General features: G+C 43.8%; 3 protein-coding genes and 2 pseudogenes across 7 annotated transcripts; 2 read left to right on the top strand and 3 right to left on the bottom strand.

Moving 5' to 3' along the window:
- Positions 1 to 6,130: 6,130 nt before the first annotated feature.
- Positions 6,131 to 11,200, bottom strand: Znf772 (zinc finger protein 772). The gene is made up of 4 exons (XM_076839690.2): positions 10,990 to 11,200; positions 10,159 to 10,285; positions 9,561 to 9,668; positions 6,131 to 8,925 (listed from the first exon to the last, which is right to left on the bottom strand). The coding sequence occupies exons 1-4, from the start codon at positions 11,020 to 11,022 to the stop codon at positions 7,778 to 7,780; spliced, it is 1,416 nt and encodes a 471-aa protein (XP_076695805.2). The 5' UTR covers positions 11,023 to 11,200; the 3' UTR covers positions 6,131 to 7,777.
- Positions 11,201 to 14,636: 3,436 nt separating this feature from the next.
- Positions 14,637 to 20,320, top strand: LOC143384550 (uncharacterized). 3 transcript variants are annotated; one of them, XM_077105847.1, is made up of 5 exons: positions 14,637 to 14,788; positions 16,611 to 16,649; positions 17,379 to 17,505; positions 17,993 to 18,091; positions 18,716 to 20,320. In XM_077105847.1, the coding sequence occupies exons 1-5, from the start codon at positions 14,768 to 14,770 to the stop codon at positions 19,861 to 19,863; spliced, it is 1,434 nt and encodes a 477-aa protein (XP_076961962.1). In that variant the 5' UTR covers positions 14,637 to 14,767; the 3' UTR covers positions 19,864 to 20,320. The 3 variants fall into 3 exon arrangements, with proteins under 3 accessions (XP_076961962.1, XP_076695806.1, XP_076961961.1); XM_076839691.2 differs by lacking the exon at positions 17,993 to 18,091; XM_077105846.1 differs by lacking the exons at positions 14,637 to 14,788; positions 17,993 to 18,091 and adding an exon at positions 14,905 to 14,967.
- A 3,661-nt stretch (positions 20,321 to 23,981) lies between these two features.
- Znf549 (zinc finger protein 549) lies at positions 23,982 to 45,300 on the top strand. Of its 3 annotated transcripts, XM_076839679.2 has the most exons (4): positions 26,187 to 26,210; positions 26,652 to 26,752; positions 38,780 to 38,906; positions 40,464 to 45,300. In XM_076839679.2, the coding sequence occupies exons 2-4, from the start codon at positions 26,750 to 26,752 to the stop codon at positions 42,185 to 42,187; spliced, it is 1,854 nt and encodes a 617-aa protein (XP_076695794.2). In that variant the 5' UTR covers positions 26,187 to 26,210; positions 26,652 to 26,749; the 3' UTR covers positions 42,188 to 45,300. The 3 variants fall into 3 exon arrangements, with proteins under 3 accessions (XP_076695792.2, XP_076695794.2, XP_076695793.2); XM_076839677.2 differs by lacking the exons at positions 26,187 to 26,210; positions 26,652 to 26,752 and adding an exon at positions 23,982 to 24,144; XM_076839678.2 differs by lacking the exon at positions 26,187 to 26,210 and having other exon boundaries at positions 26,397 to 26,752.
- A 5,638-nt stretch (positions 45,301 to 50,938) lies between these two features.
- Positions 50,939 to 51,067, bottom strand: LOC143384582 (U6 spliceosomal RNA; annotated as a pseudogene).
- Positions 51,068 to 57,790: 6,723 nt separating this feature from the next.
- Positions 57,791 to 61,091, bottom strand: part of LOC143384153 (uncharacterized) — a 9,382-nt pseudogene continuing 6,081 nt past the window's right edge.

Below are 61,091 nucleotides of genomic sequence, written 5' to 3'. Positions count from 1 at the left end.
AATACTGGACCCTGCCACACTGTGTGTTCCCCAGTGTTTCTGTTTATTTGGACCTTGCCATCCCTGAGTATTTCATTGGCATACTCTAGCTGAATATAAATAATACCTTGGGTTCTGAAGCTGCACACTTGAAAGATAATTCCATATACTAAAGTGTGGGTCCCAACTGCCTGGGCTGCCAGATTCCTGGTTGCTCCAGAGCTCCAGAGGCTCTTCCCCGACAGAGGGTGTGGCATAAGCCTGCCCACTCTTCCTGCACTGCATTTCCCAGAGTAGCGAGAGTTAAAATGGTTTCCTGCCAGTCCTGAACATCAAATCACAGCAGATTCCAAGACTTCATTCATATTTGAGGCTATTCTGCATTAGCTTAAAGAATTCATTGAGAAACCCAGCCACAGTCTGGCACAGAGAAAGAAGATAGACTTATTGCCATTATTGAAAGGGTGGGCTCTGGTGCATTTAGGATGGTTTAATCCAAGGTGCAACTGGATGTTGCCTGATTAGGAATTTATAAGTAATATCTCTTTTCTAATATGACTAGATAGCTGTTACACAATAGATACATGTTTAGCTTTATAAAAAATGCCAATTTATGCCAGGTACAGTTGTTCATGCCTGTCATCCCAGCAGCTCAGGAGGCTGAGACAGGAGTATTTTGAGTTTAAAGCCAGCCCCAGCAATGGTGAGGTGCTAAGCAACCCAGTGAGACCCTGCCTCTAATAAAATACAAAATAGTGCTGGAGATGTGGCTCGGTAGTTGAGTGCCCCTGAGTTCAATTCCTGCCCCTCCCCCCTCAAAAAAAGACAGAAAAATACCAATTTACATTTTAAAAAGCTGTCTTTGCTGTTGTAGTTTTTTCCCCCTAATACGATGTTTTTAGAGGCAGTTTTAAACATTTTGCATTCCTACAGACATTGTAGAGTTCCAGGTGTCTTACAACTTTGAGGGCAGTCTTGGATGTATTCATTCAGGAGAGTGTGCAGCCATCTCAGCGTGGTTTACTGTGTGCTGCCCAGTGACGACCAGTGTTAAGCACAGCTTCACATGCTCACTTACCCTCCATCTTTCTGTGACAGAATATGTTGAAAATTTCACCCTTTGCTTGTTAAATTGGGTTGTTTCTTATTGTTGTAAAGGTTATTTAAAATCAAGATATTACTTATTTACCATATATTTTGCAAATATTTCCCCAGTTCAAATGCTATACCCTGTATTTTAACTTTCTTACATATCTTTTAAAGAAGTTTTTAATTTTGATAAATCCCTAGCTTATTGTAATTTTTATATTCTTTATTTAGAAAAGTCTTTGTCTAGCCCACATTCAGAGTATTTCTCATATGTCATCTTCAATGAGATGGATATTTTAAATCTTTAATATTTATAATTCATTTTAAGTTAATTAGTAAGATTCAGGTGTTGAGGTTTTTTGTTACTTTATTTTTTGTGTGGATGTTGAAATTTGGGGGAGTGGGTGCTGGGGGTTGAACCTAAGGTCCTTAACCACTGAACCACATCCCCTTCCCTTTTTTATATTTTATTTAGAGACAGGATCTCACTGAGTTGCTTAGGGCCTTGCAAGGTCACCCTGGCTAATTCTGAACTTGTGACCCTCCTGCCTCAGCCTCCCATGCCCCTGGGATTACAGGTGTGGGCCACTGCTCCCAGCAGATGTTGTGATTTTTCAGAGTAATTTATTGAAAACTTTGAGTTTAAACTAAAAATTTGTTGAAAATAAACTGACAATACATGTGTAGGGGCTATTTCTGTACTCTCTCCTTTGCTGTCTATAACCTTTCAATACTATTTCAATACTTCCAATACTAATCAATACTATGCTTTTGATTGGTATGGCACTATAAGCATTCTTAAAAATCAGACAGAATCTCTCAAATTTGTTGTTCTTTCCATAATTTATTAAGGATTCTTTTAGGTCCTTTGAATTTCCACATGGATTTTAGAATTGGTTTATTGATTTATTTTAAAAAAGGAAAAATAAAAAAAACTTAAGTCTCCAGTCCCCCTGCACTGATTGTGTGAGCCAATAGAAAATCAGGGAGGATGGTAAATCATGGTATCGAGTCAATGGCGCTCTGGCAAACTAAGGCCACAGGTTCAGTGGCTCCCTCTCCACAAAATTGTACTCACTTCAGATGTCAGCTGTGAGTCTCTGGGCCCAATGTACTTCTGGGTCGACAGCTGTAATTTGGGGAATTTCCATGACCCCCTTAAATTTGATAACTTTGATAGAATGATTTATAGAACTCACTAAAAGTGCTATTCTCTATTTATGATTCCAATTTTGTTTTAAAGGACAAAATGCAGAAATAGCCAAATGGAAAAGACACATAGGGCAAGGTCTGGGATGGTCCCAGATGAGGAGACTCCGTGGCCTCTCCCCATGGATTCAGGGTATGTCACAGCCTGGTTTACCAATACACTCAGCACCCACAACACGCAACCAAGCCTTCCTGTCCAGAGTTGACTGGGCCTCATTTATGGTCAAGATTAGTTAAATCATAACCACATGACTGACCTCAGTCTCTTCTGGGCCCTCTTCCATCCCCAAAGATCAATCTGGTACAGTTTCAACCCTCTAATCACATGGTTGGCTTTTCTGGTGACCAGCCTCCATTCTTGTATTATGGTAGCCCACCATAAATCATCTTATTAGCATAAGAAAGACAAACCTCTGGAAGAGTCCTAAAAGTTTTGAAACCCTGAGCCAAAAAGAACCGGATATATTTCTTATCACACTTTACTTTCTATTTAACAATGTTAAGATTTCCAATTGTTAAACCAACCTTACAGTTTACATGTGTACACACATACATCAATTTAATTTACTGAAAATCTTTTTAAGAATTTTGTTGGCTTTTTTTGGCATCTACTTTCTTGTAGTGGCCTTTAGTTTTCTTTTAATATCATTAACTGATTTTGTTATCTATGTAATAATTACTTCACAACATATTTGGAATGTATTTCTATCCTTATTTCTTGGAAGAGTTTAATAGAATACAAATTATTTCTTCATGAAGTGTTAGAATCCATTAGTGAAGCCATCTTGAAGTTTTTGATGGGGAGACTTACATTTACACATAGATTAGCTTTGCCTATTATCTGGAAACATCAATCAAGTATCTAGCAGAGGAGTTTTTCAGATTATCTATTTGTTTCTGAGAGAACCTGGTCATTGGTATTTTTCAATTAAAAAATTATAGTTGTAGATGAACAGCATGCCTTTATTTGTTAATTTTGTATGCAGTTTTAAGGATCCAACTAAGTGCCTTACATGTGCTAGGCAAGCACTCTGCCACTGAGCCCCAGATATGTGTCTAAGCAATTCTTCCTCAGTAAACTGAAAATAAGAGAACAAAAAAAGAGAATTTTTGTTCTCTTATTTTCAGTTTACTGAGGAAGAATTGCTTAGACACATGTTATCCATTTATTTTTTATTTTAAAACAGGGTCTCACTGAGTTCAGGCCTCAATAAGTTGCAGGGCTGGCTTTGAACTTGCAATTCTTCTGCCTTAGCCTCCGGAACCACTGGGATTACAGGCATGTACCTCTGTACGGGCTGCCCCAGGTTACTGTGAAAATCAATTCTAGGTTCCAGTGCTAGGATGGAAAGCCCAGGCAGAGACCCAAACTCACTATATAGTTGTCAGAAGCTGGCATCTGGGCTTGCCAAGGTAAAGAGAACACAGAACAAGAAACCAGAGATGTACACAAGGCCATTTCCAAATATTCAGCTAAGTACAGATCTGAATATGCATGTAATACCCCACAGAGGACAGCCAAAGAGCCAACAGAAAGGATCAGATCAGCAGAAAGGATCCTCTTAAGGCTTGGAGATCAGAGAACTCCTGTTCCAACTAATTTGAATGGAAATGTTCAAAATTATTCATGAGGCATCAGGAAATAAAATTCTTCTGCCTTATTAGATGGGGAATAAAAATGCTTGGAATCAAGGCCTTAAAAGATCATATTGTTTCCAAGTAACTTAATGTAACAGAAAAAAAAAAAAAAGAAGAGAAATACAGAAGTTTTCAATACCCAAAGAGGCAAAATTGAGTGTTCAATCAAAATTATACCATGTTAATTGTATCACATCAAACAAGGTAGATTTTAGGGCAAAGAATACTGCCATAGATAAGGAGGGTTGCAATGATAAAGAAGATAACTCATTAAGTGGACATAACAATCGGAAATATTTATTCACCAAATAAAACAGCATCAAAATACATGAAGAAAAAAATGATAGAACTGCACAAATAGGTAAATCTACTTTTCCATTCAAATATAGAAACAATTATTTTCAAATAATTTATATAAACAATTCCCAAACACAGAAAATCAGTTAGGATACAGAAAACTTAGACAATCTTATTAGCTTCTTGACCTTTGACACTTACAGAACCCTTCACCTAACCATAGTACAATACACAGACATGTCAGGTGAACCTGCAAATCTTACAGATAGCCATATTCTGGGCAATAAAGAAAGTTTCAATAAATGCAAATAATTCAAGTCATAAGGTATGTGCTCTAAAATGGAATTAAATTATAAATTACCAGAAAAAAAAACAAAGAAAAACATGAAATATTTGGAAACTAAATAATACATTTCTAAAAAGAGCCATATGTCAAAGTAGGAATTTGTTACAAAGAAATTTTAAACTTAATTAAAATAAAAACACAATATATCAAGTTTCAAGGGAGGGAAATAAAATAGTCCTTAGGGACAATGCTATCATTATGCACGTATATTAGTAAAAAAAAAAAAAAAAGCCAAGGGTGTCAAATGAAGGACCCCTTTCATATTAAAAAGTAGCAAAAAAGAAATGAAATTTAATAAAAGCTGAAGGTAATAATAAGGGTCAGACTGAAAGAGAAAAAAGAAACAGAAAATAGAGAAATTAATGAATCCATGTGCCTTAAGATCATAAAATTGATAAATCTATCAAAACTGATCAGAAATAAAACATACTGTAGACAACATCAGCATCACGACATGACTACATGTAGCATGACTACAGATTCTAGATACTGCTAGTAATAAGGGAATTTTGAACATTTTGACTACTTAAATAAAATTAACAAACTACTCCTTGCAAGACATAATCCATCAAAACTTGTTCTTGACAGAGAAAGAAAGAGGTAGAAGAGGAGGAGAAGAAAACTACTATGAAATTAATCTTGTAGTTAAAAAACTTCCACACAAAACAAATTCCAGGCCCAGACAGCTTCCTTGGTGAATTCTACCAAAAACTTAAGGAAGAAATATCAATTTCACAAACTGTTTTGGATAATTAACTAGCAATTATTTTGGATAATTAACTAGCTCCCAAATTGTTCTGTAAAGCCAACATTATGCTGGAACCAAAGCCAAGCCCAGGCATTAAAGAAAGTTAGAAACCAACATCCCTCACAACTGTAAATACAATACAATAAAATAGAATACCTAAACAAATCCACCAATATATAAAGAATAATACATCACTACCAAAAGGGTTTTTTTTCCTAGAAATGCAAGGTTGGCATTACACTGAAAAATCCGTCAATTAAATTCACCATTAAAAGACTAAAAATGTAGAAGGGGATGGGGCTCAGCAGTAGCACACTTGCCTAGCATGTGTGAGGCACTGGGTTTGATTCTCAGCACCACATATAAAATGAATAAAGGTCTATCAACAACTAAAAAACATATTTAAAAGACTAAAAATGTAAAATGAAAACAAAGCACAGATTACAGTCACCAATATCCTAGGAATACCATCCCCCTACACACACACACAAATCCCTACCTCCTTGTATTTACTCTGTCAGGTAGTCCCTTCGACCTTTACCAGGACCAGTCATTGCCACCTACAGAATGTGTTACAATCAAGTGTTACAACCTGCACCTCTAAAATGGAATTAAATTATAAATTAATAATGAGTCAGACACTGCAGTTTGGGTCCTGGGTGAGTCTCTCCAAATGACTTGCTTTGGAAATATTTCTCCATATTGGAATACACTCACAGTATAAAAGAAAAAAAATAAATCTCTATCACACAAGACAACATGGATGAACACAAATAATCAGAATTAAAGAAGTCAGATACATCAGAGGACATATTGCATTAGTTCACATATATAAAATATAGGAAATGCAAACAAACCTACAGTGACAGCAGATCAATGAGTGCCTGAGGACAGGACAGGGAGAGAAATTATAAAGGGAATCAAGAAACTTTTGGCTGCCCAGGTGCAAATATGTATCTAAACTTATGAGACTGAGGGGCTGGGGTTGTAGCTCAGTGGTAGAGGGCTTGTCTAGCATGTGTGAGGCACTGGGTTCAATTCTCAGCACCACATATAAATAAAATTCTATTAACAACTAAAAAAATAAAATTAAATTAAAAAAAACCTTATGAGACTGCACACTATAATTATGCCCCATTTGTCGCAGAAAATATTTAGAATGATATCTCTGAGAGTGACCTCAGCCACAAGAGACAAAGGTGTGGGAGTCTTGAGAATTTCTGCAAACTCTCATAAAGCCAAAATGATGGAAACATTTGTGGAGATACTTTTATCTATCTATTAATTTATTTTTGAGATGGGGATCCCATCATGCCACCCAGGCTTATCTTGAAATCTGAGTTCAAGTGATCCTCCTGCCTCAGCCTTCTGGGTAGCTGGGACTACAGGTATGGCACCACACCTGCTACTATGGATAGTTTCCATCCCTATAGTCTGCTGCCCTCTCCTAACTCCCTGTACCAACTGTGATCACACCTTTTCCTTCTATGAAACACCAGAGGTCTGTTTACCAAATGACATATTTCAGGTCCAAAGGGTCAAGTTCCCTGCAAAAGGGTTGAGAAATATGAAATTTCCTTTGAGAACAAGGGACCCAATTCAAGATGCTCCCTGACACAACAGAGATTGTCAAAATTCCCACTGCTTAGGGTAACTTTGGTCACATAAATACTCTTGGCATATAGATCCCAAGATCGGATCTGCAAAGATCAGTATTCTTTCCTAGGAGAGTGCAAGCAGCAATACATGTGAGGCCAACACTAGATTGAGGGCTATTCTTTGCCATCCTCCTAGCATCCGAGACACCAACAGCTAGGGCTCCACAAAACGTCTTCATCCCTTCATGCCAGTGGAATCTAATTCTGCTCCCAGACCAATCCACAAGTGAATCCCCAAGATTAAATATGATGTAGAAATTAAGACATCTGTTGCCAAGCCAGAACAATATGAGGCAGGCAATTTCAGTTTAAGTGTCTGAGAAGCTAGACCACTCCATCACAGATGCCACCTGAGACCAACCATGTCCATGTAGAAGGGAAACCTGTGCTGGCAATCAGCAGAATCCTACTGGCCCAAACCTGACCCAATCCATGCTTAATCTAGTCAGGGGAGGGGCAGGAGAGAGTGAGAGTGCTCCACAGCCTTGGGCTACTCATGATCCCATGGAGGGACACAGAGGTGTGGCTTTCACAGCACACTGGAGTGCACAATACCAGGCTCTAAGTGCCAAAATAGTGCCTCCTCTCAGAGGCAATGCCAGAGATACAATTCTGGCAAGGGTCCTGCACAGGTCAGAAAATGCAACAAAGCCCCAGAAAGCTTCCAACACAGCTGGCATTCAGGGTTTCCCCAGGATGGATGTTTGAATGTCTGAGGCTCAACCTCTGGCTGAGGGCTATGCACAAGGACTGCTTCCTAATCTGTTCTCAAGTACCAGTCATGCTGAACAAGGACATGGCTGCAGCTACAAACTAAGGCCTTGCTCCAGTGTGGACTTTCCAGTGGCGGATGAGAGAAGCCCTTTGCCTGAAGGCCTTCCCACACTCACTGCATTTATATGGCCTTTCCCCAGTGTGAATCCTATGGTGCTGAACAAGTACATGTTTGTGACTAAAGGCTTTTCCACATTCATTGCACACGTATGGCTTTTCACCATTGTGAACCCTTTGGTGAGCAATAAGATCAGAGCTTTGGCTAAAGAACTTTCCACATGCAATGCATTCATAAGGCCTTGCTCCAGTGTGAACACTCCAATGTTTAATGAGCCTATACTTGTGACCAAAGTATTTTCCACATTCACTGCATTCATAAGGCCTTTCTCCAGTGTGTACGCTCTCATGCTGAACAAGTGTGGATTTGTGGCTATAGGCTTTCCCACATTCACTGCATTTGTAAGGCCTCGCTCCAGTGTGGACTCTCTGGTGGACAATAAGGTTAGAGCTATGATTGAAAACCTTTCCACATATGCCACATTCATAAGGCATTTCTCCAGTGTGAATTCTCTGATGCTGAGCAAGTATGGGTTTGCGGCTGAAGGTTTTCCCACATTCACCACACGCATAAGGTCTTTCTCCAGTGTGGACTCTCTGGTGCTGAACAAGTGAGTCTTTGCGGCTGAAGGCTTTCCCACATTCACTGCATGTGTAATGCCTCTGTCCAGCAGGAATGGTCTCCTCATACCTGGTATTACCATGTGGATCCCACTCACTGTGAGGGTAATGGTGCGGGAAAATGCTTGAGCTGCTTGGGGAGTCTTTACAACTCTTCCTTGTCATAGAAAGCATCTCTGAGGGTTGGACAGGACAGTGGTTCACAAGAAAGGTATTGCCCTTGTCCCTTCTAGTGGGTTTCTCTTCACTGGGCTGCTTGTGGTGCTGGTGAAGGTTTGCAGTGAACCAGAACTGTTTCCCACATGCCATACACATGTATGGTTTCTGCCCAGGGTGTGTGTGCTGGTGCTTGGCCACGTGTGAAATATCTTTCAAGAGTTGACCACATATCTCACAGAGGTGGGACTCCTGAGTAGAAAAGCCTCCCTTGGGAGTCCTGGTCTGTGATATTCCCTCTATAAACATGCTTTGCTTAGGTGCCTCCTCATCTCGTACTCCATGCCAACAGCCTAAAAAAAGTAGAGAAATGCTGGTGAAGTACAAATTGACAAGTATTAGGAGTACCCTCATTACAAATGTGCATCAGTGACAACTAAGATCATAAATCATAGGAGGTCAGGACAACAGGCCTGAAATTAGGTTCAGTAGAGGTCTGCTGTGCAGTAGCTGGTATCTGAAGATCATGGAATGGAGGAAGCCTTCATGGGAGAGGACACAAATGTGAGGAACAGCACAGGAAGATGATGTAGGGTCCCTAATTAAGTCTTTTACAATCAAATTTCCTTGGCTTCTTGGGACAGGTGAGAGTTGTACAGAAAGATCATGTTCGTGCTCAAGACGATCAAAGTGCTACTGGGTATCAGTTGTTTAAGGACCGTGCAGGGCATGTTCACTGAGATCAGGCTAATGTTGACGAGTATTGTGGAGGAAACAATGGAGAGGAACAGCTGAGATGCAGAGGCAGAGACATGGAATGGCTAGAGACCAAAGATCAGAGAGTAAGACAAACGTGTAAATAGGAAGTATGGCCAGTGACCTTGGCACTAAAACAACTGTGGGCATAGAGAGTTTATGGAATGATTTAAACTCAGCCCTGACATCATAGATAAGTTCCCCAGCTTCCCCTCCCCAGGGTCACACTTACCTAGAATCTCTCTGGCAATGGCTGGAATTATGTCCACCCAGTCAGGTTCCCAGGGCTCACTGCCCAGCTCCAGTGAAGCAACTCTATGAAACATGGATGATGCATGTCCTAAGGGTAAGATAGGACAGATAAATGGCCATCACTGGTCTAGGTGACCCACCCTACAGAGAGGAAAAGTAAATATTATAAAATAATTTCACAGTGGGGTCAACCCAGTGGTCGTAGCAAGTAATAACCATACTGGTCATTGCAATTCCAGGCACTAGCCACAGGAAATGTCAGCTACAGGAAGGGGGCAAAATCTGAGGCACAGAGATGTCAGGGAGAAGAGAAGATGGATGTATTCCACTGGCTGACTGTAGGACACATGGCTCCTGGCTTCATCTCTGCAATCCTCTGGGATGGCAGGTTCTGGGACTCCTGAAAAGCAGGAGGCAGAAATGCACACAACCCAGGTCCAGCATCCACAGCACCAGCTCAGGGAACTGGGAAGGAGGTAGTACACATGGCTGCAATGTAAGAAGGACACGGCTGCTCTGGGGAACAAGGAAAGGGAAGAGTCCAGTTCAGGACCCTGGGGCGGGTCTAAGGGCCTTACCCAGGGAGGCCATAAGAGCAAAGTTCTCCAGCATCACATCACGGTACAGGTGCCTCTGAGCCTCATCAAGGAGTTCCCACTCTGCCTGGGAGAAGTACAGGAACACATCCTCAAAGTTCACCTGCCCCTGCCACGATGGGGAGAGCCAAGTCCATGAACTGCCTCTCTTCCAAGGGGCCCATTCCTGTCCTTACCACACCCTCCCACCACAGGAAACACCAGAACCAGGTGCCACTAGTGTCTTCCTCCTCACGATCCCAGTAATCACCGAGCCTGCCACAGCCCAGGCAATTGGGCTCTAGGCTTCACATACAGGGTCCACCTTCTGCCAGGCCTGGACCAGGTGTCCGGTCCGACCCCACCGTCCCGGGGACCACACGGGGAAGGGGGCTTAGGACAGCATCCCCACCGGGTAGGTTCCATAGTTCTTCCAAGTTTATAGAAACTGTGAGAGGCAAGAAATCCCCACAGAGCCCCGAGGCTCTGCCTGCCCTATTCTGCCCACAGAGCGAGGGGGCTTCTGCTCTGCCCCTCCGTTTCCACCCGCACAGGCGCGCGGCCGCTCACCGAGCTCCACTTGTCTTCCTCTCCGCCATCGCCATCTGCTCTTCCCTGGAATGGGCCCTCTAGCCCTCCGAGCCCTCTCCTGTGGGAGCCTCCCCGGGCTCCCCTCAGCCCCCCCACCGAGGCCCAGCGCCTCGCCCGCGCCGCTCCCTCCGCTGCGAGTCACCTCGGCAGGGGCCCAGCCGAGCGCTCCTCCGAGCTTGGCTGCGGCGGTCCCAAAGCGGGGCTTCAGATGCGCGGTCGCGGTCGAACCGGGGATGCACCCACCTGCGCCGGGTCCATCTGCGCCGCCGCCGCCATCGGGCCGGGGACTGGCAGGGTGACTAGGGCGGGGGCCGGGATCCGCCCTGCGGGGCCCCGCCCAGCGCCCAGGTCCCTCAGGCGGCGCCACCGCGGAGCCCGCGGCCCGCTCCGTTCAGGGAAGACAATGCCTCGGCTCCCGACTTCCCTTTCCTGTCACAATGGGTTTGACATAGCGTTCCTGAGACTGATCTACTAGTCAAAAAGCAAACAAGATGTCTCCCGTGAAGGGAGTAGGAACTTCCGCCTAACAACTTCCGCTAGAGCGGAAACGCCCCTTCCCCGGGTCTTGACTCGGAGCTACTGAGGCTTCTGGGTAGTGTAGTTCTCATGGCTCTAGAGGTAGCTCGCGGCCAAGGGCCAAACCTTCAGAGTAGGAGCCCAGCTGTGCCAATAGCCGGGCCTGGAATTGGGGTCTGGAGTCTGTGTACTAGGCTGAGCTTTGCTTTTTCTAAAGAGCTGTTTCTGTTTTCGATGAGTGTAGTCTGTAACACATCACAGAAATACTTACCATTTCAGTCTCCTTATGCAGAAAATCCTCATCTTAAAAATATAAAAATGGACATACTCTGTTTTAGTCTGCTTTTTCACTGCTGTGACCAAAGAACCGGATCCGAACAAGTATAGAAGGAGAAAAGTTTATTTGAGAGCTCAAAGTTTCAGAGGTCTTAGTCCATCAAAGGCCCACTCCATTCTTCAGGGCTAGAGTGAGGAAGAAAATGATGGTAGAAAATCATGGTAGAGGGAAGCAGCTCCACCTGCCAGATACAAATATATGCCAGAAAGCCACGCCTGAATTCCCACCTCCTCTAGCCACACCCTACCACTTCAGTTAATCCCTAGCAGGAGATTAGTTCACTGATGCGGCTAAGGCTATAACCCGATTAGGTCTTCTCCAAACCTTCTTGCATTGTCTCACACGTGAGCTTTGGGGGATACCACATCTAAACCGTAACACACTATCTGTGCTAATATCATTCAGACTTCTGCAGCTGGAAGCTAATAAATATTACAGTGTTTTCTAATACATTTAACCTAAAGCTCTAGACCTAGTTTTCAGAGCCTCAACGTTTTGGATTAGGCACATGAAACATGGAATAGGAATGTTTGAAGGCCCCGAAGATGTAGCTAACTCTTGTTCTGTGGTTACCTCATGTAGGTGGCCTTGGGCTCAACCCCTTAACCTGAGATCCTCATTCTTTCTGTTGTTTTCTCATTCTCATACTTTTCCAGCTGTAGAAGTGTGAATGACATAAATTCTGGACAGTGGATGTAGCTCAGTACCACAAACACAAAATATATTTCTCCTGTGTATAGTCAGTGATGGGTCAAACTTAGTAACACACTTTTTAAGATATATTTTATACTCCATACATAGGAATCTATTCAATCACTTTGAGTATTTAACAAGTATATAAAAAGATGGGCAATTTACCAATGGTCATTTAATAATGAAAAGACAACATGAACAATTTATGTGCAGAAGAAATAATCAGCAAATCAAATTTTTTATACATAGGAAATGTTTTTCATAAAAGTATGGTATAAGGCTATTTGAGGCCAAAAATAATAAATGTAGTGGAATTACATTTACAAAGAAAATAAATTTCTGAATGTCATGTGAGATACCAAAGAATGTACATTGTAGCAAGAAAATCCACGTAATTCTTAAAGCTGGAGTATCTGTGGGAATGAGGAGTAAGGAACAGCATCACTGTTGGTGGGTGGTAATCTTTAATTACTTGGTCCTACTGGAGCATTAGAATAGCACAGGGTCACCAAGACAATGGGGGGGCTGTGGCTGTGGCTCCGCAGTAGAGCACTTGCCCAGCATGTGCAGGCACGGGGTTCAATCCTCAGCAACACATAAAAATAAATAAGATAAAGGTATTTTGTCCAAATACAACTAAAATATATTTAAAAAAGATTATGGGAAATACTGAATTATAGGTTGCTTGTCTGTTCTAGATTCAAACTGGCCCTTTGAAATATCAGGCCCCTCCCGCCATGAGGATACAATTCTATTTTTGTATCCTGTGGTATTATCTCTCTGTTCACTTTTTCATCTAAGGATAGTTCTGATGATCCTTGGGTCTCTAGCTGAAGAATTCTTACTTCTAGTGTCTGTGGACCAGATAGTCATATCTAGTTAGAAGCCTAGAATTTCCTGAAGTATTGGGTGGTGGTGGCTCATTCAGTTGTTCTTTAACCTTGGGAACACCAGGAGGTATTCTAACCTGTTTGGTTGGTTGCAGTAATTACCTTTTCTTCTTTTCCTATAGAAGTCCACATGTTGAGGGTGGTCCTGTGACTGGGTCTTGAGGAGTACTTGCTTTCCATGCCTTCTTGGATGAGTTTGACTTGTCAAACTCTAAGGAGTATGGTATCCAGCCCTGAAGGAGGTCTGGTTGAAGACAGGGTTTGAGAATCAAACTTTTAAATTATTATTCCTGACAGACATGAAAATATTTCTAAAAGCTGAAAACAGAAGTGGATCCCAGAGATTATAGAGAAAACTTATAGACCCAGAAAAAGTTGCTGTTTTCCTTTTAAAATACCCTCATGGAATTTATTTTGGGTTTTAAATGAGATAGGTGAATTTTCTACTAGGCAATTATTTTTCCTTAACTAAATGACCACGTAGTATATTCTTTCCTTACTGATCATGTTATTTGCAATTCCACATATAAGCATCTGTTTAAGTCTGTGAAGGAATCATTTTTCTATTCCTGTGGCAAATGTTTTGAAACTGTTGTATATTCAGTGGAATGTTCCTAAAGGTATAGGAATTTTTTTTAATTTAAAAACATATCTGGCAAAACCCACCCATGATAAGTTTCTTAGGCATCCCCTTTTCTTTGCTCCCGTTACATACCCAGAAAATGCCCTACATCTTGTGTCACCTGAAAGTTTGATAGTTATTCCGTTGATGTCTTTAAATTTTACACAGATTTCCCTAGATGATATGCTTTTTTAAAATTGCAAGATTCTGAGTTTTCTATAAGTAGTATTGTACTGTATGAATTTTGTTATGGCTACGTCTTGTAATATGGTCATTTATCTAAAAAAGTTGGCTTACGGATTTGAGTTTTGTCGCCCTGACTTAACAAGTACCGGTTTGGTCCTTGATAGGAGAGAGCACACAGATCCGTGTGGAGTGCAGGCATAAAGACTTGGCATCCCCAGCCCTCTTGCCATCGCTATCCATACTTCAGAGCCCTTTCTCATCCCAAACGTCCTGCATTGCTTCACCACCGTCGTCCTTTATACTGAGCATCTCCTTGACTTGCAAACTTTGGGAGAACATGATTGGTGTTCTATGTTGGTCCTGAAGATCCTATTCAAGTCCTTGAGAAAGAAAGACTGAACTAGCAGCTTTTCAGGGAGACTGAAACTAGCCCGTCTGCAACACCGACAATGTCGGGACGGTCGGTTGGTTCTCGATCCAGAGGTCTCCTTTTCTTCCTCAGCCACCAGGCCCGCCTCCTTCCAGTTTAACGCCGTGGAACTACGTTACCCAGAAGGCGCTGCGCCGAGCCAGGCGTTTCCGGCGCCGGAGCGGTACTTCCTGCTTCGCGTGGGGCTACTCTTTTCGCTCCTCTGGTCCGCGCCGTCAGTCGGGGGAGCGCTGGCTCTGCGGAGGTGTCGGGGGGCGGGAGGACAGTACAGGAGGAAGTCTTTGTCCCCTGTCAGAGCCCTGGGCACGGCGACGCCGCAGTGAGCGCGCCCGCCGGGAGGGAGGCGGATGGCGGCGGCCGCGGCGCGGGTGAGCTGCGCGTGCTGGGCCCGGCCCGGTCGGCTCCGCGTGCGGAGGGCGGGCGGCCGGGCCTCTGGGAGTGCCACGGCGCGAGGGAATGCGTCCCCGCGGAGGGTTGTGAGCAGACAGGGACACCTGGGGGAGGAGGCCGCTGCGGGCCGATGGGGTGCAGAGGAGGCGAGTGGTAGGTACGTTCCGTAGGCAGATGGCGGGTCCTGGAGGGACTTGGCCCAGGGCTGGCCGAGGGGAGGGGAGGGGTGATGAGAGTCCTCGGGGGGGTTCCCTCGTGTATCACAGGGGTCTGAAAGAAATGGGGGGAGGACCATCTCAGCTTTTCGTTTGTTTGTATATATTTTTCATTTTTTCCTGAATAACTGGCAGATGAGTTTTTACAGGGAGCAGGTTTCAGGGAGATTAGGACTGAGGCTTTGGACACGATGGTCCCGAGATGTCCCAGAAGCAGGATGGGAGCATCACTTGGGCAGCTTGCTCCTTCACATCTGGAGTTCTGGAGCGGGGTTGGGCTACAGATAACTAAGAGGTGTTCAGTGGAGGCTTGAACCAGAGCCGGGCCTGGAGCTTATAATCAGGAGAGAAAATCTTAGGTTTTTATTTCAGATGGTCCCTGAGATGAGGGAGGGCAGAGATAGGCCTGGTGGGTAGGGCTGCCTTCTTAGGGGTAGAGTCCTGTGGTCTGAAATGGTTCTGGTTGGCGTCTGTGAGAGTGGAAGTATACAGTATCAGGAGTCAGGACTGAAATGGAGAACAAAGTGTTGGACAGTATAGATTTGTCACTCCAGGCTCAGCATGCCTTAAGTGGCTACTCCCTGTGGAGAAGAGGAAAGTTTGTGGCGCTGATAGATTATCCCTTTTGGTGCCTGAGTTCCCCCTACCTTAAGGGCAGAAGGGATGGTCACCTGCCCCAATGGAAGGACCTCCCCCCAGCAGAATTGCCTACTAGAGGTTTATAACAGGCAGCTAGGTTGCCAGACCTACCCACTTGGCTTCCTCAGGCTCAGGTCCTATATTTATTGACTTTTTGAATTTATGAAATAGGTACTTATTTAAGCACTAATTGATCAAAATTCATACTTACACATGGGGCAGTTAAAACAGCATGGACTGTAAGCACTTAATACTTGGTTGAAAATTTAATATGGTGTTCAGCATTTCACTAGAATTAAATGTCTTGCTGGGAATGGTGGCAAACATCTGTGATCTCAGCTATTCCAGAGGCTGAGGCAGGAGGATCCCAAGTTCAAGGCTATCCTTGATCACTTAGACCCTGTCTAAAAATTTAAAAAAAAATGACTGGGGATGTAGTTCAGTGGTAGAGCACCCCTGGATTCAATCTCCAATGTGAAAACAAAAACCCAAACATTGAAAACACACAATCAACTGATGTCCTAATATTTTAAATATCAAATTCTTATTTCAAAGGTGTATTTAAAAAACATCCTACAATACCAAAACCTTCTACGTTACCAAAACCTTCTACGTTATCAAAACCTACCAGTTTGTTTGCACTGAAACTATTGATAGTAGCATTATGTGCACAATAGAGTACTTGACACATATGAATGAGTTTGACTCAAATAATACTCCTATTGGATGGGCACCATTATTATTCCTATGTTACAGATGACAACATTGATGCTAAGGAAGGTTGGATACTTGTTCAAGGGCACATAGCTGGTAAGAAACCATAAGACTTAGGCCCCAGATGGTAGATGGTTAGGCACACCTGACTCCAGGATATGTGAGGGAACTAGAAAGGTCCTTTGAGATGCCAGTATTATTACCTGCTTCTCACATCCTTGCTTTTCCATAGGTTCCTATGGCTGTAGAATCACTTACAGATGATGAAGAGGTAAGTATAGGTGCCCCAGGTCTCACCCTCTTCAGTTCCCACCTATATGGTTTCTGGGATTGTATTGTCTTGGGACTCTTCTATTCTAACCTTCTCTCTGCATTCCCTGAAAGGTGGTCATGTGATATCAGGGCCTGAGTCCAGATCAGGGATTATATGGAGAGGTTCCCATTCCTGGAAACCATTGGCATGAGAGTCAGAAGTTATTAAGACTATAGTGATCAATATTAGAAAATGCTTTGAGCTGAGATTTTTCCAGGAGTGCTCAGGCAAAGCTAGTTGGTGGAATGTTTGGAGGCAGGAGCTGGTCATCTATTCTGAGATGTAAAGGAGGTATAGTGCAAAGAGTGATATGCATGTCTGGAGAGTGTATATGGATGGCCCTAAGGTCCTTGTACTGAGGGTGTAAGGGACAAGTGACCCAAATCTGGCCATATTTGAGAAGCATAATCTGAAGGATTGCAGTAAATTATCTGGCAGGACAAGGACAGGACTCTGCACATCTAGCCCACAGATCAGATGGACTCTATCCACATGCCTCTTATTGCCCTGTGCCAAATACTGTGGTCAGTGGAAACTTGAGAGACTGGGCATCCATGGCTCCAGAGTCTGATATCTCCCTTGAGGTAGGGGGTAAGGAAGAGAGTAAGTAGAAGTGGATTTGGTGGAGAATACTGAGAGTTCCAGGAAAGGAAGCAACATATAAACTCAATTTTTCCTATGTGACAGGGTTATGTGACCTTTGAGGATGTGGCTGTCTACTTCTCACGGGAGGAATGGAGACTGCTTGATAATGCTCAGAGACTCCTGTACCGTGAAGTGATGATGGAAAACTTTACACTTGTGACCTCTCTGGGTAAGGTCTTTCTCACCATCACAGCATCCTGCGCAGGGTTTTCCTAAAGGCAGATGTATCCTAGGTCATGGACGCTGCTGCTTTCTCCAGTGAACTGGAGTAGGTATTGTAGGTAGTAGGCCTGGGCTGGTACATTACCACTTTCTCTCCACCAACTATCCCAAAGCCATGCAGGGAAGGACTTGAGGATCTGGAGTCTTGTAGTCAGCCTAATGGCTCTCACCCTGTTGGCCTCTCAATGGCCTGGTGATGCTGGGTAAATCCACGGCAGTTCTGTGTCCCAGGTTCTGTCCTCTTCCTCTAGCTGACTGACCTGAGGTCTGCCTGTGCCAGGAACTGAGGCCATGATGTGGTCACAACTCTCCTGGGTTGTTTGCAAGACATTCCTCCAAGATTCTTTTTGTATTAGTTTTCTTTCCTGTGGTTAGTTGTGAAATGGGTTCTCTGGTCCAGCGTTGGTCACTTACCTGTCTTGTCTTTTCCTTAGGACTTGAATTTTCTAGGACATGTGAAATCACTCAGCTGAAGTCATGGGGAGATCCCTCCATTTCTGCACAGGGAGTTATGACTCCAGCCATGCTGAGGGGTATTTGGAGGGTAGAGCTGAGGAAGATGTGAACTCAGGGATGGGGTCATAGCAAGACTCTTAGAGCTTCTGATATTTTGGTGGCTAAGGCATGGGTAACTTCATCTTATCTTCTACATTTTCCTGCTTAACATTTCAGTTATTTTTGACCCGGGGCTATCCCCCACCTCTGTCTTTCATGTTTTACCCATTCTTCTGTAGCATTCGCCAGCAAAGGCTTTTGCTGAATGTGTTGTGAGGTGAGCATTTATCTGAGTAGTCCTTGGACACAGACTCTCCAAGTGTAGTCAGTCTGGGGGGATTTGGACATACCCTATGGACTGTGTTCCATGTCTGCAGCAGTTGAGGCCTCACAGAAAGCTGTTTGCAGGCAAGTCTGTTGAGAACCTTGCTCATCCTACCTGTGCTGTACCCCATTCCATGTCATTGATACCCATGAGGCCTCCCCAGCATGTGAGTTTGCCAGGTTCAGCAGTTCACAGTGAACTCCTTCCTGCCTGACCTAGCCCCCTCATTCTCCCAGAAATACCAGGGACTCTTTACTGGGATACCTGACACACATTTGTGAGTGTGCTGCTGCTCCCACTAGAGTCATGCTCTTCATCAGCATCTTTCTGCCTTCAGGTTGTTGGCATAGAGCAGAGACTGTGGAGGCTTCTTCTGAGCAGAGTGTTTCCACAGAAGGAGTGCAAAGTGAAAACCGTCACCAACATCAGAAGCTGTGCTGTGGAGAGAAACCCTTAATAAGAGAAGAGGACAGGGTCTCCGTTTTGAGGGGCTGCAGAATCCACCTGTCAGAGAAGCCTTTGCAAAGCAGGAAGGATGGGAAAGATTTTACACTCAGCTCAAGTCTCCAGATGACTCACCGTAAAGCAGAGCCTCCCAGGAGCACTGGGACTGCAGAGGCTGTTAATTCTGAGAAAAGGCACTACCAATGCAGTGAGTGCGGGAAAGCTTTCGGTCAGAAATATTTGCTTGTTCAGCACCAAAGACTACACACTGGAGAAAAGCCTTATGAATGTAGTGAATGTGGAAAGCTATTCAGCCATAAATCCAACCTTTTTATACACCAAATAGTTCACACCGGAGAAAGACCTTATGGGTGCAGTGAATGTGGAAAATCCTTTAGCCGAAATGCTGACCTCATTCAACACCGCAGAGTTCACACTGGTGAAAAACCTTTTACGTGTAGTGAATGTGGAAAGGCTTTCAGGCATAATTCCACACTTGTTCAGCATCACAGAATCCACACTGGAGTAAGGCCTTATGAATGTGGTGAATGTGGGAAGTTCTTTAGTTTCAACTCCAGCCTCATGAAGCATCAGAGAGTTCACACTGGAGAAAGACCTTATAAGTGCAGTGAATGTGGGAAATTCTATAGCCACAAGTCCAGTCTGATTAATCATTGGCGAGTTCATACTGGGGAAAGACCTTATGAGTGCAGTAAATGTGGGAAGTTTTTTAGCCAAAGCTCAAGTCTCATGCAACATCAAAAAGTTCATACTGGAGAAAAGCCTTTTAAGTGCAATGAATGTGGGAAATTCTTTAGTGAAAATTCCAGCCTAGTTAAACATCAGAGAGTTCACACTGGAGCAAAGCCTTATGAGTGTAGAGAATGTGGGAAATTTTTTCGCCACAGCTCCAGCCTTGTTAAACATCGGCGGATTCACACTGGAGAAATGCCTTATGAGTGCAATGATTGTGGGAAATCGTTTAGCCAGCGTTTCAACCTCATTCAGCACCAGAAAGTTCACATTAGAGAAAAGTCTTGATGCTTCAAATGTGGGTAAACCTTTATCCACACCTCCAACCTTTCCACAACCCTGGAGAGGACACAAAACTAAAAGGCATTATGAATGCAGTTAGTGTGGAAAAGACTTTAATCAAAGGTCTGTTATGACTCAGTGGTATAAACATCACAGCCCAAATAAATCTTATCAAGCCAGTGGTGTAAACTTGTTCCACACCAGGAAGTTCAAACTGGAGAAAGGCCTTAGTAGTGACTTACCAGAGAAGTACCAGGGACTGAATATCACTCATTCCAGACATGCACACTGAGAGAAGGGTGAGAATCGCTGCCACCGTGCTTCTCCCAAGAATATGGTCCTCTGCCTGTAGGCTCTAGGAGAAGAGGAACTTGTACCCTTGGCTACACAAGTTGGAGTTTCCATCTAACTAAGCAAGGAGCCAGGGAGGAACAGAATGTCTTGGTTCAAGTAAGACTGACTCTTGTTGTTCTTGTTGTGCATTTTAAAAATAAATGGTAATTATTCTCCATGTCCTGAGTATAATCTTCAAATTTAGAAAAGTCAGCATTCATTCAATAGAATTATTTAATTTATACACTATGCTCATATTTCAAAACTTTTTTATCAGTGACTTTTATAGTTTTTTTTTAATTTCAGAACCAAACACAGGATTGGGGATTTTATTACTTTCTCATTTGAGTCTATTCTCCAGTTATTGGAAGTAGTTATCTTCCCTTCATTCCTTTATTTTTGCATTTGTTTGGCAAGACAGTACAGAAGGGACTGACCAGCATGTGGACAGCCAGAGAGAGAGGTGGACCTGGGGAGTGAGGCCTTTATTTTGGTCTACAGTGTAACCAGAGGTCTCCCATGGAGGGTTCTAACTGGAGACTTACGGCCACCAGCTGTGAGTCCCATGTGGTCTGGCTGTGACTGAGTGGCCCTCAACACTGTGCGAAGAGTGAGTTGAGTAGTTACACCACGTGTTCCAGAATGTGGTGGTAACCAAGTGATTTACCAGTTTTTGAGAAAATGCACTTGTTTTGGTTTGGATATGTGGTATCCCCCCAAAGCTCCTTAAGTTAGTGCAGAGATATTAAGAGGTAAACGTATATGATCCTGAGGGCTGTAACCTAATCAGCTCATCTAATTTGAACAGACTGGGAGGTAGCTGTAGGCAGGTGGGGCATGGTAGGAGAAGCTGGGTCCCTGTGACTCTGCCCCAGAAGTGTAGTCCCTCCGGCTCCTCCCCTTTCCTTTGCTCGGCTTGGCAGGCCTTTCCACCATGCCAGCTGGCCTCCCCCTGGGCAGTGGAGAGAGGGAGCTGACCCACCCTAGAGTAAATCTTTAGAACCATGAGCCAAAATAAACTTTTCCTCCTTTTGTCAGGAATCTTGGTCACGGTGACCAAAAGCTGAATAACACAGTGCTAAACTAAATTTTAATGATTTATTTACTTTTATTACAATTCTTTGGTCTTTCTTTGACTAATTTTATAATATGTATTTTTAAATTAACACTTTGTTACAATTAATACTTCTTCCTCTATGACTCCATTTCATAATATACCTCTAACATTCTGTGAAATATTGATATCATCTCAACTTTCTAAATTAGCAATGAGATATTTAACATTAAAAATCTATAGCTATATTTTTTCCAGAATTATTTTTGTAAAGGTTTGCTGAAATTGGCAGTAGTTTTTACAATATTGGCAGTAGATTTTCTTAATATTTTTAGTCACTAAATTATTATAAATCTTTTTCTTATTTTGATAACAGACCAACTTTTCTTATAAATCCTATTTATTTACCCCTTAATTTTGAAAAATAACATGTATACAGAAAACAACACCAAAATTACCTGGCCAGCTTAATAACTATTTCTAGAGTTAGCATCTGCTTAACTCTTGTTCAGGTGCATAAGTCATAGCATCCTAGGAGCCCCGTGTACTTTGTCAATTCATTTACCAAACCAAAATTTATTTTCTTATATTCCAAGTAAGCATTTCCTTGTTTTTATTGATAGTTTTAATGTCAATGTTTTAAATATGTATCTATGTAGTTCAGTTTTGTTTGGAAACCTCATACAAATGGAACTAAATAATAATGATTACTACATGCCTTATATCACTTGCCCAACATGCATGTTTATTAAGTTCTTTATTTTTCAGTTTTGTATAATATTCTGACATAAATACCTGGATAGAATACTGTTCTGCATTCTCCTTTCAGAGGCTTTTGTCTGTCTGCTTTCCAGTTTGGGGCAGTTAGGCATTGCTACTATACAGACACCTGCCTGTGAGTTTAAATGTACTCGTCTACCTGGACTATGTAATGTTGAAAAGAATTTGTTTTGCACAAGGCTGAAAATTTTTAGATTACTATATAATGCCATTTAGTTTGTATGAGCTGCCATTAAAAAACCAGAGACAGAAAGCCTTAAATAACAAAATTTTATTTTCTCAGCTGCAGAGGTAGGATGTCTAAGATCAAGCTGCCAACAGACAGGGTTTCTCCTGAGGCCTCTCTCCTTGTGTAGTAGGAGGCTCCCTTCTTGCTGGGTCCTCCCACAGCCTTTCCTGTGTGTGGGTACATTCCCAGGATCTCTTCTATTAAGGGCAGCGGTTACTGAATTGGGGCTCATGCCCATGGCCTCATTTAACCTTCAGTTCTTCCTTAAATTCCCTACAACCCAACAGGGCTCGTTGTGGGTGATGACTTCAACATATGAACCTTGTGGAGACATAACAAATGCCACACTTCTCCAGGACACTTTTCCCAGTCTTCACACCCACTGGTAGTTTTTACTATTTACTGACCTTTTTAGTGTTAACCACACTGAAAATATGACTTTCATCAAAAGTTCAAGTTTACTTTAATGCAGTTTTCTTACTGCCCAAAGTTTAAATGCATTTTTCTTTTCATATTTGTCATCTATCTTTTGTAATTCAAATGTAAAGTGACTATTACGAGTTTTATTAGTTTTCTATATGAACCCTTTCCTTAATTTGTAGAAGCCATTAAATTTAGTGTGTACATACTCACTTACAGAAGCCTCAGTACCTTCCTATTTGTGTGGCAGGCGTGGTAACAGAAGCCACCGCTCTGATGTTGCTGTGAACGTGCGGCGATGCCTGGGTTTCGCTGGGGAGATCTTGCTCTATCCTCTCACTAACACGCTGTCTCCGAGGCCACCCTGTAAAGAAGGGTAGGTCTTCTTCCCATATAAGCCTTTTACGCCTGGAACCGTCTCTTCTGCACGTTGAAGAGGAGCAGAGCTGCAGATCAAACCTTCTAGCCGGGTATCTAGTGACCTAGGTGTTTTTTTCAAAGTGGCCATTCCCGTTGTTCTTCAGAGCTACCGTCCCGCCGCGGCCACGGACCAGGAACCTCAGGGCGCTCAGTCCGGTCGGCTGTCGCCGTCAGCGCCGCCCGCAGCGCTCCGTCGTTTGGCCGCGGGACTCTAACCCCAAGCCACAGGGTCGTCGCCCTCACGTGTCGTTTTTATCCTGTTACCGAGGCAACATCACTCATTTGAGGATCGCCTTCCAGGTTTTCTTCTTGGTACCCTCAGCATATACAAGAGAACGGAGGGGAAAACAGTGATAAGCACTCGGACTCCCGGGCGACCTGTGTGGCGTCTACGCCTCACGCCCCAGACCCAGGGGTAAGCCAGCACCCCGCGAAAGCCCGCCCGGGCCCGGTCCTCGGGGCTCCGCCCCTATCTCCGTCCAGCCTTGCCGCCTTCCTCCGGGTTCCGTGCGGATCTCCGTCCTTCTCTGCTGACTTCCTCCGGGCTCCGCCCCTATCTCCGTCCGGTCTTGCCGGCTTCCTCTGGGTTCCGTCTGGATCTCCGTCCGGCCCTGCCGACTTCCTCCGGGTTCCGTGCGGATCTCCGTCCTTCCCTGCCGACTTCCTCCGGGGTCCGCCCCTATCTCCGTCCGGCCTTGCCGGCTTCCTCGGGGTTCCGTCCCGATCTCCGTCCCGCCTGGCCGGCTTCCTCCGGGTTTTGCCCCGGCGCTCAGCCAGCTCGGGCGGGCACTGACTACCCAGAACACCGCGCGCGCCGGGCTAATTAGCCGAGGAGGCGCTTCCGCGAGCGCGCAGTGCGCCCGGCGGGACTTCTTGCGCCGCGGCAGAGCTCTCGGCGGCCTTTGCGCGCCCTGGCAGCCTCTCCTGTCGCCTGGGCGCTGCGGCCGGAGGCTTCGCGTGCGTGCAGGCGCGGATGGGACTCTGCGACGCCCCGCCGCGCACCTCGCCCTCCCGCGGGCCCCTGGCGGCGGCCGAGCGGACGCGCCCCGCGGTGAGTGCTGCGACGCCGCCGCCCGCGTCCCGGACCCCGCGTCGGGTGGCCAGCACAGGCCTGCAGCCCGGCCTTCGAGCACGGCGCGGGGTCCGGCGGGATCGGCGCCCCGGGTCTGCGGGAGCTGGGAGAGCGCCGTGGCCGGCCCTCGGCCCCAGTCCCCCGGAGCCCTGAGGGCGGCGAGCCGGACGCTGCGCCCCGAGTGAGGTTGTGAAGCACCTCAGAGGCTGCTCGGTGTCCAGGGCCCGCGGTAGGGCTGGCCGAGTGGACGGAGGGACGGGAGGGACGAGTCAGGCGGCGGGACTCGGGTGCTCCTCGGGGCACGCGAGTCAGCGCAGGGGTGAAGGGCCACACCGAGCCCTCTGACCTGCACGACGGAAGGGCCGACGGGGAGCAGGTTTCCGGGAGAGAGGAGGGTTTGGATCTTGTGGTGGCTCTGAGATGCCCTGGAGTGTAGTGGTTGCGTGGACAGCACGAATCAAAAACAGGGGGTCAGAAGAGGGGACTGCTTTGTGATGTCCGAATGGTGACAGTCTCAAACCTGAGGTTCAGATTTAGAGGGGAAACCTACTGGGTTTACTCTGAGGTGAGCCTAGAATGAAGAGAGAGCTTGGGGCTGGAGGGTGGGGAAGAGTGGGTGGGCCTTGGCTGGCTGCCTCTAGACGGGAGGGCCCCTGGTCCCGAGGGTTGTGTCAGAGGACTCAGGAGCCCGCCCAGGACGATGGACTTCAGAAATCTGTGTAGTTCACCGTTCTGAAGACACAGCAGACAGCCATTCTTGTGGAGCCTGAGAAAAGCCTGGCGAGTGAAGCAGGCCAGGCCCAGCAAGTGCACAGGTGCCTCTGCTTCTCCTTGGAAATGCAAACTTTAGCTCCAGACTTGACAAATTCTTTCAAGCAACTTGAAATTGAAATGAAGGCATGTCTCTGTGCTCTCATACAAACATTTGGTCTTTGCCAGGCATTGGTAAGAAAGAACTGGGACCCTTGTAATCTCCTCAGTGAAGTGTCTGGTTTTCGTGACAAGCCCCTTCTCAAAATACTTGAGTTTTATTAAATGACTAAGGGTCATTACAGTGAGGTCCCTAAAGAGCCTCAAAGTAGGGCTGATCGCCCAGATAGACCTAGTGATCACAGGATTTGAACTTTCAGTCCCTCCTTAGGCTTTCGGGAGGAAAGGTGAGCTGGGAACTAGGTCATATAAAACGTTGAACAAAGATTTAGAAAGCTTTCGAGTTGGGAACACTTGGAAGTGTTGGGAGTGTCACACATCCAGAAGGGGCCTGGATGCACTCCTTCTCTTCCCCCAATATCTTGACATATGAAACCTATACATTTTGTTGTTTCTGTGTTACACTCTTAATAATAAACCAGTAAATGTAAGTCGAGTTTTTCTGAGTTCTCTGAGTGAATCTAGCTGATTTTGAAACCTAAAGAAGGGGTAATGTAACTCCCAGATTTGTATCCAACTTGGATAGCATTATGGGTGGCCTGAGCATTAAAGTTACTGGCATCTGAAGTAAGGGTAGTTTTGTATGCCTGAGTCCTTAAACATATGGGTGTAGATGCTGACTACAGGTAGGTAGTTGCAGAATAAAATTGAAGGGTAGAGTGCCCAATTGGTACCAATTAGAGAATTGATATTGGAAAATAACCATATATTTGGTGCCATAAGGAAAATCACAGAAACTCTTAATTATTTGATACAATATCACATTTGTATGAAATCTTAAATGGAAGATTAAAAACACCCAAATTTTCAAAAACATTTATAGAAATGTTGATCTGTGGTCACTAACAGCTAAACTTAGCACTGGACATGCATAACACTACTAGGAGGTAGCCACCATGATTGTTTCCATTTTATGAGTGAAGACAGCCTCAGAGAGGTTAGGTCTTTGTTCAGTGGGCTGAGGATCTGAGGTTAGATGCCAGCCTGAGAAAGCTCTTCAGAGCAAGGCAGGAGGGAATAACTAAGCCTCCACAGGTTCCACTCTAACCCTTATCTCAGACACCCTCTTTCCACAGAGTTCCATGGCAGCAGAAGGGTTTGAGGGACCATCACAGGTAGGTAAAGAAGTCCCAGACCCTCACTGACCTTGCTTCTCACACCCATGATCCCACACAAATTCAGGTGATAGTGGTGTCTTGGGACTTGATGTGTCCTGAATCCTTGGAACCCTGGGGTCACCTGAAGCCCAGGATCCTTAATTATGGTCAGAAATTATATTTCTAAGTCAGCTAATAGGATGAGGTGCTGGAAGGTTTCCTGGGCAAAGGAACAAATTGCGCGTCCAAGTGCTAGGAGATGAGAATGGCTTGGGCGGGTTGAAGAATTTGCAAGTCTCTGTCGTGCCTTCTGGGAACAGAGAAGGAGGGATAGGAGTTAGTCCTGGAGTGGCAGGTTGAGGAGCAAAGGCCTCGACCAGGGGTGGCAGGAAACGTGGAGGGTTTGAAGCAAAGGAGGGAATTTTATAACTCAGATTTAAGGTTTTTTAAACACTGCAGGTGAGTGCCAATAGGAGCCTACATACCTGTGAATCTGAAGTTGGTGGCGGAGTTGAGTTTCTCAGTCTCTTGTCAGCAGGGACGATTTTCTGCTGGATATGGTAAGAGAGCAATCAGGAATGACCTCAACATTTTGGCATTAATAAATGAAAGTGTGGAAGTGCCAGTTGCTGAGGTGGAACATAAATGGTAGGATTATGTAAAAGAAATACTATCCTGAGGAGATTTATCTTTTTATTTAAATATTTTTATTAAAATCGATTTTTGTTTTTAGAGCACTTTTAAGCTCATAGTAAAATTGACAGCAAAGTACAGAGATTTCCCAAATACTCCTGTTGTTGCACACGGATACTGTTTTAGTCAGCTTTTCATTGCTGTGACCAAAAGATCTGACAGTAACAGTTTTAGAGGAGGAAAAGTTTATTTAAGCATCACAGTTTCAAAGGTCTCAGTCCGTAGATAGCTGGCTCCATTGCGTTGGGCCCAGGGTGAGGCAGAACACTGTGGCAGAGGAGTGGAGGAGGAAAGTGGCCCAGGACATGCCAGGAAGCAGACAGAGTGCTCACTCACCAGGGTCAAAATACAAACCTCAAAGGCATGCCCCAGTGAACTACCTCCGGCCTTACCCTACCTGCCTACAGTTATCACCCAATGAATCCCTGTCAGGGGATTATGATTTGGTTAAAACTTATGACCCAATCACTTCATGTCTGAATTTTTTTGCATAGTCTCACACATGAACTTTTGGTGGACACCTAACAGCTAAACCATAATGCATGCTCTCCCTTATTATCAGTATTTCTCACCAGAGTGGTACGATTATTGCCATTAAATTCATGCCTGCACATCATAATCGCCCATAGTCACTAAGTTTATCTTGTGTTTACTCATGGTGTTACACCTAACAGACTGGACAAATGCAGAGTAACATGTATTCTCCATGAGGGCATCATGCAGAGTATTCCCTTTGCTGTTAAAGTCCTCTAGTCATCCTTTTCGTTTCCAGCCCCTAAAGATCACTGATCTTTTTACCATTTCCATAATTTTGTTTTTTCAAAATACCATATAGTAGGAATCATTCAATGTGCAGCAGTATTTTATTTATATATTCATCTCCTTAAGGATTTCTTGGTGGCTTCCAAGTTTTTGCAGTTTTGACTGTAGCTGCTGTAAACATCCATGTCCAGGGTTTTGTGTGGACAGGTTTTTGATGTCTTTGGGTAAGTACTAAGGATCTGTACTATTGGGTCATATGACAAGGGTGTTTGGCTTTGTAGAAAACGGCCGGACTGCCTTCCGTGGTGCTATTTCACTGTTTATTCCCACCAGCAGAGAGTCCTCTGCTACTCCACATTTTCATCAGCACATAGTGGCATCTGTTCCATATAGAAGTGTCTTGTTTTGATTTGCATTTCTCTAATGACATGATATAGAGCATCTTTTCATGTGTTTATTTTCCATCTTCATATCTTTAGTGTTTTCATCTTTGACTTATTTTTAAATTATGTTGATTGATTTCTTCTTGATTTTTAAGAATTCTTGTATATTTAAGACACCTTTTGATGTTACACATAACAGTTCTTTATCAGAGGTTTCTTTTGCAAATATTCTGGTCTGTGGCCTTTCATTCTTAGCACAGTGTCCTTCACAGAGCTGAAATTTTGCATTTTAAGTAAATTTAGCTAGTTATCATGGATTTTATTTTTGATGCTCTCTAAAAAAGGTAAACAAACCTAAAGTCATCCATATTTCTCCTGTGTTATCTTCTAGGAATTCTATCATTTACATTTAGTCTGTGGTGCATGTTCAGTTAATTTACGTGAAGGCTGTGAGATTTCTCTTACTTTGTTTGGTGTGCAGATATCCAGATGTTCAGTTCTGTTGAAAAAATTCTTGTAGCTCCATTGTCTTTACTGCTTTTTCAAAGATAGCTTGACATTTTTTTTTCTTTCTGGTACTGGGGATTGGGCCCAGAGGTGCTTAACTACTGAGTCGCATCCCCAGCCCCCTTTTTTAAAATTTTCATTTTGAGATGAGATCTAAGTTGCTTAGGACCTTGCTAAGTTGAGACTGGCCTCAAATTTCTGATCCTCTTACCTCAGCCTTCTGGTTGCTGGGAATACATCTGGCAGAGCAGCTTTTATGTGAGTCTTTCTATGTACTTGTCTTCTGTTCCCCTGGTCTGTTTATTCATTCTTTCACCAGTTCCTTGCTGTCTTATTAAGGTACCTCATTAGTCAGTCTTCAAGTTGGACAGGGTTGGGTCTACACCCTTTGTTATGCTTCAGTACTGTGCTGGCTCTTCTGACTTTGTGCCTTTCCATTCAGTTTTAAAATCAGTCGATCCATATCTGCAAAACACCTGGCTGGGGTTTTAACTGAGATTGCATTGAATTTGTAGGCCGAATGGTGAAGAACTGACATGGAACACTGACTCTTCCTACTGAGGAACATAGAATATCTATTTTTAAGTTCTTTTTAAATTTCTTTTGTCAGAGTTCTGTACTCTTCTTCATATAGATCTTATATATCATTTAGATTTATCCTAAGTATTTCATTGTTTGGTGCCAATGTAAGTGGCATCATGTTGTATTTTCAAATTATTGTTGATATATAGGAAATAAACTGACTTATATAGTAACCTTTTATCCTGTAACCTTTCTATATATTTTTTTAGTTTTAGGAGTTTTTTGGTCATTTCTTGCAGGTTTTCTATGTAGACAGTCATGTCATTCATTAAAAAAAAAAAATACAGCTTTCTTTCTTTCACTCCAGATACCTTTTATTTCATTTTCTTATTGTGTTAGTGAGGAATTTCAGTGTGATATTGAAAAACAGTGGTGGGAGGGGACATTCTTGCCTTGTTCCTGATTTTGGTGGGACAGCTTTGACTTTCTCATCATTAAATACATCTTCTGCAGGTTTTTTTTTTGATTCTTTTTTTTTATTGGTTATTCAAAACATTACAAAGATTGCAGAATCACATTGGTTACACATCCACATTTTTACATAATGCCATAATAGTAACTGTTGTATTCTGCTACCTTTCCTTTCCTCTACTATCCCCCCTCCCCTCCCCTCCCATCTTCTCTCTCTACCCCATCTACTGTAATTTATTTCTCTCCTTATTTTTTCCCATTCCCCTCACAACCTCTTATATGTAATTTTGTATAACAATGAGGGTCTCCTTCCATTTCCATGCAATTTCCCTTTTCTCTCCCTTTCCCTCCCACCTCATGACTCTGTTTAATGTTAATCTTTTCCTCCTGCTCTTCCTCCCTGCTCTGTTCTTAGTTGCTCTCATTATATCAAAGAAGACATTTGGCATTTGTTTTTTAGGGATTGGCTAGCTTCACTTAGCATAATCTGCTCTAATGCCATCCATTTCCCTGCAAATTCCATGATTTTGTCATTTCTTAGTGCTGTGTAGTACTCCATTGTGTATAAATGCCACATTTTTTTTTATCCATTCATCTATTGAGGGGCATCTGGGTTGGTTCCACAGTCTAGCTATTGTGAATTGTGCTGCCATGAACATCAATGTGGCAGTATCCTTGTAGTATGCTCTTTTAAGGTCTTCAGGGAATAGTCCGAGAAGGGCAATAGCTGGGTCAAATGGTGGTTCCATTCCCAGCTTTCCCAGGAATCTCCATACTGCTTTCCATATTGGCCGCACCAATTTGCAGTCCCACCAGCAATGTACAAGAGTACCCTTTTCCCCACATCCTCACCAGCACTTGTTGTTGTTTGATTTAATAATGGCTGCCAATCTTACTGGAGTGAGATGGTATCTTAGGGTGGTTTTGATTTGCATTTCTCTGACTGCTAGAGATGGTGAGCATTTTTTCATGTACTTGTTGATTGATTGTATGTCCTCCTCTGAGAAGTGTCAGTTCAGGTCTTTTTGGCCCATTTGTTGATTGGGTTATTTGTTTTCTTATTGTTTAATTTTTTGAGTTCTTTGTATACTCTGGATATTAGGGCTCTATCTGAAGTGTGAGGAGTAACAATTTGTTCCCATGATGTAGGCTCCCTGTTTACCTCTCTTATTGTTTCTCTTGCTGAGAAAAAACTTTTTAGTTTAAGCCCGATTCCACAATATGTAGATCGGAACCAACTTTTTCTTCTATCAGACTCATAGTCTCTGATTTGATATCAAGGTCCTTGATCCATTTTGAGTTAACTTTTGTGCATGGCAAGAGGAGGGGATTCAGTTTTATTTTGTTGCATATGGATTTCCAGTTTTCTCAGCACCATTTGTTGAAGATGCTATCCTTCCTCCATTGCATGCTTTTAGCCCCTTTATCGAATATAAGATAATTGTAATTTTGTGGATTGGTTTCTGTGTCCTCTATTCTATACCATTGGTCCACCCGCCTGTTTTCGTACCAGTACCATGCTGTTTTTGTTACTATTGCTTTGTAGTACAGTTTGAAATCTGGTATCGCTACACCTACTGATTCACACTTCCTGCTTAGAATTGCTTTCGCTATTCTGGGTCTTTTGTTTTTCCTTATGAATTTCATAATTGCTTTATCTATTTCCACAAGAGATTTTGATTGGCATTGCATTGAACCTATAGAGAACTTTTGGTAATATTGCCATTTTGATGATAGTTCTGCCTATCCATGAACAGGGTATATTTTTCCATCTTCTAAGATCTTCTTCTATTTCTCTCTTTAGGGTTCTGTAGTGTTCATTGTATAAATCTTTCACCTCTTTTGTTAGGTTGATTCCCAAGTATTTTATTTTTTTTGAGGATATTGTGAATGGAGTGGTTTTCCTCATTTCCAGTTCAGAAGATTTGTCGCTGATATACAGGAATGCCTTTGATTTATGCGTGTTGATTTTATATCCTGCCACTTTGCTGAATTCATTTATTAGCTCTAGTAGTTTCTTTGTAGACCCTTTTGTGTCTTCTAGGTATAGGATCATATCATCCACAAATAGTGATAATTTAAGTTCTTCTTTTCCTATCTTAATGCCTTTAATTTCTTTTGTCTGTCTAATTGCTCTGGCCAGTATTTCGAGAACTATATTGAATAGAAGTGGTGAGAGAGGGCATCCCTGTCTTGTTCCAGAATTTAGAGGGAATGCCTTCAGTTTTTTTCCATTTAGAATAATGCTAGCCTGAGGCTTTGCATATATAGCTTTTACAATTTTGAAGTAAGATCCTGTTATCCCTAGTTTTTCTAATGTTTTGAACATAAAGGGATGCTGTACTTTGTCGAATGCTTTTTCTGTGTCTATTGAGATGATCATATGGTTCTTATCTTTAAGTCTATTGATGTGGTGAATAACATTTATTGATTTCTGTATATTGAACCAGCCTTGCATCCCAGGGATGAATCCTACTTGATCGTGGTGCATGATCTTTTTGATATGTTTTTGTATACTATTTGCCAGAATTTTATTGAGGATTTTTGCATCTAAATTCATTAGGGATATTGGTCTGTAGTTTTCTTTCTTTGAGGTGTCCTTCTCTGGCTTGGGAATCAGGGTGATATTGGCCTCATAGAATGAATTTGGAAGTTCTCCCTCTTTTTCTGTCTCCTGAAATAGATTGTGGAGTATTGGTATTAGTTCTTCTTTAAAGTTCTTGTAAAACTCTGCTGTATATCCATCTGGTCCTGGGCTTTTCTTGGTTGGTAGTCTTTTGATGGCTTCTTCTATTTCCTCACTTGATATTGGTCTGTTTAGGTTGTTTATATCTTCCTGACTCAATCTGGGTAGTTCATATGTCTTAAGGAATTTATCGATGCCTTCACTGTCTTCTATTTTATTAGAGTATAGGGTTTCAAAATAATTTCTAATTATCTTCTGTATTTCTGAATTGTCTGTTGTGATGTTGCCTTTTTCATCCCGTAAGCTAGTAATTTGGGTTCTCTCTCTTCTTCTCTTTGTTAGCATGGCTAGTGGTCTATCAATCTTATTTGTTTTTTCAAAGAACCAACTTTTAGTTTTGTCAATTTTTTCAGTTGTTTCTTTTGTTTTGATTTCATTGATTTCAGCTCTAATTTTAATTATTTCTTGCCTTCTACTGTATTTGCTGCTGATTTGTTCTTCTTTTTCTAAGGCTTCGAGGTGTAGTGTGAGGTCATTTATTTGTTGGCTTTTCTTTCTTTTAAGGAATGAACTCCATGAAATGAATTTTCCTCTTAGTACTGCTTTCATAGTGTTCCAGAGATTTCGATATGTTGTGTCTGAGTTTTCATTTACCTCTAAGAATTTTTTAATTTCCTCTTTGATGTCTTCTATAACCCTTTGTTTCTTCAGTAGCATATTGTGTAATCTCCATGTGATGTAGGATTTTTCCTTTCTCATTTTATTATTGATTTCCAATTTCATTCCATTATGATCAGATAAAATGCATGGTAGTATCTCAACTCCTTCGTAATTGCTAAGATTTGCCCTGTGACATAATATATGGTCTATTTTTGAGAAGGATCCATGTGCTGCTGAGAAGAAAGTGTATCTGCTTGATGTTGGGTGGTATATTCTGTATATATCAATTAAGTCTAAGTTATTAATTATATTATTGAGCTCTATGGTTTCTTTATTCAACTTTTGTTTGGAAGATCTGTCCAGTGGTGAGAGAGGTGTGTTAAAATCTCCCATGATTATTGTGTTGTGGTCTATTATACTCTTGAACTTGAGAAGAGTTTGTTTGATGAACGTAGCTGCACCATTGTTTGGGGCATATATATTAATGATCGTCAAGTCTTGTTGATGTATGGTTCCCTTGAGCAGTATGTAGTGTCCTTGTTTATCCCTTTTGATTAACTTTGGCTTGAAGTCTATTTTATTTGATACAAGTATGGACACCCCTGCTTGCTTCCGGTGTCTGTATGAGTGATATGATTTTTCCCAACCTTTCACCTTCAGTCTGTGTATGTCTTTTCCTATCAGATGCGTCTCCTGTAGGCAGCATATTGTTGGATCATTCACCTATGTCTTTTGATTGGTGCATTTAAGCCAATAACATTTAGGGTTACTATTGAGATATGGTTTGTATTTCCAGCCATATTTGGTTATGTACAATACTTAACATGATTTGTTTTTCCTCTATGCTTAGTTTTTCCTTTACTGTACTCCCTCCCGCTGTTGGTTTTCATTGTTATTTTTCATTTCCTCTTTCTGTAATGTTTTGCCAAGGATGTTTTGAAGAGCTGGTTTTCTAGCTGCAAATTCTTTTAACTTTTGTTTATTATGGAAGATTTTTATTTCATCTTCAATCCTGAAGCTTAATTTCGCTGGATACATGATTCTTGGTTGGAACCCTTTTTCTTTCAGCGTTTGAAATATGTTGTTCCAGGATCTTCTAGCTTTCAGAGTCTGTGTTGAAAGATCAGCAGTTATCCTGATTGGTTTACCCCTATATGTAATCTGCTTCCTCTCTCTTGTGGCTTTTAAGATTCTCTCCTTATTCTGTATGTTGGGCATCTTCATTATTATGTGTCTTGGTGTGGATCTCTTATGATTTTGTATATTCGGCGTCCTGTAGGCTTCTAGTATTTGGATTTCTTTTTCATTCTTTAAGTCTGGGAAATTTTCTAGTATTATTTCATTGAGTAGATTGCTCATTCCCTTGGTTTGGACCTCTGTACCCTCTTGTATCCTTCTGCAGGTTTTTTAAAGATAGCTTTTATCATGTTGAGGAAGTACCCTTCTCTTCCTGGTTTAATTCATTTTTATAATGAATGAGTGTCAGACTTTGTCAAATGCTTTTTCTCTATCAATTGATATAGTCATATATTTTTTCTTATTTAATCTATTGATGTCATGGGTTACATTAATTGACTTTTGAAAATTCAGTCAGCCTTACATACCTAAGATAAGTCCTACTTGATTGTAGTGTATAATTCTTTTTATATATTGTTGAATTCCATTTGCTAATATTTTCTTGAGTATTTTTGCATCTGTGGTAATGAGGGGTATTAGTCTGTAGTTTTCTTATACTCTTTTTAATTTTGATAATAGGATAATTCTGGCTAGAAAGAAATAACTAGAAAGAAATAAGTTTCTTCTAATTTCATCCTCTGAAAGAGATTGTAGAGAGTTGGTATAATTTTGGTTTTGTGTAAATTTTGTCAGATTATGTCTTTCAAGAAATCGATCCATTTCATCAGCTTATGAAATTGTGGGCAGAGAATTATTGGTAGTATTTCTATTACTATCCTTGTAATTTGCATGGGATCTTTATGGTGTCCCCTCTTTCATATCTGATGTTAGTAATTTGTGTTCTCCCTCTTACATTCTTAGTCTGGCTAAATAGAGGCTTATCAATTTTTATTGACCACCCCCCAATCACTTACTAGTTCCATCGATTTCCTGTTTTCATTCTCATCGACTTGTGTTCAAGTTATTTCTTTCTTTCTAATTACTTCAGATTTAAATTGTTCTTATATTTTTTTTGTAGTATGGTTTTTTTTTTTTCAGGTTTAGGTGATCAATGCAAGGTCTCTTCTTCTTTCTGATATTTGATTTAGCCCCATACCGTTCCTCCAAGCACTGCTTTCACTGTAACACGCAGGTTTGGTAAGTTCTGTTTTCATTTCATTTAAATTTCTCTCGAATGTTTCGATTTTGATCCATGAGTCATTCAGAAGTGTTGTTAATGTCCATCTTTGTGTAGTTTTCCATCTCTTTCTGTTATTGCTTTCTAGATTAATTCCATTGTGATTTGATCGTGGACTTTGTATGGTTTCTGGCTGCGGGAGTCGGTGCTCTGTAGTTACTAAGTACCCTGTGGTTTTCAGTGCACCTTTGAAACTAATCCAAGTCCACATCCAAATAGCACTGTCCTGTTTTTGTGGGCACTTAAAATAGTCCTTAAATTAATAATTCTGCCTTCCTGCCCCCTTATAATTCCTGTCATTTGCCCTTGCTCTCTCGTATCATTCTGTCATTCACTTTATTTATAAAATTGCTTTATTTATAAAACACACACAAACATAATCAAATTTGTTGATCATAATTATGAATGAACTATGACATCAGTTTATGAATAACAAAAATACAGTTTTTCATTTTACTTTTACCTATTTCTTCTTTAATGCTCTTCCTTTATGTAGATCTGTGTTTCTGCTCTCTGAAGAGTTCTAACCTAGATGTGATGGTGCATACCTATATTCCCAGCTGCTAGTGAGGCTGAGGCAGGATGATTCAAAGTTTGAAGCTAGCTTGGGGAATTTAGTGGACTTGTCTCAAAAACAATTTCTTTTTGTTTTTTTTTTAAAAAGGGCTGGGAATATAGCTCAACAGTAGAGCTCAATTTGGGTTTAATCCCCAGTACTGCCCCTGCCCCACAACACAATTTATTTTAATATTTTTAAAAATTTATTTATTTATTTTTGCATTACAATTCTTAATACACCTTTATACCACAATTTATCATATCTCTGATTATATATAAGGTATGTTGACACCAAATTCACATCCTCATACATGTATTTTGTATAATGATGGCCGTCTCCTTTTAATATTTTTTGAAGTCATTTTTATTAGCTACAACAACCTTTGATTTTGGTTTGTCCAAGAAAGTCTCTGTATTTTTTTTTCCCCCTTCTGAATGATACTTTCACCGGGTACACAACTTTAGGTCGGTGCCATTTTTTTTTCTCATGATACTTTTTTACTTTCTTCATGTTTGCATGATTTCTGAAGAGAAGTCAGATATGATTCTTATCTTTGCTCTTACATAAAGTATTTATTCTTTCAGCCTTTTTTCAGGATTCTTTATCTTTGATAATGTAAATGAAGCATAATAATGCTTAGTTGTAGTTTTTGGGGGTATTTATCCTACTTAGTGATCACTGAACTTTCTGAATCTGGGGTTTGGTGTCTGGCATGAATTTGGAAAAATTGCAGTTATTATGGTTTCACATATTTCTTGTGTTGCTTTTTCTCCTTGTATCCTAGTATGTTACAGGTTTTGTAATTTTCTCATAATCATTGGATATCCTGGCTTTATTTTTGTTCTGTTTTATTTATTGGGGATTTTGTGTTTGTGCACTTTACTTTTCTATTTTTGAAGTTTCTATTTATCCTCAAACTTGTGGGTTCTCTCTCAGCCTTGTCTGATCTGCTTAGCCATCAGAGGCAGTCTTCATCTTGTACAGTATTTTTTAATCTGTATTTCTGATTCTTTCTTAAGATTTCTGTCCATTCTTGTGTATTCTCTTTCCTTTATCCATTAGAGCCCTCAGCATCTTAATTACAGGGTTCATAATTCTAACATCAAGGTCTGGTTTTCATATTTGCTCTTTTTCTTCAGATTGTGGTTATTTAGTTTTTTATTCATTTTTGGCTTTTTGGTATGCTTTATAATTTTTTTCTTGTTAGCCAGATGCAGATATCTGGTAAAAGAAGCTGTTGTAAATAGTAATGTAGTGAGAGAGGAAGGAAGGGGGAGAGGAAGCATTTAGTAATGCAGTAAGGTGTTTGGGGGAGAGGAAGCATTCTAATTACTGCCATTAGGTTTCAGTTTTTAGTGGGCCTATGCTTCTGAACTAAAGTCCACAAGCCTTTCTCAAGTTTATAAGTTGGCAGTTCAAGACGACTACCAGAGTGAGTTGTAGTGGGTATTTCCCTTCCCCTCAGGCTGTTAACCTTGCAGATTAGGCTCAGGTCAACTCACGTATCCGAGGGAGTGCTTTGTTTAGAAGAATGAGTGCTATGGTCTCCTATCACTGAGTCCTCCTGTAGTTTTTAGCTTTCAAAGTTGTTCCCACTGAACCTCCAGAAGATCATGGTTTGAGTCCAGCTTTCCTAACCCAGCTTCTGTGGGGTTTCTTTTCATGAGTCAACTCCGGAAGCCTCTACTCCTTGCATATGTCTGTCTGTTTTTCTAATCACGGGGACAGCAATTTGTCCTGCGTCTTACAAGTGGAAGAGTGTTCATTTTCCAACCTGTTCAACGGTGTGTTTGTTGTTGTGAGATAGTGGTGGTAGGTTTCCACGATGTGGATTCCCATTTGGGGGCGTGGGAGTGCAAGCGTCAGGTGTGCAGCAGCTGGCAGAGCTGCGGGAAGGCATTCTAGTGGAGGCTTTCACTGGCTGGTGGTTGGCATGTGGACTGGGGCAGATCAAAGATGTGGCCCTTCAGGCCATAGTGGCAGTGCTGCTGGTGGGGAAGGGTGGGCAAAATATTGTCTAGTTGCTGGGTTCCTGTGTGGTCGCTGGGTCAAGTAGTGATCATCATGGAGACGATGAGGGTGTGTAAGGATACGATGGGGAATGGATCTGACTGGCAGAAGGGGCTTTAACTGGGGGATGGATAAGAGGTTCATTCAGGGCGAAGCAGCAATGGAGGCCAAATGACACTGAGGTCAGGGCTAGTGGTTCTGCCCTGTTGACTGTCTTTTTAATCACTCTTTCTGGAGCCTGAGGTGTTCTGACAGGATGGCAGCTCAGGCTAGAAGCAGATGAAATCCCTGGGAGAATCCTTCGGCTTGGAGTGAGATAATTGGGGACTGAGTGTGAAAGCCATTGTCACAGGAGGGCAGCAAGGTCAGTAATGAGGAAGAAGAGACCCTGGCTACTTGAGTTCTGCCCAGGACTCCAGTTCTAGAATGAGGAGCAAGGCCACTGGAATGGTCTTGGAAATGCTGGAACTGCCTCCGGATTGTCTGTATAGAAGACTGGATGGTACTGTGCCCTGGTTGTTTGACAAGCACATGAGCAACAAGACATGGGGAAGCAGAGCAGGGTCTGTGATGGACCAGGGTAGTAGCGTTGTTAGGGATATATCCATCATGGTCTGGAGATACGAGGGAACTTCAGTCTCCAGAGCAATAAGCAGATGCAGAGGGAGTGTTAATGGATGTGTTCAGGGCTTAAACCCAGGAGTTGAGCACAGGTGGGTATATGTGGCATGATCTGGGGCCCCAGGGAATTGGGCAGGAGCATGGCTGAGATTCTACATACCAGGCCTAGAGCTCAGTTGATGCTCCATTTCACCTTGTGGTCATGAGAGCTGGAGATGGTGATCACTGGGTGTGAGGTGTCAGGGAACAGCAGCATCAGGGTCTGTGTCTCCTCTGCATGGGGAGGTAGGGTGGAGGGTGAGGTACCAGGGACCTGGGTATTGAGGCTGCTCATGAACTCATCTGCCCCCATTGTGACAGGGCCAGGTGACCTTTGAGGAAATCGCTGTGTACTTCTCCCAGGAGGAGTGGGGGCTCCTTGATGACGCTCAGAAACATCTGTATCATGATGTGATGCTGGAGAACTTTACACTCGTGACCTCAGTGGGTAAGGTCCCTCCCAACCACACTGCTGGGCTCTGTGCTTTCCTTTTGTTCCCCTGTCCTTCCCAGAGCAGGACCATGACCTCTGCCCACTCCCTGGTCTCCTGACACTGCTGATTATCAGGCCTGGGCTAGCCCTAGCCCTAGCAGCCCCAGCCTCTGCTGTTCTGAAGCCTTGTAGTTGGTGTTCGCGTTCAGAATCTTGCAGTCTGTCCAACCAGTGCCACTTGGTTTTGCCACTCAGCTAAAGTGAGGGACTGCTGAGGGTTCCCTGGACTTTAGTGGGCTTTTCTTGGCGCCTGCCTACCTAGGAATCACAGGTGTCTACATGCTACTATGTGTTGGGAACACTAGGGTGTGACAGTAGGACCTGCTCCCCACCCTCTTCAAGGTTTTTCTGTAGTAAATTTCTCTTCTGTCATCTTTCATGGGTTGGGATGATCTGAGCTAGTGTTAGTCACTCAGTTACCTGTTTTCCCTTAGGACTTTACCTTCAGGTCCCAAATGTTCTCCCAACTTGAGCTGGAGGTAGGGGAGAACAGTGTTCCCTGGCAGGGTGCAGAAGTTTCCAGTCTTTTTTTTTTTTTTTTTTTTTTTTTTAAACAGCAAAGAGGCGTTTATTGCGAGCTAACTCGGTCCTCCACGCACACAGCAACTGGTGATGTTGAGAGGCCCCGAGCCCAGGGTTTGCAGCAGTTTTATACACTCTTTGGGGAAGGCAAGGACTTCATATACATCATAGCATCTCTTAGCAAATCATCACATACCACGGGAAAATCAAATAACTCTAAAACATGATTAGCACATTCACTGGTGGGTGATTGGTTAATACAAGAGGGGGATTCGTTTGAAATGATTGGTTTAGGCCACAGGGGGTGTACGTGCTGAACTACATGGTTTCCCAACACGTTATCAACCCAAGTTTCCAGTCTTAACAAGAAGGGTATATGGGTTCTGAAATTGTGAGCTGAAACAGTGGGAGGGTACACATTCAGGGCTGAGCTCAAATCATATCAGGCAGATGTTTTGTGCTTACCACTGTTTTGATGCCAAGGCTCATGGCCATACCTTATTCCTATATTTCTTCCACCTACTTGTCATTTCACCTGTGACTTCTGATCCCTGGCTGTTCCCTATCTCTACATCCTACATCTCTCCGGTTCCTCTGCTTCTGTAGTTGCTCCATCATTAGCCCACACTTCATGAGCTGTGAGACATGTTTAAGTATTTAGGTAGCCTTGTTGCAGCTGTGCTTTCTTGGGGTAGGACATACCTTCTCTGCAGTTCTCACCTGTCTCCAGATGACAGGTCACACCGAGAACCACTGACATGGGAAGGAGGTGTAGACCCTGCCCGTCTTCCCACAACGACACCCGTTCTATGTTTTCTTGATGGTTGTAGGGCCTCTCCTACATTCTGAACCCTGGAGGCTCACTACCAAACAACCTTATTTTTTTGACCTACCCTAGCTCTTTTGTCCTAGAAACAAACCTAGGGATTCTCCTGCTGGGCCGTCTCCTCCCACCAGAGTCACTCTTCACCTGCATTCTTGTGCTTTCAGGTTGTTGGCATGGAGTAGAGAAAATGGCCCATTCTGAGCAAATTCTTTCCATAGGAATGTCACAGGCCAGGACTCTAGCACCAAGTCCTTCTATTTCAAATGCTCATCCCTGTCCGATGTGTATCCAGTTCACAAAAGACTCTTTGCACCTGACTGGACACCAGGGAATACTTCTGGGGCAGGAACCATACATATGTGTGACATGTGGAAAACAGTTCTCATTAAGTTTGAAACTAAAACAGAACCAGAAGCAACACAATGGAGAGAAACACATCATAAGGGGAGAGAACAGAGCCTTGCTCAGCTGCAGAGTCCCTGTGTCAGACAGCTTTTTTATATGCAAAGATGTAGAGAAGGACTTCCCAGGCAGTCTAGACCTTCTGCAGCATCAGACTGCCCTTGGCAGAGAATGTTCACTGAGAAGCCGAGAGACCTTTCATATTCAGCCAAGACAGTACAAACATAGCAGATTCAAGCAAATTTTCAATGAGAGGGTTCACACCATTGAACATCACAGAGTTCACACTGGAGAAAAAGCTAATGAACATAGTGAATGTGGGAAATCTCTGAGCTCCAAATACTTACTTGTAGAGCAACAGAGAACACATAATGGAGAAAAGCCTTATGTGTGCAACACATGTGGGAAATCATTTCGCCACAAACAAACCCTCATTGGGCATCAGCAGAGAATCCACACTGGAGAAAGGTCTTATGTGTGTGTTGAATGTGGGAAATCCCTGAGCTCCAAATATTCTCTTGTTGAGCATCAGAGAACCCACAATGGAGAAAAGCCTTATGTGTGCAACACATGTGGGAAATCATTCCGTCACAAACAAACATTTGTTGGGCACCAGCAGAGAATCCATGCTGGAAAAAGACCTTATGTGTGCATTGAGTGTGGGAAATCTTTTATTCAGTCTTCTGACCACATTCGACATCAGAGAATTCATAGTGGAGAAAGGGCTTATGCATGTAGTGAATGTGGGAAATCCTTCATCTACAAGCAGTCACTTCTTGATCATCAGAGAATCCACACTGGAGAAAGGCCCTATGAATGCAATGAATGTGGAAAGGCCTTCATCCACAAGAAAAGACTTCTTGAGCATCAGAGAGTCCACACTGGAGAAAAGCCTTATGTGTGCATTAAATGTGGGAAGTCCTTTATTCGGTCTTCTGACTACATTCGGCATCAGAGAATTCACACAGGAGAACGGGCTTATGAGTGCAGTGAGTGTGGGAAAGCCTTCATCTGTAAACAAACACTTCTAAAGCATCATAGAATCCACACTAGAGAAAAGCCTTACCAATGCAGAGAATGTGGGAAAGGCTTCTACATTGAGGATAAACTTCTTCAGCACCAGAGAATTCACACCAGAGAACAAACATACAGCTGCAGTGAGTGTGGGAAAGGCTTCAGCCACAAAAAAAGACTTCTTGAGCACCAGAGGACCCACACTGGAGAAAAGCCATGTGAGTGCAATGAATGTGGGAAATGCTTTCGACATCGCACCAGCCTCATTCAGCATCAGAAAGCACACAGCGGAGAGAGGCCTTTCATCTGTACTGCTTGTGGGAAGTCCTTCCTTTACAAAAACAAACTCATTGAGCACCAGAGGATCCACACAGGAGAAAAACCCTATGAGTGCAATGAATGTGGGAAAGCCTTCAACAAGAGATATTCCCTTGTCAGGCACCAAAACATTCATGCAAGAGGAAGGCCCTAGCCTTTCATGGAACAGATCTTTTATCTGATCTGCCACACAAAAGCTGAACCTCATACCTCTGAAGATCAACAATTGGAAGATTCGCTACAGGACCCAAGTGCTTGGGAAGCTTTGTGCCCTAACTTGCACTTTGTAACCCACCTAGTACTGAAGCAGACACTGCATTGTGGTATATCCCAGTGCCCCACCAGTCACTCTGCTGCACTTGTGGGGACTGGGGGCGGATACAGATTTGTGTGCTCACCAAACCCTGAAGGGAGCCTTGGTGAATGTGAGCCTGACAGGGTCCTCTTCTGTTCTGCTGAACTGTTCATGGCATAGACAAGACCCTGCAGAGCAGTCTGGGTTCTGGTGGTCTGCAGAGGTTTACCTTTTGTATGCATATTGTTTTTTCTGTGTGGTTGCCATTGTGGAATTTTTCCTGCTCCACATCACCCAAGAGGGAAGTGGCCTGTATCACCAAGTGCTGATATATGCACTGATAAACACCTTATTGTTATTACCTAAGCCATCTTTAATCTGGGAGGTTGTTCGTATTGTGTAGTGTGGGTCTGGAACAGAATTGTGTCCATTTGCCATGAATGATGAACAGTCTGTGGGCCCCAGCTTTCCGTGCTCCAGGGGCACAGTATGATTGTAGAAGTAGTCCTTAGTCCTGTTTGTCTTCATTGTCATTGTTTCCCAAGGCCTTCTAGAAAACACTGCAGAGCTGTGTGGTCCTAGTTATATGGTTTGGGTGTCAGATGTGTTTGTAGGTCTAACAGTCTTACTAAGAAGAGGCATTTATGACAGACTCCAGTGCTGTGGTACTTCTGGATTGTTCCTTTGTTCTTAGTGATGCTCCATATTTTCTAACACTCTTTCAGTGTAGCTATGTCCCCTGAGGGGCAGAATCAGGTAGGTGTTATTGGCTGGATGAGCCAGGTAAGAATAATTGGTCCAGAGATGTAGTGCAATAAGTAGGGGTTGGAGAAGATCACAGCAAGTACAAAGAATGTGTCTCACCGTAGGACATCCAAACATGTCCATGTTACTACCATGGCATTGTTTGGGGATGCATAGGAATTCTTAGGTTCTCTGGACTTTTCCTTCTGCTGTGGCCAGTCTTTTATCAGGATATATGACCTAGGTTTGATGGACCTCAATCACTGATGGACTAATTTTGAGTTGACTCCTGCACAGGCAGGAAAGCAAGGCTTGAAGGAAAATAGACTTGGGTCAAAGTGTTGGCTTTGTGGCTCATCTAGGTATCCAGGTGTCTCAGATGAGAATCATCTTCATTGCTTTCCATCTGCTGCCACTGGTGGGAATCTCCTGTACTTAAGAGATGAATCCCTAACCATATACATACATCTATGTCACCACATAGTCTGGTTTACCAGAAGGGCATAGATGCAAGTTTTGGGGGGATAAAAACTACTGGGGATTGAACCAGGGATGCTTAACCACTGAGCCACAACCCCAGACCCTGCCTCTTTTTATATTTTAGAGACAGGTCTTGCTGAGTTGCTTGGGGCCTTCCTAAATTGCTGAAGCTGGCTTTGAACTTGTGATCTTCCTGCCTCAGCCTTCCAAGCTGCTGGGATTACAGACATATGCCACTGTGCCCAGCTATTCCTGTAATCTCGATAAAAGTGTTGTTATAAACATAAGCCTGGGTCTTCTCCCAGTCTGTCTTTCTATTCATTTTATTTCACTTGATTTTCCAAAAAAAAAGTTCTTTATTATGAAATCTAATTGGTCCATTTCTTCCTTTACTAATTTTTCTTTTGGTGAAGAGACATATACCTGATTTAAAGATATCAGGCAGCCCTGGAAGGGCAGTCACTGCCCCCCACCCCTTGGGTCAAAGCCCCAAATACCAGAGCATAATATAGAAAATAAGTACTGATAATATAGAAAATAAGAAAATGTAGTCAATACAGAAAGATATTGAAAATTCCTAATTATGAGATTTGCAAAACATACACAGAAAACTAAAATACCCCAGACAAAAATTCAGACCTAAATGAGAGGAGAAATACATGTATTTGAACATACACTGAAATACATGGGATTGAACACTCATTGTGTCCTAAATTGATCACAGGTTGAATGTAATACCAGTCAAAATCATAGTGGTCTCTTCATGTAGAAACCAACAACTGGATCTGAATTGGTAAGGAAATGCAGAGGACCAAGGACTGTCCAAACAGTTTTGGGAAAGAAGGAAGTTGGAGTATATGACCTTAACTCAGGACATGAAGATGCTAGCATAAACACAGAAATATAAATGTAGCAGTTGTAAAGTGCAGGTGAGATGTACATAAATCAGCTGATGTTCAATGAAGGCACAAAGGCAACTCGGTGGAAAGAATAATCCTAAGTCAGTGTTTCTGTACCAGTTTGGTACTCATACTTTTTAAAAATTAGATTACAATCCTGGACATAAGTAGAAAACCTAAAAGTATAAAAGAAGGACACATCTGATGTTTGGATCAACTTAGGACATAATGAGTGTTCAGTCCGTAATGAAGTGTCTCTTCTCACTGTCTGCAATGGTCAGTTATCTGCATTGTCTTCCAAATCTTACATATCTCTCAAGTATTCCCTATCCTGATGCTATTGTCAATAGCATGGTATTGCTTTTATTTTGTTTTCTCTGTTATCAGTCTTAGAGGGACTGCCCCTTCCAGGGCTACCTAATTCCTAGAGATAATAAATGACTCCCTCAGGATTGTGACTTTTACATACAAACCAATTCAGAGGCCACCTCCAAACAATCTTATTAAAATCATGGCAAGCCAGTGTTTCTGCTGCCCTGCCTCACCCCAGGACCCAGGGTCCAGACATCTAGGAGTCAACCCTGTGGCCCAGAATTATCAAACTGTTCAATCTCAGACGTGGCACACCTATCCTGCCCTGCCCCTTGCTTTTTGCAGAAGTCTAGTCATGACCCTGGGCTGAGCTCTCCTCCCTTTTGTTCCTGGCTGACCCTTGTCCTTTCTCTTGGCATGAATTTTTTTTCTCTTTTGGGCATCTTTGAGTAAACATTTTCTTCACGACAGCCGTTTCTGTTGGTGACTGTTGGTTTACCATATCCGAGTAAAACAAATTCCAGGTTTTCTTTCAAGGTACTTTTTTTTTTTTTTTTTTTTTGAGAGAGAGAGAGAGAGAGAGAGAGAGAGAGAGAGAATGAATTTTAATATTTATTTATTTTTAGTTTTTTCAGCAGATACAACATCTTTGTTTGTATGTGGTGCTGAGGATCGAACCCCGGCCACACATATGCCAGGTGAGCGCGCTACCGCTGAGCCACATCCCCAGCCCTCAAGGTACTAATTTTTGAAGGCAATGATTTCTCAATTGTTAAATACATAGAAACAATCATTTATTTTAAATGGATCTTATGTCCTTCAAACTTCAGGAACTGATTCTAGTAGGTATTTTTTAGGTTTATTAGGTATTTCTGTCATTTTTATAGATATCAGAGCATTTTCTCCATAAAATACTTTTGCTTCATTCTTATCAATTCTGGCAATTTTTATTTATTTTTATTGCCTAATAATAGTGGATAACACTTTCTGTTCATTATTGAATAGAAGTCTAATGTCTCTTCAAAACTTTCAGTACAATGTTTAATGAAAGTCTTCTTTTACCTGGCTTTAATTTGTCTAATTTTTATGAGTTTCTTACAGCAGAATCTGCCATTTTTATTTTCCGTACTGGAGATCCGATCCCAGTGTGGCACATGCTAAGGTAGAACTCTATGGTTGAGCCACACCCCAGCCCATGGCTGGGTGGCAGTCGTAACTCCCAGTACAGTAAGTCATTATCATGTCTCTTCATGGAAGCACCTCTTTTTGAACTCAGGCCACAGGGACAGGAAGCAAACATTTCACTTTCATTTTCATGGGGAGTGATGACATTCATATTTCCACCCCCCGATTCCTGGACCACTGAGTTCTGGCTTTGGGACATCACCGTTTCTTGGAATCAATTCATAGATGTGCAGCCTCTTGGGGAACCTTGCCTCAGCCCTACAAGGCATTGCCCCCTTGCTGGTGCTGTAACTGAGTCTTCGAAATCCACTCGACCTGTGGAGCCCGCCGTGCTGGGCTTTGTTCCTTCCCGTGTTCCCATGGGAAGACCTGTGAATTCATGAGCATGGCCTGCTGCCACTTTATTTGCTGTGATCTGATTTCCTTGGAAGCAGTGTGTGGAATGCTGTGATGGGGTTAGGCGTCACATACATCCACTTCTGGTGGCTTTGGCAGGTGTGCTGTGTGCAGGGAAAGCAAATCTATATCCAAGTGTCTATTTCAATAGGACCAAAAAATTACCGCTTCCATGACAGAGGCAGTCCAACATGATCACCTGCCAAGTGCTGCCTGTTCACCCCAGGGGTCCTCTGATCTGCAAAAGCGCCCACTCTGGGAATTGGTTCAGGACCTCCTTCTGGTAGTCTCCAAGAGTTACTCTGGTGAAGACCATGAGAGTGGGGGACATGTTGACAGGGTAAATTTTTGGCAGTGAAGAGGTTCCTTTATTAAGGGACTCTGCCTCATACGAGGGATTCCAGTTCTATAGACTAACTCAATTGGGGAACTGAAAGGAGCTGTATCTATGATTCAGGTTTGACTGTTGTCTGCGGACACAGATCTGGTAACAATGGCACCCTTATCTAGTCTTTAGATTTCAGGGTCCTCTTCTCACCTGCCCCGGAATTTTTATTGTTTACTTGAAATACAAGTCCTCCCAGTGGATACTAAGCACTTCCAAAGCTGTCAGTGCTCTGCACAATCCCAGATTCTCAGTGTCCTCTGCAGTCCCTTCAAGGACACTGTCACCACACTCCCAGGTGACATGATGATCGCTGCCAGCAAGGAGGTGAGGTCTTGCAGTCCTAGACCTCAATCTGAGGCTCACTGTCTCACCCACACACTTGACACATGCTGCCTCCGCATCCCGGTCCTGGGAGGAAATCTAATATGGTAAGTAGCTTTTCCCTCTGGGGAAGGATAGGAATCTTAGGAAGTATTTTTCTCAGGAAATCCAAGATTAACTTGTCTTAAAAATGTTTTGCCTTTCTGAGATTGGAAACAAAGACTTTAGGTAGACTATAGGAAGACAGATGACAAGTTAGTGATGGATGATACATGGACGGTGAATGATACATAGATGATAGATGTTACTAAATGATGGATGATATGTAGAAGATAGAGGATAAATGATGCATAGATGATGACAGGTGATAGGTGTAAATGATACACAAATGATACATGATACATAGATGATAGATAAAGGATTGATGAATGCCCGAACACATTCAAGAAGCAAATGCTAAGGGAGGAGAGGCATGTGGCCACTCCAGTGAGCTCTTAGGGCTGCCTGGCATCTCCCTTCTCTCAGATTCTTTCAGAAACTGCTCCCTCTTCTCACTCAACACATGGCCTATAACAGGGCTCTGACTGAAGCCCTCAGGATGCAGGCTTGCTTCAAGTAAGGAGATAAGGGGGATGAGCTCCCACCTTGAGCAGACATGGAGAGCCTGTGTGGGAGCGGCTGCAGGTGTGTGGATGTGCCTGTTGCTGTTTTCTGCTTGTTTTGTGATTGTTCTGTGCAGGGTATGCTGTGCCCAATGGAGTCTTTAATAACGTGCATCTAATTTTCTAGCATCCATGGAATGCTGTTGTCCACATCCCCTGTTTAGACAAGTGAAAGGCTCATTTGTCTCTTGGTTTTAAAGTGAAAACTTTATGTAAAGACAAGTATGGAAAAATATTGTGAGTTAAGGAATCAAGAATGATGAGAACCTCATCCTGACATTTAGCAGGATTTTAAAGGCTATTCTCACTCTCACACTAATCCATATTATCTACCCTGCAAGGGCCTCCACTGCCATATAACGGATCCATTCCCGTGTCTATTATCTGTCAAGTATCTCTTAGCTGTCCAGTGGTTTCACCTCAGTGACACATCCCATTAGAAGATGGCTCTTCTTTTATACAGAAGCCAAAATCTGTATAAAAGAAGATACCCTTATGAGCTAAGATACCCTTATGAGCTAAGATACCCTTATGAGCTAAGATACCCTTATGAGCTAAGATACCCTTATGAGCTAAGATACCCTTATGAGGACCCCGTCAAGCCTCCACTTTTTGGCTCCTCTTGTGTCTCCATAGAACCCCAAGTCACAGACATTGATGAGTTCCTATATCCTGTGACTCAGTGTAGGTCTCCGGGTCCACAGCAATCCTTAGCAATGCCAAGATCTCAGTTTCGAGGCTCATACAGACACAGAGTTCCCCAGCAAGCCTGCAGACCTGCATTTCTCTTACTTTGTAAACCCTCTTGATGATGCCACCTCATCCTTTCTTGAACCCTGTCGCCTATTTTACTTATAGTTCTGTAACTATTTTCATTACACTAGTGATTTCCTATTTCTCACTCTATCCTTAAATGGAATTGTGAAATCGTAATCATGATATGGTGTTCTGGAGTTCTCCCAGGTGACCACACTGGTAAAGGGCTCCTCCCGTAGCCAGCCGCCACCTCAAGGAAGGGACACTGCTCACAGCTCTGAAGAGTTCTCCCAGGCCGATTTCTTCTGTGTGCAGATTGTTTGTGATCTCTGAGTCTCACTCTTAGGGACCCATTGTGAGTGACCTTGTGGTGCAGCTGCTGCCCGAGGTCCTGCTGGATGTCCACGGCAGCATGACCACTCCCGCTGGACTAGCTCTCCCCACCCAGGCAGCAATGTATTAAGTTAACCTTTACCCCCACATCCTCACCGACACTGTTATATTTTTGACCATTCATTTTTCTTCTTCAGTGAAATTTCTGTTTAATTCCTTAGCCCATTTATTCATTTTTTTTATTTGGAGGATTTTGGGTGTTAAGGTCAAAAACTTGAGTTCTTTGTATATCCTGGACATTAATGCTCTATCTGAGGTGCTAGTGGTGAAGATTTTCTCCATTCTGTAGGGTCTCTCTTCATGTTCTTGTTTCCTTTGCAGGGAAGAAGTGTCTTAGTTTGATAGCACCCCATTGATTGATTCTTGATTTTACTTCTTTTGCTTTAGAAGACTCGTTAAGGAAGTCAGTTCCTAAGGCAATGGGATAAAGATTGGGACCTGCTTTTTCTTCTACTATGTGCAGAGTCTCTGGTCTAAATGTCTAGGTCTTTGATCCACTTTGAGTTGAGTTTTGTGCCGGGTGAGAGAGAGAGGTTCAATTTCACTCTACTACATATGGATTTCCAGTTTTCCCAATCTTTTCTCCAATATATGTTTATGGCACCTTTGTCTAGTATGAGATGACTGAATCTATGTGGGTCGGACTCTGTCTTCTATTCTGTTCCAATCGTCTTCATGTTTGTTTTTGTGCCAACATCATGTCATTTTCATTACATAGCTCTGTACTATAATTTAAGGTCTGGTGTTGTGATGCCTCCAGTGTCACTTTTCTATTTTTCCAAATAAATTTCATGACTGCTTTTTCTATTTCTATGAAGAACATCATTGGAATTTTAATAGGAATTGCATGAAATCTGTATGGCACTTTTTTTTAGTATGGCCATTTTAACAACATTAATTCTATCTAAGAACATGGGAGATCTTTCCATCTTCTAAGGTCTTTTTCAATTTCTTTAGTGACTGTTGTTTTCACTGTGAATGTGTTTCACCCCTTCTGTTAGATTACCAAATATTTTATTTTTTGAGGCTATTGTGAATAGGACAATTTTCCTGATTCTTTCAGCTATTCATCATTGGTGTATAGGAATGCAACAGATCTATGGGTGTTAATTTCATATCCTTTTAGTTTGCTGAATTCATTTACTAGGTCTAGAAGTTTCCTGGTGGAGTTTTTTGGGGTGGTCTTGTCTTCAGCAAATACGGATAGTTTGAGCTCTTCTTTTCATATCTGTATCCCTTTTTTTCTTTTGCTTAATTACTCTGGCTGGAGTTTCAGGACCATGTTGAATAGGAGTGGTAAAAGAGGGGGCACCCTGCTTATTCCAGTTTTTAGAGGAAATGCTTTCAGTTTTTCTCTATTTAGAATGATGTTGGACTTGGGTTTAGCATATATAGCTTTTACAACGTTTAGTTATGTTCCTACTATCTCTAGTGTCTTAGTAGCACCTGGAGTAGTTCCATAGTCTGAAATATTTCTGTTTATTTGGTCCTTGAACTCCCTATACCTTTTATGGATAAATTTCTAGCCTGAACATGGATCTCCGTTCAGACCCTGAAATTAATCACCCTGGCCATCTGCATATTACAGTGCAGGTGGCCATTCACTGCGGTCTAGCTCAGGAGACTGCTTCCTCAGCTGAGAAGTTGTCACCCCTGAGGCATCCCCAACTCTGCCCTGATCCTCTCTTCTTTTTTTATGGAGGGGGGTGCAGTGCTGGGATTGAGCTCAGGGTTTTGTGCATGCAAGACAAGCACTTTACCAACTGAGCTATATCGCCAGCCCTGAATCCTCTCTTAACAGCAGGAAGCAAAAATAATTTCCTGCCATGGCCAGAAGTCAAGAGTGTCCAAGATTGTCTCCACCTTTTGACTGCTCACCAAGCACCTCCCAGGGGTTTCTGCCCCCAGAGCTCCTAGCTCACTTGAAGCTGGGAAGAGGATCCCCCACTCTTCCACTCTGTTCTGCATCTCAAATAGTGGAATTTTGTCCTCCAAAACACATATGTGGAAGTTCTAACCTGAAGGATCTCAGAATGTGGGTATAATTAGAAATAGGCCTTTAAAAAGGTAATGTAAAATTTAGGTGAGATGGTCGGGCCCTAGTCCAGTCTAGCTGGAATCTGTATGTCATCCTTGTGCAGGAGCCGTGCTGATCCTTTCTGTATCATTGCGATTTTAGTATACGTGTTGCCAAAGTCAGCACAAATTGGTGTCTTTATAAGAAAAGACTAAGACACAGAGAAGACATAGGAAGGTGCCATCTACAAACCCAGAGGAGAGCTCTCCAACCTGCCCACAACTGATCTGACTTCCACCTTGAAAGCTGGGAGAGAGCGCCCTCTGTTGTCTGCACTGCCAGACTGCTTCCTTGTTACGGTGGTTTTGCTCTTCTGAGAGCCATTTGTGAGTCTCTTGAACTACTGGCCCCAGGAATGAAGGACGGGGGCATAACCAGGGGAAGGCCAGTTTGCTCCGCCCAAACCCTGAGTGCAAGGCCACCCTTTGCCAACAGCTCATCCCTGCAGAAGCATCCTCAGGGTGGACTGAGCACCCCTTGATGTTTCCTGAACAGCTGCCTTGTGGTGGTTTCTGGGCTTCAGGGATCTGGGGAGGAGAAAGGAAACCAAATACAGTCCAGCACACTCTTCTGTGCAAGCCCAAGGAACAGGGAGAACACTGAAGGGAAAACTTCCATTCCTGTGACCGTATGGGGCCAGTGGCTGTTCCACCATGGTCTGCTGGTGCTCCTCAGAGTTTCAGAGACATTTGGGGATCTCCTACTGATCTTGTTTCCTCCCCTCCCTGCATCCACTCCAATGCTTAATTTGTTTGGCTCTTCTTTCTAATTCCCCTTGACTATTACTTACGGTGGATCTTCCTTGGTGGTTCAGTATGAACTCGAATCGTAGGGAGATGAGACTCAGAGGGTCACCAAGTTCCTCACGGCCATGTGTCAGCTTCATTCTCACTGCTGAGTCTTCACTGCGAACAGTTTCACCCCGTGTCACAGATGCTTCCAGAGCCAGCTCCTAATAGCACTATGCCCTTACTAATGGCTTTCAGCAATATGCACGCTCCACACGGATTCTTAACTCCCTGAGGAGTCCTGTCCTGTCCCTGCAACTACGACCCCAGAAGGGAAATAGAGGCATGGAGTCCCAAACTTGCACCTCAGGTCTAGGCACCCGTTCCACACCAAAGAGGGGTATCTGCACCCATTGTTCCAGCAGCAAATGACAGCTGGGTAAGTGTGCAGTTACTGCAGGAGAGTTTCATATTATCCCAGGAATCTTACATATGTGTCCTCTGTAACACATTAATGCTCTCTGGGCTTGACACAAAGGTATTCTTATAGACAGGGGAAGTCATTTGCTGGGGAAACATAGGCAGGTTGCCACCCCCATCCACCTGCGTGGGACCGCCCACACTTCCCGTTCACCTTTTCCTGTGAGCGGCAGTGGCTGTTTGCCTCCCTACCATCCCTCCCCCATTTGCCTGAGCCCACAGCATTCACTCTGAGGCTTCAGGCTGAGATGTGTTGGAATGGTAAGGCCCTGAGGGGGGAAATAGGTGCCCAGTGTGTGATCCTGCATCTCTCCTGGGGGGGATCTGTAATCTCTGCATTTGTTATGAAAGAACAGCACTTCCTGCCACAGAAAAACAAGTCATTTCTTACCCCACGCAGACACTCTCAAATATGATGTAAAACTAAATACTGTTCAGGCTGTAAGAAGCCTGGTGCGGTGGAGCACGTAATCCCAGCAACTCGGAAGGCCGAGGCAGGAGGATTGCAAGTTCAAAGTCAGCCTCAGCAACTTAGTGAGGCCCTAAGCAGCTCAGTGAGACCCTCTCTCTAAATAAAATTGAAAATAGGGCTGTGGATGTGGCTGAGTGGTCAAGTGACCAAGTTCAATCCCCAGAACCTAATGATGATGATAATAACAACAACAACAACCAAAAAAGAGAGATGAATTAAATAATGGCTTTAAATTTCTCAAGATAGTTTGTACTGGGCGAGTGCTCTACCTCTGAGCTACAGTGGATTTTTTTAATGCCTTGTTCTCATTCTCTGTCTGCCAAGTGCTGAATCTCTCATCCCTCTCTCTCCTCTGGCCACACTGGTTTTATTTGATTCAGAACCTCTCCTGAGGCCCTCAGAGAAGGGAAAGTTCACTTTTCCCTTTCTGGGAGCAGGAAGCACTTTATATCTCCCTAATTTCTTCACAAAACTCACGTGATCAGCTGAAGCTGAGTAGCTGGTAGCTGTGAGTCTCAGGGTTCATCTCTGTCAGGCAAAGACCAACAGCAGCTGGCCCTGCTATACCTTTGTCCTACCTTGGAAATCTGTTGACTTATGATGTTCCGACTAGCACATTTCTGTATCCTGACATTAAGTGTAATGTGTATGTGGTTATGTAACACTTCTCAAGTAAACCACCATGTTGGCTTTTTTAAAAAAATTGTTTTAGTTGTAGATGGTCAAAATATCTTTTACTTATTTATTTTTATGTGATGCTGAGGATCTAACCCAGTGCCTCACACATGCAAGACGAGCGCTCTACCACTGAGCCACAACCCCAGCCCCCTGATGTTGGCTTTTGAGCCTGAAAACATTTTAAAGCTATGGGATTTAATTTTGTTTCCAGTTATTTTAGTTTGGATTTCTGCATCTGTATCCATGATTGAAAATGCTTATAAATATTGTAACACACTTGGATATCCCCAGTTCTCATAGAATACACACCAATTCTGTGTGTTTGAATGAATTTATTATACATTTTCCACATTTAAATATTGGGAGGTATAATACATTTCCATTGCTGCTGTACAAATTGCCAAAACTTTGGTGGCTTAAAACACCACTAGATTATCACTGTACCGTGCTGTGGTCAGGTCTCCCTGGCTCCACAGAAAGGAGAAAGGCACTAACAGGGCCCAGCTGGTTCTCGGCATGCAGCGCTGCTGAAACCAACTGACAGCATGTGGACCTGTGCCCCAGGTGGCCAACACCCACACTTGCTTGACCCTTCTAAATGCTACTCAAGGAACTGGCCTGAGCTGAGCCACAGCTGCACCCACAGGACCAAAGCCAACATACACCCAGAAGCCCTGCTTGTGGCCACTCTCCCCACAGGTGGGGGACAGATGCACCTCACCCCAACTCTTCCCTTTGGCTGGACTCTCCAGAGTGAGAGGCCCACTTCAGAAGGCAACTCTGCAGCCATGTTTTTCTAGTGGATTTGGGCATCACTCTATATCAAACTTAACACTGAAAAAGGAAGGAAATACCATGTGTATCTGTTTAAAGCAAAGGAACCCACTGGAGTAGGTCTACAGGAGGCCTAGGCTCCCAGCTCCCATCTCATATGAGGCCTGAACAGAAGAACCATGCTCTGCGCCAGTTTTTTCATTCTTCTCCTCTTCTAAAAAAGAATGGCTTCTGGAGAGAAACCGTCCTGTCACTTTTCTCAGCTCCTGGAACTTCCTGAATGCCTTGGCTGGCACCCCCTCTTCCATATTTTTCCTTCTTTTTTTTTTGGTACTGGGGATTGAACCCAGGGGTGCTTAACCACCCACTCACACCCCAAGCCTTTTTAATTTTTTAATTTTGATACAGGGTCTTGCCAAATTGCTTACGACCTCACTAAATTTCTGAGGTTGGGCTCGAACTTGTAATCCTCTTGCCTCAGCCATCTGAGCTGCTGGGATTAGAGGTGAGCACCCCCATGCCTGGCTCCTCCTCCATCTTCATGCCACAATGCAGCATCTCTTTGCTCATCTCCCATCACACCTCTGTGAGCACAAATGGAATCCTCCCACACCCACCCACCCAGTCCCAGATCCTAAGACGTGTTCATTTCTGAATGTCCCTTTGGCAGGTATAAACACATTCACAGATTCTGGGGGCCAGATGTGGACATATCTAGAGATCAGCAGTCTGTTGCTGGTATCTTACAAAAGTCTTGAGTCTTTGATGGTTTAAAAAAAAAAACACAAATAAGACACTTAAGTCCTGGTTGAGACTGGAAGAACCTATATATTAGGCAGTTTTTGACTTTTCCTGTTTTTTCTGGAGACAGAATTAATCTGAGGTTCCTGATGTTGGCAAGACAATTGTAAGTAGTATTTTTGGGAATAAAAGATTTTTTAAATGAATTACAAATTGAGTTCAACAAATATTGTTTTAAATTGAAACAAAAAATATCAGATCAAGGGAACAAAAAATCACAAAATGATGGAGAGGTTTTGGGAGGTTGCTATGTTATGGAAAACATCCACAATGCACAGAACAGAGAGAGGAGCGTGGGGAGTGCGATGAAGCCAGACAGCTGGCACCAAGGGCAGCCCGCACTGCTCCAGGCCGCTCCCCCGACCATGTCCGTTGCTCCAGAGCCTTCCTTCACGGGGCAAGCTCTGGGACATGTTTTGTTCACTCAGTGATTTCTTGATTTTTGAACCCAAAGTTCATGTGACCAGAGTCTCCAGGGAGGAATGCTGTGACAGCCTGCCTCTTTGCACTTCACACCCAAGGGTGAGAGGCTAGCTGTGGGAGGAACCTTCCTAGCATTTTCACCTTTGCCCACCAACACTACCAATTCTAGCGTCTCTGCAGGCTTGCTTGGCTGGCTCCTTTTCTACCTTCTCTTTGTGGACTCTACCAACTGGAGAGCAATCAGGAAGGCTGCCCAGAGGACAGTCAGTGCTGGTCCCACTCCCTCCCCCACCCCTTTCTATTGACTGCTTCATCCATTAAATGCAACACAATAAAAAAGACTGAACTGTGAGTGTGAAAATGCATTTTAGCTCAATTAATGCTGAACTGAATGCTCTGGAAAGCAGCCCTTAAAATTTTTACTGAGTTAAAAATGGCTAATAAAACAGAGTCAGGCTAACTTTTAGGAACTGTTTTCATGTACTAGCCAGTCAGCTCCTTCTCTGCTCAGGGGCAGGACCCATGACGCAGTCATGTGGGGGCCCTTCTCTGGGGACCCAGTGGTGAGTTGCCGTGATCCAAGGCAGTGTCTTCTGAGCCTCCTTCTCTCACCACAGCAAGCTCATGGGAAGTCCCTGTGCTGAACACACAGGGAGACTGTGGAAAGACCTGGAAGGTGAGAGAACAAACCCCAGGGTGTCCTTCACCCGGGGAAACATCACTCCTGCTTTGGGAATACACTGGGGACCAGGTCCCCAGGCCTGCAAAGAAGACCCCTCCTTGAGAGCCGAGATGTTTTTAGAGAGCTTTTCACAACTTGCTTGGACCCAGGAGCTCAGTGTATGCAGAGCCGTGGCACAACACCTACAGTCTCCTAGAGAGAAGGGGCAGCTGGGGTCTTCACAAGTCAACTCTCTTCCCCAAAGAACAGAAAATGATGCGACTGTCCCCCCAAACAGAGCTTTTGACTCACAGAACATGTACATACAACACCACAGGAAAGAAGGTGCCCATCATGGAAATGTGAAGCACTGGCCTCTGAAAAGCCTGCAGGACGCTCAAGGGAGGAAGTGAATTCCTTGTGCTTTTCATAAAACGTACTTATTAATCCAACACTGATTATCTCATATAGTTTGAAAACAAACTCCCACAGGAGTAATTTCAAGTTGCCATGTTCAGTGGTTAACCATGGAACCCACACAAACCTGTAATGGGTGTCCTGCTTCACCTGCTAAGACACCAGGTATGTTATCCTGCACAAACCTCTCTGACCCCCACAACTGGACAACAAGCTCCCTCCCCATGTGCCCTCTACTGGGTGCACTGTGCAGTGCCTTAGCTGTTTTAGCTACAGTTCAACCCCTAGACAACTACTGGGGGGGGAGGATGCAAAGTACCCATCACAGGACTAAAAAGCCCCAGAAACATGGGAATGGAGGGGTTCAGCTGAACAGGGACAAGGTGCCTGCCCATGCTGCCACCCAGAAAATACAGAAAACCAACAAGTGCCTGGAATCAGGAGGCATGAGTACTGGGAGTTCAGACCACATGATTGACAAAGGCCTTATGCAGTCTCCAGTGGTGCACATCACATGGTGGCATCCACGACTCGAGCCTTCCCATCACAAGGAACTGACACCTCACAGTAGGGATTTGGAACACGGGTTTCCGGAGAATGAAGAGCTTCTCTCATGCACAGCTCCCCTGCCACAGGACAGCAGTGAACAGTATAGAAAGCAAAGTGCAGAGTGTACCTCCTAAACATTCCCCCACTGAGAGGAAAACTCAAGAAAAACTCCAGGAGGCCTGGCAAGAATCTGAAGGAGGGTATGAAGACATTATTTTTTCTCTCATACCCTGTTCCCCCCTCCTCCTATCTATTCTTTTTTCCTTTTTTCAGTGTTAGGGATTTTGGAACCCAGGGCTTTGTGTATGCTAGGCAAATACTCCACTCTGGCCCGATTTATCTACTTAGTTTGAGACAGGGTCTAAGTTGCTGGGGCTGGCCTCTGGAGTAGCTGGGACCAGTCATTTTTTAATCATACTAAGTCATCTTCCTGGTGTTAACCATGGAGGCTTGTGACTGAAGGCTTTTATAGGTTCACAGAGCAAACACCAAAGCCAGTCAGACTCCAGCATGACTTCCCAGCATGAGCAAGTGGTGCTCTACATGAGTCTGCACAGTGACAATTACATAGCCATATGGCTGTTCCTCACTAAGAATCCTAGGACAGCAAGTATGTTCCTTCTAGCTTGGGCCATCTCAGCATGAGCTCTCAGAGTTGAGCCTCTGGTGAGTATTCCCCACTCCTCTCTGGTTGCACCTCTGACTGGAGGGGCTTCTCTCTAGGGCCACGGCTCACATGTTTAGTTAAGCAAGTGCTGGCCAAAAGAAGAGGGAGGAGCGTCTTCACCTTGTTTGCACACAAGCGGTTTCAACACTTGTGGGTCCACTGTGAGAGGCAGGACTCCACAATTACACACCTGTGTCTTTCAGGAGTGGACACGCTGGTGCTGCAGGAGGTGTGACCTGCGCTTGAAGGCCTTCCCGCACTCGAGGCACCTGTGGGGCAACTCCCCGGAGTGGATGACCGAGTGTTGCGCCAGGTACACGCTTCGGTGGAAGGCCTTGCCACACTGCGTGCACTCGTAGGGCCTCTCCCCAGTGTGGACCCTTCGGTGCTGGGAGAGCTCTGAGCTGCACTGGAAGGCCTTGCCGCACTGTGCACATACATAGGGTTTCTCTCCCGTGTGCCCGATGAAGTGCTGAACCAGGTGTGCCTTGCTGCTAAAGGCTCGCGCACACTCTCTACACTCGAAGGGTTTCTCCCCAGTGTGGGTCCTGCTATGGCAAATGAACGTGGAGCGATGGGCGAAGGCCTTCTGACACCGAGTGCACTCGTAGGGCCTCTCCCCAGTGTGAACTGGACGGTGCTGCACAAGGTACGCCCTGCGTTTGAAAGCCTTGCCACACTCTGCACACATGTATGGTTTTTCCCCAGTGTGGGTGAAGTAGTGCCGAATGAGGGTGGAGCTGTGACTGAAGGCCTTCCCACAGGCACTGCATCCATAGGGCTTCAGCCCTGTGTGCACCCGCTGGTGTCGAGCCAGGTACCACTTCCTGCTGAAGCCTTCCCACATTGTCTGCATCTGTGCAGGTCTGATCCTGCGTGGAGGAAGCCTTCCTTCCCCAGCTGCTCAGTCTCCCCTGCTGAGGACGTTTGGAGAGGCCTGCTCCTGGGATGCCCTGGGGTGCAAGTCCCCCACTGGCTCCTCAGAAAAGCCCTTCCCTGGCTTCACTCAAACTTTCTGCCCTTCCGGATCCCAAGGGTGCCCCAACCTGGAGTCCCTTGGAGATCCCCAAATCCGGCCTCCCTGCAGCAAGGTTTCCTCTGATAAAACCGATGTATGAGCAGTTGACACTCTGGTCTGAAGCTGTGCTCTGTCACCTGAAAGGAATTGGATACACAAAGAGGAGATGCCTAGTGAAGCAACATGGGAGAAAAAGATGAGTGGGAAAGTGAGGACCCAATGGGCATTTCCAACTCCTGCTGCTTCACAGCTCCAGGACTCAGGTTTCCAATTGTTTTCCATGAGCTTTGTACCCATGAGACCATTTAAAGGGAAGCCTGGAGGGCCGGCAACAGAGGATCTGGAGTGCAGACCCCTCTTACCTATCCAGGACACGGAAGGGAAGGCAGGGTCTTGACACAGTCTGGGGCACATCTGGCTCAAGACCTGATGTCTTGGTGTCATGACTGTACAGGAGAGTGGCTCCTAACGAGACTGGGAAGAAAAACCATGGGAGACTTCCCAGAAGGGGTGTCCCATGAGCTAGGGACAAATGAAGAAACCAGGGTGGATCCAGAAAGAGAAGTGCCATTGGGCTCAAGTTTGGGGGTAAGCAAGGGCAGATTTTCCCTTAGAGAGTGCTGAAGACTCAGAAGAAATGGGCAGCAGACATCTCGGGAAGCTCACACTGAAGGAGAGGCCAGTTTAGAAGGAATGAACACTGATCCCAGCATAGGACAGAAGACACATGGGAAAAAATGACCAAAATGACACAGTGACAGTGAAACTCCTGTAGCCAGACACAATCAGCATGGGGAAGACTGCTGCGATCAGATCCTGCCCCACTCCAGCGATCTAATGGGGGTGTCCATCCAGACTGGACACCCTCACGTAGGGATCAGAGGCGCCATGCCTCAAACGGCCCTGAGGGCTGAAGAAGAAAGATGACAGAGTGCTCAGTGCACTCTGGGTCCTGAACTGTGGGCTCTCGGTGCACTGGCAGGATGAGTAGCACCCATACTGAGGTCTGAGGAACCCAAGCACTGTGCCCGAGGAGAGAAGCGGCTGGTACCATATTCAGGAAGACCCCGTGCAATGGCCCCCTCATAACTGCCCACAAGAACACAAAGAGTGAAGCTGCTCTGGGGAGACACCTGGTAGTTCAACTTAAGTCAGCACAGACCTTGTGGCATAGCCACTCCTGGGTATGTACGTGGGCGAAGTGAGCATTACATCCACTGCATGTTATGAAAAAGAACATTCAGGGCCCATTCTCCACAACATCCTAACAATGTAAGCACCACAAAGGTCAGCAAAACTCCCTCTTAGGCTTTCAGTATCATAGCCCACAGGATGACCAACTCTGAACACATTTCCATTCGCAGCCAGTCAGAACTAATCCACAGTGAGTCAAAGCCACATCTGCCACCACAGGGGGAGCTGCTGTTGGGGAAGAGAAACAGGAGCCTATAAGGTGCAGCAAATGATCTAGACCTCCACCAAGGAGGGAGCATGCCAGTCTACATGCACAGAAAAACTAAAACTGAACCTTAAGACTTGTGCTCATCGCTGACTACAGCAGATTTTTAAAAACTAAAAGAGATTTCAAATAAAAAATATGGAAGCCAAGTGTACACATATCTTCCAAAAATGAGCCAACTCTTTCAAGGATCTTGGTTTGTATATAGAATCACACCACCCCCCTGCCTGGTGCTGGACAATACATTTAAAGGATGAAGAAGTGTCTTGTGCTCATTTCCCCCATAAGTACAGAGGAGGAAGACTCGGACACAGTAGGAGGCAGGAAGTAGGCAAGTCCCTATAGAGGACATGGAGGAGGAGGCAGACACAGACATAGTAGAAGGTGAGGTGAGAATCAAGTTCCTGAGAACACAGAATTCTTATGTAGCATGGAGGACAGGAGGGAATGAGGTCCGAGAGAGGCACAGACACACCCTCATAAGGTCAAGAGCAGGTAACATGAGCACACACTTTATTTCTAACATGAAGGGGAATGTGCTAAGACACCATCTGCTGGGGAAGGGCTGAAGATGTGGACCTGAGTGGCTGTAGGATCCAGAGCAGGAAAGAGCTGACCAAGGCACAGAGCAGACGGGTGACCATTGGGAGCTTCTCCACCACCAGGCAAAAGACCATGAGACATGGGCTGGGTGTAGACCATGTAGCAGACAAAGGAGCCAGAGGTGACAAGTCAGGAGATGCAGATGACACAATATGGACAGGATGGTGTTGGATCTGAAGTGAGGAGGAGGGGTATGTCTGGGGAGAAAGGGGTTGGCATGATGTTGAAGGTCATGATGAGCTTAAGGTACCTTCCAGACACTTAAGTGGAAACACGAGATTGAGGAGATAGGTGTGAAGAAGCTCTGTGAACCACAACCAGGGAGATCATGACTTGGTAGTGATGCCAATCCACCAGACAGAAGGCTTCAGCTACTCTCTTCAGCACAGATGTGGGCAAAAAAGGTCAAATGCCATCCTG

This window comes from Callospermophilus lateralis, chromosome 18 (assembly GCF_048772815.1).
Source record: "Callospermophilus lateralis isolate mCalLat2 chromosome 18, mCalLat2.hap1, whole genome shotgun sequence".
In the NCBI taxonomy this organism is placed as follows: domain Eukaryota; kingdom Metazoa; phylum Chordata; class Mammalia; order Rodentia; family Sciuridae; genus Callospermophilus; species Callospermophilus lateralis.
Note: the sequence above shows the minus strand (reverse complement) of the source record. Positions and strands in the feature narration are given on the sequence as shown.

What these genes read in the sequence shown, in the direction of transcription:
- LOC143384550 (XM_077105847.1), top strand. Translation starts at nt 14,768, where the DNA reads ATGGCGGCGGCCGCGGCGCGG. An exon ending in CACTTACAGATGATGAAGAG is followed by an intron (nt 16,650 to 17,378) that starts GTAAGTATAGGT and finishes CCTATGTGACAG; the next exon opens with GGTTATGTGACCTTTGAGGA. An exon ending in TACACTTGTGACCTCTCTGG is followed by an intron (nt 17,506 to 17,992) that starts GTAAGGTCTTTC and finishes TCTTTTCCTTAG; the next exon opens with GACTTGAATTTTCTAGGACA.
- Znf772 (XM_076839690.2), bottom strand. Translation starts at nt 11,022, where the DNA reads ATGGCGGCGGCGGCGCAGATGGACCCGGCGCAG. An exon ending in CGCAGATGGACCCGGCGCAG is followed by an intron (nt 10,286 to 10,989) that starts GTGGGTGCATCC and finishes CCATCGTGGCAG; the next exon opens with GGGCAGGTGAACTTTGAGGA. An exon ending in TGCTCTTATGGCCTCCCTGG is followed by an intron (nt 9,669 to 10,158) that starts GTAAGGCCCTTA and finishes TCTTACCCTTAG; the next exon opens with GACATGCATCATCCATGTTT.
- Znf549 (XM_076839677.2), top strand. Translation starts at nt 24,067, where the DNA reads ATGGGACTCTGCGACGCCCCGCCGCGCACCTCGCCCTCCCGCGGGCCC. An exon ending in CCGAGCGGACGCGCCCCGCG is followed by an intron (nt 24,145 to 38,779) that starts GTGAGTGCTGCG and finishes CCATTGTGACAG; the next exon opens with GGCCAGGTGACCTTTGAGGA. An exon ending in TACACTCGTGACCTCAGTGG is followed by an intron (nt 38,907 to 40,463) that starts GTAAGGTCCCTC and finishes TTGTGCTTTCAG; the next exon opens with GTTGTTGGCATGGAGTAGAG.